At 38.9% G+C, this 64,400-nt stretch overlaps 1 protein-coding gene across 2 annotated transcripts; it reads right to left on the bottom strand.

The window, feature by feature from the left end:
- Positions 1-38,566: 38,566 nt before the first annotated feature.
- Positions 38,567-59,843, bottom strand: LOC132603652 (cucumber peeling cupredoxin-like). 2 transcript variants are annotated; one of them, XM_060316794.1, is made up of 3 exons: positions 59,551-59,843; positions 39,010-39,171; positions 38,567-38,814 (listed from the first exon to the last, which is right to left on the bottom strand). In XM_060316794.1, the coding sequence occupies exons 1-3, from the start codon at positions 59,732-59,734 to the stop codon at positions 38,678-38,680; spliced, it is 483 nt and encodes a 160-aa protein (XP_060172777.1). In that variant the 5' UTR covers positions 59,735-59,843; the 3' UTR covers positions 38,567-38,677. The 2 variants fall into 2 exon arrangements, with proteins under 2 accessions (XP_060172777.1, XP_060172776.1); XM_060316793.1 differs by having other exon boundaries at positions 39,010-39,210; positions 59,551-59,842.
- Positions 59,844-64,400: the final 4,557 nt, after the last annotated feature.

The raw sequence follows: 64,400 nt of genomic DNA on the forward strand, positions 1-64,400 counted from the left end.
GGTACATCGCCAGATAAGTTTCATAACATTCTACAGTGGATGAGTTAACATGCCTTAAGAGAGAAGATTGTGGAATCCCTATCATGTGAGGACTAGAGTTATATTATCGAGGTGATACTATGAGAAGTTCGATGGTTATATAATTACTATATGAGGCTTCAGGTTTCGTGTTGAAAGGTTCGGGGTTGTATCGAAATTGCGTATCGGTTAAAGGTTGAGAAATATAAAGATTGAAATCGTAAGGTATAGCTCTTCGGTACTAAGTTGATAACTTAGATAGGACTCAACTTGTGGAGTTGAAAGTGATAGACAGGATGTGTTATGCGTGGTATGGCTGTGCTTGGTTTTGAAATTCGGAGTCGGTTCTAATGACTAATGGTGATATTCGAGAGTTGTGCATTCATTCGGGGTCAACGTGGTTCGAGTTAAGCTTAAAGGTCTATAACTACACCTCCAGGAAGGTATCTAAGGACTCGAAGCATTTCAGCTAAGATTTAGGGTACGACAGATTTACCGAGCTTTGTAAGGGTTTTCTAGTGGATTTGGTGATAGTTTCTGAGAACAGTTACTTGGGAAAATAATAAGAGTATGCAATGAGCCTAGCACGGAGTTGAGGAGGAACAATGATGCGAGAGGTCTCTATAGTGGTTAGTTATTTGCTCCATAAGATATTCAGTAGTATGGTTCCTGTATTGTGATTTGAAGGTTTAAGAAGATATGGAACTGGCCAAGTTGGCTGCCGGTAAGATCAGTTTCGATGGAATTGAGTAGAGATCGCAAATGAATCAAGGATCCCTTCTGGCGAGAGTTGGTCCTGGTTTCCGAATTTTGGTATGTGTGTTCATATGTTTCCAAGAAATCGTGGTGCGAGTAACGACTTTGGAAGATGTGGGAGAAGGAGTCAGCGGAATCAGAGTATTTTATCGGTTCAGAATGGGCTACGGTTATTACCATGTTTTACAGGACTACTTTGGTTTTGGAAGTGTCTATGGGGTCTATAGGTCGTGTTCAGGGTTGCAGTTTTATCCGATCAGAGAATTCAAGTAAAAACTAATTGTTATTTGAGGATCAGTTGTGAAGGAAATTTGAATGCGAAGATACGAGAACTGGAGCTTGAGCTAAGTTAGAGAGTTGTGACTGGGAGAGTGAACGATCAAGTTTTAATGTTACACCCAGCAAGGGTGTCTTGTGATTTGGGATGGAGGGAAAGTGAGCTCGTGGTGCATTGGCCGTTGAGACTACCCGTTGTTGGACCCTTGTTCTATGAGTTGGTTTTTCACCAGATCTGTCGAATGTTCATCCAGTTCTCCACGGTGCTGTGTTGGAGAAGTACCGTTCTAGTGGTTTCTATATCATTCGTTGGGATTCAATTTTGTTCGATGAGAATCTTTCCTGTAAGAAGAAGTTCGACATGTGCAGCCGATATCCATAGTTATTCACAGATTCAGGTATTTCACTGCTCATTTCCCTTCTTCGCTCGAGGACGAGCGATGGTTTAATTGGTATCTGATGTAACGACCCGTTAGGTCGTTATAGTCTTTCTGGCACTTTCGCCCCTTTCCGAGATTAGATAGCTCACTTTTGACCCGAGGGGACCGTTGACATGCTTCCCGAGGTGTCTAGATCTGATTAGGCAACTCTTTGTGAATTTGGGCTTAAAGCGAAAAGAGTTGACTTAAAGTTGACTTTTGGTTAAACGGATTTTTTTCAAAAATTCGTCGATTCCGAGAGGTCTAGATTGTAGTTTAGAACTTGTGTGTATATCTGGTTCGGTTCCCAATGCACTCGATGCATTTTGGGACTTGAGTTGAGAAGTGGGAATTGAGGTATCGGGGGTTGACTCGGTCAACGAGACCTCCGCTAGGAATTCCGGGGCCACGAGTGCGTTTGTAGCTTGTTTTTATGTGGGTCTGGTTATGTGGTTTTTGAGCAGATGGCCTCGGGAGTTGGTCGGGATTTCGGTTGAGACTGGGAAATAATTAGGATTTCTGGTACCTACGTCTGCCAGGGCGGCACCAGTACCGTCCCAGTTGCACCGCCGTAGCGGTGTGATGGCCGCTGGGGTGCCCAAACTTAATTTTTGCCTAACCGTCCCGACGGTCTGAGTGCGCCGTGGCGGTTCTGATGCCGCCGTAACGATATCGGGCCTGTTATTTTCATTAAGTGTGTATGAAAAGCCCTTACTCTATCATTTAATACCATTATGAAAATTGAGCTCTTGGAAACTGTTCTAGAAGATTCTTGGGGAAAATTCTTGGTGGTAAGTCCTGCTAATCTCCTTACTAATTCCTTCTTCCTAATCATCTTAGAATCCCTCTTTCCTTGTTAGATCCTTAGTAATGGAAGATAAAAAGTGGATTTAATGGATGTTCTACTTAGGCTTTTAAATGATGCAACTGATTGGATTTATGCTAGAGTATGATGTAATTAAGGTTATTAATCATATATATTTCATTATTAGTGTTAATCCTTGAATCTAAGAGTTAGGGTTTATACCCGAAATTGGGAGTTTTGCTTGAATTTCAAAATTGGATGAATCCTTGAGTTAATTTAGCAATTAGTTGACAGTTTTTGATCACCTAGTATTTAATTGGATATTTTACCCCCGAATTCCCGTTTTGGCCTTATGAGTCCCGTTTCTCCAAATTCTAGGGTTGGTTTTGACCTAATTTAAATGATAGCAATATAAATGTCGATCTTCATGATTTCTAATCTAGATTTCGAATATGCCTAGACTTCTTTGATCTTGATCCTCAGCGGAAGGGCAAGGCTAAGGAGTGATTATTGGAGTATTGTTGTTCGACTATCCAGGTAGGTTATGACTCACCCTTGGTAAGACTTTGTGTAGCGAAGCATATATTTAGATGATATTTTCAGAGACAGCATGTAAAACTTCGGGTATGGAGTTGGGTTGGATATTGCCTTAGGTTGGGCCCTGTTGTGTGATTGGAGCTAGCCACCCCGCTGTGTTGTGACTTGATTGTTCTATTGTGTTGGTTTGATGCCACATTTTGATAGTAGATATTGGGAACTCTTGTTCCATCTTGGCTATCAGATTGCAGTATCTTGCTTGTTGATGTTGATACGAGGATAAAGTTCTATATAACTTGTGTAGTCTTTCATGATATTGTAGGCGTGCCCAGGTCTGGCACTTGTGATAGTGATTTTATTATTGATGTTGACACATAAATTGCACTAATTCTCATCCTTACTATTGATATATTGTTGATACTTGATGAAACACTGTGATGAGTTGGGCTCGGTTTGGATGAGAGTGATGTGAGAGTTCGATATCCGATGTTAGTCCCGGAATCGTGGATTGAGTGAGTACATGGACTCCGCGGGTTTATGAGCTTATATAGTGGTTATGCTAGGTTTGGAGGGAAAGGAGTTGGAAGAAAGGTTCAAATATGAATTTGAGTTTATGTTGAGATGTAATCTAACTTGAGTTGTGTTATAAGTGTGTTTTTAAGCTAAAACCTTGTTGTAAAGATAATAGTTGGTGTTGAGATTGTATTGAGGATGTTATACTTGGTATAACTGGAAGAAGAAAGTGTATAAGTGTAGTATACAAAGCTTATAGTGGGTTGTTTTGATGTAAATCTTGGGGTAAGTAGTGTTGTGGAATTAAAGAGATTTATATGAGGTTATTGTTATGTTGTTGACTTTTAGGTAGTGACTAAGGAGATTGGAATACTAGCCGGGCAGTTTCATTGTGGGATTTTGTTGACGATTTGAGGTATGTTAAGGCTAACTTTCCTTCTTTTGGCATGATCCTTATGAACGAAATGTAAACGTAACGCTAATGCATAAATGAATCTATTCTTACTAGCTAGGGATGTTCCATGTTGATTCATGTTCTAGTAATGTTGTTCAGTACGTCTGTCTTCAGATTCAATATGATTCATAGAGTCACTTGTTAATGAAAATGTTATCTCATAACGTAGTTCAGAGGTGTAACAACCTTACGTCCCTCTGACAGATTCAGGATGTACTCTTATCATATTCATACATTACATAAATATATATTTGTACAGACCTACGACCTCGTAGGCGTTATATACGGGCATATTATGTATTATATATCTGGGGTATGTGCAAGGTGACGGAGTTACATAGGCACTACCACCTGATCAGCTGGTCACATGATGATGATGCCCACAGAGGCTTGACAGACATTATATATATATAAATATACATATACATACATATATATATATATATATATATATATATATATATATATATATATATATATATGTATATGTATATGTATATATGTATGTGTGTGTGTATATATATATGATCCCTATGCATGAATGCACAATATTTATGCATATCATTGGCCCACATAGGCAGTTCAGATATACAAGTTCCATTCATTTTTGTCACGATCCGTCTAGAGGGCCGCGACGAGCACCCGGTGCTAGCCCACCCGGGCACCCCTTGACTCCCTTTATACTTACGTCTAGGTGAACCACATAAATTAACATGCATTCCTATGCATCAATCGCATTAGTCCCAATTGGACGATAACATTGCTTATATCATCATAGGCATCTATGCCATATCAATTTACATGGGCCGACAAGGCCAACAAAATGATATACAAAATATAGGCCAACAAGGCCACACACATCTAACCACATACCCATGTCTACGAGCCTCTAAGAAGAGTATAACATATCACCTGAGCGGGACAAGACCCCGCTATGCCCATAATTATATACACAAAATAACGAGTACCCAAAAGCTATGGCTTCGAATGAAATAGAGCTCTGCTATGTAATCTCTGAGAAAGCTGCTATGGATCAAGTCTATCTCCCTGTGCACCTGCGGGCATGACGCAGTGTCCACAAACAAAAGGACGTCAGTACGAAGAATGTACTGAGTATGTAAAGCATGATCAACATCGATATAAAAGCATAATGAACCACATGTGAAGTAGCATAGTAGGGGGGACAATAATATCATCATCATGGCACTTACTTGCTTTCCATAGAGACATTCCGTTTCTATTGTGTATCCGCATACATACATCCATATCCGTACTTAATTACCCTCATAATCATTTACATCTCATATACATAACATATTCATACTCTTAATGATGTCATTTACATAGCATATACATATATACATATATATATATATATATATATATATATATATATATATATATATATATCCAGGCATACATAGCGTACCCGACCATAGAGGTTCGGTGTTTCATACATACTTGGCCAACCAAGGCTTAAGGTTATATCTACCTGGCCCTACCAAGGCTTCAGGGTTATCTGTACCATCTGCAGATGTGTGCGCGCGTTACGTAATCATATACATACTCTATACATATTCATATACATATATTTTACCCGGCATTATAAGCTCGGGGTTCCATTGTAGCCCTGCATAGGCACATAGACATATATAATAGCTCATAAGCATCTTTGGCATCATTTTGCTCTCATCATCATACTATCATCACCATTATCGTTACATCTATATTATAGGCTTATTCGTCATGTGAGGAACTTAGTACAATCTTAGTGCATATCAAGCATCGTGAGCTTACTAGCTCAGAATATAAGTCATTGAAGACAACATAAGCTTATGGAGGATTTGAGGTTTGGCCAAAGAACCATGTCTTATGAAAGAAAGGTTAGCCTTACATACCTTTTCGTTGAACTATTCTACACTTGCACGTACTCCTTGGATGCTCACATTTCTACCTGCATTAAAGTCGTACTATCATTAGAATCGACAATTAGCACACATGGCTAAAGCTAGAGAAAATCGGACAACATTTCCTTTATTTATACGACATTCCCCCATATCGTAATTCAACTTCCAAACGTCAACAATACATTCACAATATCATAACAATGGCCATTAATCATCCACATTATCTAGGTTTCTCAATTCACTTTTATTTATCCATATTCATGGTCACAACACCCAACTTCGTCCATTATTTTACAATGTCTATTCTATGGTCTTATCGTCATTTATAACACATTCATGTCACAACACAACGACAATCATGATTCAATTCGAACTATTTCTCAAAACGTAACTAGTCATCATTCATGACCCATTTTGCTATACTCTTCTAATGTCCAAGCATTTTAACTCTCAAATACCTCAAACAACATATAAATATCATTAATCTTACCTTCGAAGTTGTAGGAACAAGTCTTAGTTGATAATACTCCACTTGAGCAAAAACCCTAGTTTTCCTCCATTTGGATTTCTTGGCTTGAATGGTCTTTAATGGGTTTCCTTACCCTTGATTCACTTGATTTATGTTGTTGATGGCTTATAATCCTTGAAAACTTGTGTAATAAATGTAGAGAGATGTTTTAGAGAGAAGGGATGAAATGTGGAAATGATTTTATGAACTTGGTCCCTATTAAATAACCCATCACTGATCTGTCGGGGTCCATTATACGGTCCGTATAATCGTTATACGGTCCTTATAATTGATCGTAAAATGTGCCTTTCCTTCACCCTTCACTGTGACCATTTGACGGTTCATTATACGGGTCTTAAAAATTTATACGGTCCGTATAATTGACCGTAAAATTGCACCAGTGAGCAACCTTCGCTGTGATGGTTTTACGGTCCATTATACGATCCGTATAATGTGCCGTAAAACTCACCAGTCCACTGGACTTGTTCTCGTCACTTCGTTGATCTCCAATCCTTATGGAACCTTCTTAACACTTGTTTAACACTTCATTAGCAATCTAAGGGACGTTATAACTCTTTCCCAAAATGCCCTTAAGTCATCATTAACCCGATACTCGTATTTCACTAGTTCATTCACATGCGTACCAACGGAAGATTTTCCGAGGTGTAACATTCTTCCCCCCTTAAGAACATTCGTCCTCGAATGTTAAGCACTCGGGGATTCTACAGAAATTTCGCCAGAGTTTCCCCTATAATATGGCACTACCAACCTGTCACAACAACCCATAATATCGATGCCTCACAGGGCCACAACACAATAGCATTTAAAATTTGGCCACACACGACCCAAAAGCATAAAAAGGAAATCATACATACCTTATGATTTTGACGTCTCATCTTGGCCCTCGTCCAAAGGCTGAAATAAATGTGGGTATTTGGATCGCATATTTTCTTCCGCTTCCCATGTCATTTCCTCTCGATTGTTATCTCTCCTCAAAACCTTAACTGAGGCCACTTCTTTGTTTCTAAGCCTCTGTACTTGCCTATCTAATATGGAAATGGGTATTTCATCATAAGTTAACTTTTCTGTCACTTGAACATCATTTACTGGGACGATCCTCGTAGGATCTCCAACACATTTCTGAAGCATCGAGACATGGAAAACTGGATGGACTGACTCTAAATCTGGAGGTAGTTCTAACTCATAGGCCACTTTGCCTATTTTCCGCACAATCTCATAAGGCCTTATATACCGGGGACTAAGCTTCCCCTTTCTGCCAAATCTCATAACGCCCTTCATTGGCGACACTTTCAAGAATACCCAATCTTTAATTTGGAACTCTAAGTTCCTTCAACGATTATCCGCATAGGACTTTTGGCGACTTTGAGCCGCTAGCAATCGATCTTGTATGAGCTTGACTTTATCTATGGCTTATTGGACCAAGTCTGGCCCGACCAATTTAGTCTCGCCTACCTCGAACCAACCAATTGGGGATCTACATTTTCACCCATACAAAGCCTCATACGGTTCTATTTGAACGCTAGAATGATAACTATTATTGTAAGCAAATTCAATGAGTGGCAAATGATCATCCCAACTACCTCCAAAATCTATCATACATGCCCGTAACATATCTTCAAGAGTCTGAATAGTACGTTCGACTTGTCCATCGATCTGTCGATGGAATGTCGTGCTAAGGCTCACTTGGGTCCCTAAACCCGCTTGGAAAGACGTCAAAAAATTAGCTGTAAACTGAGTTCCTCTGTCTGAGATAATCGATACTGGAACACCATGGAGTCTCACTATCTCTTTAAGGTAAAGCTTTGCATAATCTTCTGCCACGTACGTCGTTCTGACTGGTAAGAAATGAGCTGATTTAGTGAGTCTATCCACAATTACCCATATGGAATCATACTTACGTCGAGTACGGGGTAATCCTGTAATGAAATCCATGTTAATCACTTCCCACTTCCAAGTTGGGATTTCTATAGCTTGCAACAATCCGCCCGACTTTTGGTGCTCGATTTTCACTTCTTGGCAATTAGGACATTGAGCCACAAATTCCGTGACATCTCTCTTCATCCCATTCCACCAATATACAGACTTGAGATCATGATACATTTTCATCGCTCCGGGGATGACAGAATAACGGGAACAATGAGCTTCTCTCAATATTTGGTGGCGTAGCCCCGCCACATCGGGAACACATAATCTGCCTCGACATCGAAGGACTCCGTCTCCTGAAACATCAAATGATTACTCCTCTTTCTGAGGGAGTGTATCTCAGTACTACATTAGCATGGGATCCTCATAATGTCGCTCCTTCACCTCTGCTACTAGCGACGAGACTGCAGAATTCTGAATAGTAGCTCCGCTGCTACCTGAGCCCACTACTCGGACTCCTAGGCTGGCTAACTGTTGGAGCTCACGGGCCATTTCTCTCTTCTCTGGTCGTACGTCACTTAGACTTCCCATCAATCTACGGCTAAGAGCATCAGCCATAACATTTGCCTTTCCAGGGTGATATAAGATATCAACATCATAGTCTTTTTGCAACTCTAGCCATCGTCGTTGCCGCAAATTCAACTCTTTCTGCTTGAAGATATACTGGAGACTCTTATGATCGGTATAAATATCCACATGGACACCATATAAATAATGTCTCCATATCTTTAATGCATGAACCACTGCAGCCAATTTTAAATCATGGGTCGGATAATTCTGCTTATGTTTCCGCAGTTGCCTTGAAGCATATGCAACCACTTTACCATTTTGCATCAATACAAAGCCTAGCCCGACGCCTGAAGCATCGCAATAAACAACATATCCTTCCAATCCCTCTAGAAGTGTCAAGACTGGGGCAGAAGTCAATTTGTCTTTCAGCTCTTGGAAACTACGTTCGCAAGCATCTGTCCATTGAAACTTAGCTGATTTCTGGGTCAGCTTTGTGAGTGGTGCAGAAATAGAAGAAAAACCCTCAATGAATCTCCTGTAATAACCTGCTAAGCCCAGAAAGCTACGAAATTCCGTAGGAGTTGTGGGCCTTGGCCAAGTCTTCACGGCCTCAATCTTTTGGCTATCTACCCGAATACCATCAGCTGCAACAATATGGCCCAGAAATGATACTGAGTTAAACCAAAACTCATATTTAGAAAATTTCGCAAACAACTCTCGAGTTCGAAGAACTCCGAGGACAATACGCAAATGATCCGCATGCTCGGCCTCGGATCTAGAATACACCAAGATATCATCGATGAACACAATCACGAATAGATCCAGAAAAGGACTGAATACATTGTTCATCAAATCCATAAATACGGCCGACGCATTAGTTAACCCAAACGACATTACTCGGAACTCAAAATGACCATATCTTGTTCTGAAGGCTGTCTTAGGGATATCTTTCTCCCTAACTCTCACTTGATGATACCCGGACCTCAAATCAATCTTTGAAAACCATTTGGCACCTTGTAATTGATCAAATAAGTCATCAATCCTCGGAAGAGGATATTTGTTCTTGATCGTCACTTTATTCAATTGCCGATAATCAATGCACATTCTCAAAGAGCCATTTTTATTTCGGACAAATAATACAGGTGCTCCCCATGGGGATGAACTAGGCCTAATGAAGCCTTTCTCGAGCAAGTCTTTCAATTGCTCTTTCAACTCTTTCAATTCTGCGGGTGCCATTCTATAGGGAGGAATAGATATAGGCATAGTGTCTGGCAACACATCAATAGCAAAATTGATCTCCCGCTCGGGAGGAGGGCCTGGAAGCTCTTCCGAGAATACATTCGTAAATTCATTCACTACGGGAACTGACTGAAGAGTTGGCGACTCAGCTTCTACATCTTGAACTTGTACTAGATGATAAATACACCCTTTTGTGATCATTTTCCTTGCCTTTAGATAGGAAATAAAACTACCTTTTGGGGATGCCGTATTTCCTTTCCATTCTAAAACTGGTTCTCCCGGAAACTGGAAACGAACCATCTTCATTCGGCAATCAACATTGGCATAACAAGAAGCCAACCAATCCATACCCATAATGACATCAAAATCTACCATCTTTAGTTCATGCAAGTCAACTATAGTACGATGGTCACATATCACAACTACACAATCTCTATATACTCGGCTAGCTATTAGCGACTCCCCCACGGGTGTAGACACCTCAAAAGGTTTGATCGACTCCGGCTCGACCTTCAGTCGACCCGCAATATAAGGAGTAACATAAGACAATGTGGAGCCCGAATCAATCAAAGCATATACATCATAAGAGAATACCGATAATATACCTGTGACCACGTCAGGAGAAGACTCAAGATCTTGGCGTCCAGCCAAAGCATAAATACGGTGCTGAGGACCGCTAGAAGTGGGGGCTCTCCATCTACCTCTACCATAGCCGACTGGCGCATGTGAACCTGGCCCCGTAGGGCATACAGATGCTGATGATCCGGCTGCCGACCCTGATGGCTGGGTCCTACCTCTACCATGTACTGAGGGGCAATCACGCATGATATGGCCTGGTTGACCACATGAATAGCAACCATCTGAGCCCAATCGGCATCGACCCCAATGCAACTTCCCACACTGGGAACATCGTGGTACAGGTGGCCTTGACTGGCTTGAATCATCTCTGAACTGAGGTCTTGAATAACTGGGACTCGGCCCTGAACGAGCAGATCTATCAAGGCTCTAGCCTGGAAACCGTGGAGATGCACTGGTCATAGAATAGCCTGAATGTCTAGGGAACTGTTGCCTGTGTCCGCCTCTGAACTCACTCATCGGGCCTGAAGATCTGGCCCTCTTGCTATGACCCCTATCCTGCTCGCGTTCACTCCTCCGCTGTTGTAGGCTTTCTTCTAAGTTCGGAGCATGTGCCTGAATGCGTGCAATATCCATACCGTCCTGAAGGGACGCAGTCAAGTATTTATCCATCAAGTGTGGTCCTAGGCCCTTCACAAATCGGTGTACCCGGTCACCCATATCCGCTACCATGGCCGAAGCATACCTGGCCAAGGAATTGAAGCGGAGACTGTACTCTAGAGCACTCATGCTACCCTGCCTCAAATTTAATAATTTATCAGCCCTAGCTCGCCGAACTTCTGGAGGCATATAATGACGGAGAAAGGCATCAACAAACTCTTGCCACACCGGGGGAGGTGTATTGGCTCCCCGTGAAGCCAGCCAGACTGTATACCACTGGACTGAGACATCTCTCAATCTATATGACGCTAACTCCACCGACTCGGTGTCTGAAGCATGTATCAATCGAAGCGTCCTCAACATACCATCAATAAAGTCCTGGGGGTCCTCCTCCGGCTTTGACCCAAAGAACTCCGGAGGGTTTAAAGTAATGAAATCACGAGCCCTTGCACTAACAGCCCTGTCACCCTGCCTCGTACCTTGCCGCTGACTCTGAGCAGCAACTAACTGTGTAAGCAATTGTATGGCCTCTTTGACATCTTGGCCTGAAGCATCCGGGGGAGGAGCTGGAGCTCCCTCACGCTCCTCAGTAACAGGCACTATCTGGGAGGACGGGGATTGAGCCACACTCTGGGCCTCATTTTCTTCTACGACATACCCATGTCTACGAGCCTCTAAGAAGAGTATAACATATCACCTGAGCGGGATAGGACCCCGCTATGCCCATAATTATATACACAAAAGAATGAGTACCCAAAAGCTATGGCTCCGAATGAAATGGAGCTCTGCTATGTAATCTCTGAGAAAGCTGCTATGGATCAAGTCTGTCTCCCTGTGCACCTGCGGGCATGACGCAGCGTCCACAAACAAAAGGACGTCAGTACGAAGAATGTACTGAGTATGTAAAGCATAATCAACATCGATATAGAAGCATAATGAACCACATGTGAAGTAGCATAGGAGGGGGGACAATAATATCATCATCATGGCACTTACTTGCTTTCCATAGAGACATTCCGTTTCTATTGCATATCCACATACATACATCCATATCCGTACTTAATTACCCTCATAATCATTTACATCTCATATACATAAGATATTCGTACTCTTAATGATGTCATTTACATAGCATATACATATATACATATATACATATATATATATATATATATATCCAGGCATACATAGCGTACCCGACCATAGAGGTTCGGTGTTTCATACATACTTGGCCAACCAAGGCTTAAGGTTATATCTACCTGGCCCTACCAAGGCTTCAGGGTTATCTGTACCATCTGCAGATGTGTGCGCGCGTTACGTAATCATATACATACTCTATACATATTCATATACATATATTCTACCCGGCATTATAAGCTCGGGGTTCCATTGTAGCCCTACATAGGCACATAGACATATATAATAGCTCATAAGCATCTTTGGCATCATTTTGCTCTCATCATCATACTATCATCACCATTATCGTTACATCTATATTATAGGCTTATTCGTCATGTGAGGAACTTAGTACAATCGTTGTGCATATCAAGCCTCGTGAGCTTACTAGCTCGGAATATAAGTCATTGAAGACATCATAAGCTTATAGAGGATTTGAGTTTTGGCCAAAGAACCATGCCTTATGAAAGAAGGGTTAGCCTTACATACCTTTTCGTTGAACTATTCTACACTTGCACGTACTCCTTGGATGCTCATGTTTCTACCTTCATTAAAGTCGTACTATCATTAGAATCGACAATTAGCACACATGGCTAAAGCTAGAGAAAATTGGACAAATTTTCCTTTATTTATACGACATTCCTCCATATCGTAATTCAACTTCCAAACGTCAACAATACATTCACAATATCATAACAATGGCCATTAATCATCCCCATTATCTAGGTTTCTCAATTCACTTTCATTTATCCATATTCATGGTCACAACACCCAACTTCGTCCATTCATTTACAATGTCTATTTCATGGTCTTAACGTCATTTATAACACATTCATGTCACAACACAACGACAATCATGATTCAATTCGAACTATTTCTCAAAACGTAACTAGTCATCATTCATGACCCATTTTGCTATACTCTTCTAATGTCCAAGCATTTTAACTCTCAAATACCTCAAACAACATATAAATATCATTAATCTTACCTTAGAAGTTGTAGGAACAAGCCTTAGTTGATAATACTCCACTTGAGCAAAAACCCTAGTTTTCCTCTATTTGGATTTCTTGGCTTGAATGGTCTTTAATAGGTTTCCTTACCCTTGATTCACTTGATTTATGTTGGTGATGACTTATAATCCTTGAAAACTTGTGTAATAAATGTAGAGAGATTTTTTAGAGAGAAGGGATGAAATGTGGAAATGATTTTATGAACTTGGTCCCTATTAAATAACCCATGACTGATCTGTCGGGGTCCATTATACGGTTCGTATAATCGTTATACGGTCCGTATAATTGACCATAAAACGTGCCTTTCCTTCACCCTCACTGTGACCATTTCACAGTTCATTATACGGGCCATAAAAATTTATACGGTCCGTATAATTGACCGTAAAATTGCACCAGTGAGCAACCTTCGCTGTCATGGTTTTACGGTCCGTATAATATGCCGTAAAACTCACCAGTCCACTGAACTTGTTCTCGTCACTTCGTTGATCTCCAATCCTTATGGAACCTTCTTAACACTTGTTAAACACTTCATTAGCAATCTAAGGGATGTTATAACTCTTTCCCAAAATGCCCTTAAGTCACCATTAACCCGATACTCGTATTTCACTAGATCATTCACTTGCGTACCAACGGAAGATTTTCCGAGGTGTAACAATTTTATCCGATGTAATTTTATGTCTTTTGCATCTCTTTGGACCTCAACTTTCGAACCTGCCTATCCAAGATCGCAAAAGGCTCCTCCTCACAGGTCAAATTCTCATCAAGTAATATCGAATCCCAACAAACAATGTAAGTACCGTCGGCGTGGTACTTCTTCAGCATAGAAACATAAAAAACTGGATGAACTCCCGCCAAGCCTGGCTGTAAGGCTAACTCATAAGAAACATCGCCCATACGGTCAACAATCTCAAATGGGCCGATATACCTGGGGCTCAACTTGACCCTCTTCCCAAACCTCAAAACACCCTTCATGGGTGAAACCTTCAATAGAACCTGGTCAGCAACAGCAAACTCTAAATTTTGGACCTTCCGGTACGCATACATCTTCTGTCGACTCTGAGCTGCCAAAAGCTTGGCCTGAATAACTCTTACCCTATAAAGGGACTCTCTCAATAGATCCGTACCCCAAGGTCGAACCTCGAACCCATCAAACCAGACAACCGGTGATCTACACCTCCTACCATATAACGCCTTAAAAGGCGCCATGCCAATACTCGAATGCAAATTGGTGTACGTAAACTCTTCCAATGGTGTGTGCTGATCCCAATGACCACCAAAATCAATAACGCATGCTCTCAACATATCCTCGAGCTCTTGAATGGTCCCCTCAGACTGGCCATCGACCTGGGGATGAAAAGTTGTACTGAGATCCAATCGGGTACCCAACTCCTCATGAAATGCCCTCCAGAGTCGGAAAGTGAAGACAGTACCCCGATCAGATATAACAGAAATAGGGACCCCATGTAACCTCATAATATCCCGAATGTACAACTTGGCTAACTTCTCCGCAGTATAAGAAATCTGAACCGGAACAAAGTGTGCGAACTTAGTCAACCGATTAACTATCACCCAAATAGAATCAAACTTGCCTAGGTTCTTCGGAAGACCCGCATTTGTAATACCTTGACAACCCATAACATTTCCGAAAGTATCAGACCTCGTAACCTCTTGCCCCAACTCAGCACAACCATTCCCAAGTTCTTAATATCCAACGTCCTCACCCAAATTGTTACTAGCAACATAATACACTACCACGAATATGGTCTCATCTCGGAAATATAACTCTAGCCTTAATATACGGGTTACTTGAAATATGCTTCTCACTAGTCCCTGATCACGAACATAAAGAAACTCTATCATATCATGTAGTCCATACCTGTAGATTTCCTTTTTAAGCTCACACAACAATCACACCTCATCCGAATCTGCAAGACAACGACGCCACAATCTAAATAGACTCAAGTAACCCCAAGATGTACCTTGTTCTTACTGACTCTCGATCAACTATAACTTTTATCGACCCGTTATTTTTCCAATTTCTAATCACTTCACGATAATCGATACCATAATCAATCCTCGAATCCACTCCATCGAATACCACATAATCATAAATCTTGCAAACTAGCCGAATTAATCCTGGAGATAGGAAAAGTCTATAAGAATTTTAGTTGTAATGACCATGACAAAGATATTTCTAAGTCAAAAATTAAAATATTATAAGTTTCAGTCCGCAAATGCAAGAAAAGACTATGTTAGATCATAAAAAGGAATCAACTTTTAACAATATGAGTTTGTTCAGAATAACGATATCAAGCTCAATTTAAATGTTTATTACAATAGTAATTGTAGTATGATATTAAAATAGTAAAATTAACAGCTTGAAGAGTGAAGGTTTTTAAAATTTTCGTATTAAATTCATTTATCAATCATTTTACTCTTGTTGAAATAAAATTTACATAAGAAATTAAATAAAATACTTCAAATTTACTCCACTACAATTCTTAGATATATCAAGGACAAAATTCACATAAAGAAAAGATAAGGGACCAATACAACATTTAAATTACTATCATAAATAGATTACCGGTATCTCGATTAAAATTAAAGAATTGCAGCTTAAAGGTAACTTTTATTTCTTGCTTCATTCTCTACTTACAAATGAGTTAACTGTATGTCTTTCATTGATGGTATAACGAGATATTTATTGAATTATTGAATTTGGAAAGTGAAAAGGATCAGTGTTTTAAAAGGCGGGGCTCGCCCCGGGGCGAGGGGTATCAAAAACGCACTGAGGCGTACAGGCGGGGCGTAACCCCCAACCTCCACGTTTTGAGCCAAAATTGCTTAATATTTTTTTTAAAAAAAGTTAAATATCCAGTAATTAACTCATAGTAAATTCTCAAACTAAATATCTCAAAAAGTCAAAAGTTTTTTCTAGTCATTTATCCTGATATCATTAGCTTTTCGCATTGTTATTTACGGAGTAACATATACACTTTACACCTTTGTATGCAAAGTAAACTGCAAAGCAAAGAGTTTTGTCCTCCAATTCTTACTATCTTCCATGTTTGCATTTTCCTTCTTTGTGCTTTATTTTATTTAAGATTTTTTTAACATTCTTCAATTTATCTTTTTCAAGATATTTTTTGATTTTAGAATTTCTTTTGATATCACTCTAGTTTAGATAATATTTTGAAGACTCTACTCTGGCTATTTGTATTATAATGAGTATTAATTTGTATCTAGTTTTAGGTTTTAAAATAATAACTTTATATTGTTGTCAATTTTATCTTTGAATTATTAGGACAGAGTATCGTTTAGTCAACTCTAATTATGTTTCATTATAGTCATGTTATAGTGTAATGCATCTTTACATTCACTTTTTCAAGATTTTTTTTAATAGTTCATGCATATGTTAGCATGTTAATAATAAATATATACATTTTTATACTAATTCTTTTTTATTTATATAATTTTAGTATATTTTTTACTTATATTTTTATTTTATAAATTTAGAAAATATTAAAAATTAAATACCCGTGGGGCTTACGCCCGTGCCTCGAGGCTTACGCCTAGGCGAGGCATATGTAAAATGTCTCGCCTTACGCCTGTGCATTTCAAAACACTGAAAAGGATTAATCTTAGTACTCAAAACTAGCTCCATTCTGAATTTTATTTTGAAAGATTCTGATCCTTCCTTCAAGATTTAAACTTATTGCTCTGCTGGGGTTTCCTTTTTTATCCTTTTGCATGTCACGCAATATCAATATGTCAAGTCTCTTAGAGTATTAATTGGTGTATAGACTATAACGACCAAACGGGTCGTTAGATTAGATATTGATTGAACCATCGGTCGTACTCGAGTGAAGAAGAGAAAAGAGCGGGGAAATACCTAAATCAGTGAACAACTAGGGATATCAGCTACGCATGTCAGACTCGGTCTCCCAAGTAGCCTCTTGAACAGGACGGTGCTTCTATTGCACCTTCACAGAAGCAATCTCTTTGGACCTCAACTTTCGAACCTTCCTATCCAAGATCGCAATAGGCTCCTCCTCACAGGTCAAATTCTCATCAAGTAATATCGAATCCCAACAAACAATGTAAGTACCGTCGGCGTGGTACTTCTTCAGCATAGAAACATGAAAAACTGGATGAACTCCCGCCAAGCCTAGCTGTAAGGCTAACTCATAAGAAACATCGCCCACACGGTCAACAATCTCAAATGGGCCAATATACCTAGGGCTCAACTTGTCCCTTTTCCCAAACCTCATAACACCCTTCATGGGTGACACCTTCAATAGAACCTGGTCACCAAAAGCAAACTCTAAATCTCGGACCTTCCAGTCCGCATACATCTTCTGTCGACTCTGAGCTGCTAAAAGCTTGGCCTGAATAACTCTTACCCTATGAAGGGACTCTCTCAATAAATCCGTACCCCAAGGTCGAACGTCGAACCCATCAAACCAGCCAACTGGTGATCTACACCTCCTACCATATAACGCCTCAAAAGGCGCCATGCTAATACTCGAATGAAAACTGGTGTATGTAAACTCTGCCAATGGTATGTGCTGATCCCAATGACCACCAAAATCAATAATACACGCTCTCAACATATCCTCGAGCTCTTGAATGGTCCCCTCAGACTGGCCATCGATCTGGGGATGAAAATTTGTACTGAGATCCAATCGGGTACACAACTCCTCATGAAATGCCATCTAGAGTCGGGAAGTGAAGATAGTACCTTGATCAGATACAACAGAAATAGGGACCCCATGTAACCTCATAACATCCCGAATGTAAAAATTGGCTAACTTCTCCGCAGTATAAGAAATCTGAACCGGAACAAAGTGTGCGGACTTAGTCAACCGATTAACTATCAACCAAATAGAATCAAACTTGCCTAGGGTCTTCGGAAGACCCGCAATTGTAATACCTTGACAACCCATAACATTTCCGAAAGTATCAGACCTCGTAACCTCTTGCCCCAACTCATCACAACCATTCCCAAGTCCTTAATATCCAAAGTGTTCACCCAAATTGTTCATTCAATATTACTAGCAACATAATACACTACCACGAATATGGTCTCATCTCGGAAATATAACTCTAGCCTTAACATGCGGGTTACTTGAAAGATGCTTCTCACTAGTCCCTGATCACGAACATCATGAAACTCTATCATATCACGTAGTCCATACCTGTAGATTTCCTTTGTAAGCTCACACAACAATCACACCTCATCCGAATCTGCAAGACAATGACGCCACAATCTAAATAGACTCAAGTAACCCCAAGATGTACCTTGTTCTTACCAACTCTCAATCAACTATAACTTTTATCGACTCGTCAGTTTTCCAATTTCTAATCACTTCACGATAATCGATATCGTAATCAATCCTCGAATCCACTCCATCGAATACCACATAATCATAATTCTTGCAAACTAGCCGAATTAATCCTAGAGATAGGATCGTACCACACATTAGAGTTACCTTAACGCTTACTACTCTAAACTGAACACTCTCTAAATCCGGCATATCACATAACAGTCTTACTAATATCCTCATGTATCTCATTGAAGCGTCCTTGCCTGAATTTCCCTACTCACTTTCCGAATTGTTATTCCGAACTTAACTCATCCATAAACTCTCAAGCCCAGTTTACACTGTCAATCGCAACCAAGCTCTCATATCACTAACTCTTGCTTCAATGATTTCCTTTCTGCCCTTAACCTCGAAGCCACCAAACAACCTCATCGGTCGCACCCCTTATTGTACGTCATGATATAATTTTCCATCAATCCAAACACGACTCAAGTACCCGTATTACCTCACCTCAAGTCTTACAACCTTAATCCCCTGAACCCGATAGCAAGATGCTTCATCGCAATCCTTCAGTTCCCATATTTCATTTAAAATCTCTTTATCACTATCAACCAACAAACACTCAATCCACTCGATCCTCTGAATTAATCACCCATCTAAGCCAAACGAACCACACAACAATATCCATATTTCGCCTCAAATCTAAGTGAAACAACCAGTAACTCCTCAAGTCATTAACTCATCGCATTCGCTCATAATTGAAGTCATTTCTATCAGTCAATTACTAGCTCCTCAAAGGTCTACAACCCAATCAAATTTATTGATCAACGATGTGCCCATAACATTCACTTAATAATAGAGTAGTCCTTTAACATCAAGGAGCTTCTATCAAGAATGACCTTTAGTACCATATTCTTGAGATATCACGTGACCCTATAAGTATGACTGCTACCAAACCATGCCTAATTATTTACACAACATTCAATACTCCATAATAACAATGGGTCAGACGACCACTTCCATCGGTACCGTTCTATCATGCCGAACCCCTTTCAACCATGTTAGATACCAATTTCTCTTCCCAATCTCACAAAAAGCACTCACGTTTAAGATGTTCTATGAAGTCTCACTTCGCTACATGCTTTTCACAAAAGTCTTCCTTTATGTCCTTATTGTATACTTCTTTTCTTCATTAAACACGATCACCATACGTTTGCCACCTTCAGTGGTCATTACCTAATTTACACTTGTCCTCACATACCGAAGTCTAATACTCTATAGTTGCTGAATTGTCGACCCGCCATTGGTTCACCAGTGTCACGCATACCATTATAAAGCCTTGACGAAGCTGAAGTCAAACCAATCATATCATCGAGCAACCCACTATTGTTAAGCTATCAATGCACTTTGTCACTTGCAAGCAACCCAACACTGAAACGCGGAGGCCATGTAACCCTCTGAACTATCTTTCCCATTTCTCATGAGCTCCCATAATAAACGAGTCTATCACGACTCCGCACGACAACCGAGTCGAATCGCGACTCCACACAATCGAATCCTCAGGCCATAACTAGAGACTGAACTGGATTACGCATCCTAGTCAAGATAGCACATCTCGTACTTTTCCACAACACGTCATAGATCGACCGTTCACATAAGAATTCGAGGATGAGTTTCCACCCTCCCTGGGTGATCAAGATAAGAAAGTCCATATACCAATTGGAATCGACTAGATATCAATTTAAATGAAGTCGCATGAGAGACTGAAAGAATTGGAAGTTTAAATATCCTATTGCCTCTCACAGATAAGTATGGAGCTCTTCATACCGATCCACGAGACTCTACTAGACACGTTTTTTTTAATTATAGATCAGGTAACCTAGGGCTCTGATACCAATTTGTCACGACCCCATTTCACAAAGTCGTGTAAGCACCTACCCATCCCACCTCGGTAGACGAACCCTTAACCCAACATTCACAAACACAGTATAAATAACGAAAGAATATAAAGTAACGTAAGTCTGACATATGAATATATAATAAACGTGGAAGTAAATAAAAAACCACCCCAATGTCTAGTCTGGTCATACAAGAGCATCTAACTAAAATCTATAAGTCTGGAAGTACTAATAATACATCAATAGTCTCAATAATGTCTCAAAATAGCAAAGTAAGACATAATAGAAGAAGAGTCTTTGGGTAGCTAAACGTCCACATGCTCACCCCAACAAACTCGAATCAGCAGCCTCGAACTCTCAGCCACGAGGGGTAGAGGTCGATCACACTTGATACTATGCATTCATAAAAGAACGCAGCAAGTGTAGGTCAGTATAAACAATACGTACTGGTAGGTATCATAGGTCGACAAAGATAAGTTAACATATCAAGGAAATAAAGTAAGATAAACAGGTAAATCAACAAGGTATAAGTCAACACGAGCCAGTAACCAACACGAGCCAGTAACAGAGTGCAAGTTATCACTTTTATTATAGCATCTAAACCCAACTGTGCCAAGTCTCAGTACATCCAATCCGAATCCGTATATCACAACTATATCACAAGAATATCACAAGAAGCCAAAAGTACAATGCAATGCAATAATGTATGAATTATGGATGTAATGCATATACACCGATACACATATACTCCGATGATGGAACATCACATCTTGGCAGCACAACCCATGGAGGACTCGCGAAGTCCATGTACCATTCCTCACAATTCCGGCAAAGACCTTGTCAATCGCTACCAACACTCATACCTCGATTCCAAGATAAACATCAGACATCGGTCTCACGTCACTCTCAGCCAACTGAGCCTAGCTTGTAACAGTGTTTCCTTGTATATCATCAATGCATCAATAATATATCATAAAGTATGACAATGCGTGCAATGTATGAGTTCAATGTTAATAATCAAATCAATCTCAATAGTACCACACATAGGCACACCAACAATATCAATAAAAAGGCTACACAATAAGCCACAATAGTATCACAATCCTCGTCTCAAAACAGCAACAAGTAAGGTGCAATAATACCATCATCAAGATATATCACTAGTACCCAATATCTACTAGCTCCACATAGTAGCGAGCCAACAACAAATAGAACAAGATAAGTCACAACACAACGGGGTGGCTAGCCCCAAATCATATAACAAGGCCCAACCTAAGGAAATATCCAACCCAACTTCATACCAGAAGGTTTACATGCATTCTCCGACAATATCGTCTAAATATATGCTTCGCTAATCAAAATCTCACTATAGTGTAAACTGTAACCTACCTGGACAGCCGAATAGTAAAGTCTCCAATAATCAAGCCTTAGTCTTTCCATTCCTTTGAGTCTCGAGATACTGAAAGTCTAAACATATCTGAATCATGAAATTATAATCAAGAAGAACATCATTCAAACGCTACTTCTATTCAAGACCCAAATCCCTAACCTATGGAATGGGGTTTATGAACTAAAAAGGTGAAATTAGGAATCTATAGGTCTCAATATGAAATTAAGCTCTAGGTGATCAATTCCCATCAATTACAAGCTAGAAGAACCAACATATTACTTAAATTTGGATTCTAGGCAAAAATCCCAAATTTGGATATAAACCCTAACTTCCAATTCCATAATTTAGCCACTAATTAGGAAAGAATCATGCAATAATAGATTCTAATCATCAATTCCATACTTAATGAAGCTAGGACAATCAATAAATCAAGATTACAAAGCCTAGAATGAAGATCTCATTGAACCCTGTTTAGTCCTTAAACTCTTAGTGGACTAGCATCATAATGAAATCCTAAGGTGACTAAGGAAAATGGAATAGCAAGGAAGATAGAAGGACTTACCACAAGAGTTTTCCCCCAAAAATAACATTGAAATGCTCCCAATAACTCTAAAGTCAAAATTATAATGAATGAGGGACTTAGGGCTTTTAACACTCATTTGGTGAATCAATCTGCCCAATACCCGCTTCTGCGACAACGAAACTATTGCGGCGGTCCCGCTTCTTGTGCATATATCTAGTTCGGTTCCCAATGCACTCGGATGCATTTTGGGACTTGGGTTGCAAAGTTGGAATTGAGGTATCGAGGGTTGATTCGGTCAACAAGATCTCCGCTGGGAATTTTGGGGCCACGAGTGCGTTCGTAGCGTGTTTTTATGTATGTCTGCGTATGTGATTTGTAAGCAGATGACCTTGGGAGTTGGTCGAGATTTCGGTTGGGACTGGGGAAATAATTGGGATTTCTGGTACCTAGTGTCCGCCACGGCAGCACTAGTACCATCCCAGTGGCACCGCTATGGCCGCTGGGGCGGCCAAGCTTATTTTTGCCTGACCATCCCGATGGTCTAAGTGGACGTCGGGGTGGTGGCGCCGTGGCGATCCTGATGCCGCCGTAACAGTACCGGGCCTGTTATTTTCATTAAGTGCGAATTAAAAGCCCTTAGTTTATCATTTATTACCATTACGAAAATTGAGCTCTTGGGAATTGTTTTAGAAGATTCTTGGGGAAAATTCTTGGTGGTAAGTCCTGCTAATATCCTTACTAATTCCTTCTTCCTAATCATCTTAGAATCCCTCTTTCCTTGTTAGTTCCTTAGTAATGGAAGATAAAAGTGGATTTAATGGATGTTCTACTTAGGTTTTTAAATGATGAAATTGATTGAATTGAAGCTAGATTATGGTTTAATTAAAGTTGTTAATCATATATCTTCCATTATTAGTGTTGAATCCTTGAATCTAAGAGTTAGGGTTTATACCAAAAATTGGGGGTTTTGCTTGAATTTCGAAATTGGATAAATCCTTGAGTTAATTTAGCAATTAGTTGATGGGCTTTAATCACCTAGTGTTTGATTGGATATTTTACCCCCGAATTTTCCGTTTTGACCTTGCGGGCCCGTTTCCCCAAATTCTATGGTTGGTTTTGACCTAATTTGAATGATAGCAATATAGGTATCGATCTTCATGAATTCTAATCTAGATTTCGAATATGCCTAGACTTCTTTGATCTTGAGGCTCAACGGAAGGGCAAGACTAAGAAGTGATTGTTGTTCGGCCATCTAGGTAGGTTATGACTTATCCTTGGTGAGACTTCGTGTAGCGAAGCATATATTTAGATGATATTATCAGAGATAGCATGTAAACCTTCGGGTATGAAGTTGGGTTAGATATTGCCTTAGGTTGGGCCCTGTTGTGTGATTGGGGCTAGCCACCCCATTATGTTGTGACTTGATTGTTCTATTGTGTTGGTTTGATGCCACGTGTTGATAGTAAATATTGGGAACTGTTATTCCATCTTGGCTGTGAGATTGTAGTACCTTACTTGTTGATGTTGATACGAGGATAGAGTTCTATATAACTTGTGTAGTCTTTCATGATATTGTTGGCGTACCTATGTTTGGTACTTGTGATATTGATTTGATTATTGATGTTGACACATACATTGCACGCAATCTCATCCTTCATGTTATACTGTTAATACATTGTTGATACTTGATGAAACACTGTGATGAGCTTGGCTCGATTTGGATAAGAGTGATGTGAGAGTCTGATATCCGATGTTTGTCCCGAAATTATGGATTGAGTGAGTGCATGGACTCCGTGGGTCCCCCAGGGTGGTGCTGATGGAAATTCTCCGTGGGCAAAGATCCGGAGTCTCGTCTCTCTGTTGGGAAACGATCCGGGACGAGTAGCACTTAGACTTCGCGAGTCACCCTGGGTTGTGCTACCGAGAAAGCGAGGTTTCCATTCGGAGAACATGTGTACACAACATTGCATTGCATTTGCATTCATACATTATAGCATTGCATTACATTTCCTTATAGCTTATCTTGTGATGATCTGGTGATTTACTTCTGTTATTTCTATTCGGATTGGTTATACTGAGACTTGGCACACTTGGGTTTGGATGCTACAACCTAGGTGATGACGTTTACTTGGTTATGGTTTGTGTTGACTTATACTTGTTGAATTATCTGCTTATCTTAATTTATTGTCCAGAATATGGTAGCTAAACTTAGTCTGCCTATGATACCTACTAGTACTGTGGTTTTGTACTAACCTGCACTTGTTGCATTCTTTTATGAATGCAGAATTTCAGGTTGGATCTACTTCTGTTTCTCATTGCTGATAGTCGCTCCGAGATTTGTATAGATTCTACAGGGTGAGCACGAGACATCCGCCACCTTGAAGATTCTACTTTGTTTATGTCTTTTTTTCTGTTCCGAGACATATTTAGTGTTGATGTATTATTGATATTCCAGACTTGTAGATTCTAGTTAGATGTTCTTGTATGAATTAGACCAGACTCTGGGGCGTATTTTATTTCTTTCGCTTATTTAATTAATTCTTGTGTTTTTACCATTGTTGGGTCGAGGGTTCACCTACCGAGGTCGAAAAGGTACGTGCCCGCGCGACTTAGCCGAATTGGGTCATGACAAGTTGATATCAGAGCCCTAAGTTACCTGGTCTATAATATAAGAGTGTGTCTGATAGAGTCTTGTGGATCGCTACAATGAGCTTCATACTTATCTGCGAGAGGCTATAAGACATTTAGTAAACTTTGAATTCTTTCATTCTCTCATGCGACTTTATTCAAATGGGTATTTAGTCGATTCCAATTGGTAATTGAACTTTCTTATCTTAATCACCCACAAAGGGTGGACACTCGTCCTTAAATTGTTATGTGAATGGTTGGTCTCTGTCGTGTTGTGGAATGGTACGCGATGTGTCATCCTGATTCGGATGCATGGTTCAGTTCAGTTACTAGTTACGGCCTGAGGTTTCGATTGTGGGGAGTCGCGACTAGACTCGATTGCCGTGTAGATTTATGATTAGACTCATTTATTATGGAAATTTGTGAGGATTTTGAAGATAGTTCATAGGGTTATAGGGTCTCCCTGTTGATACTTGATAAAACACTGTGATGAGCTTGGCTTGGTTTGGATAAGAGTAATGTGAGAGTCCGATATCCAATGTTTGTCCCGAAATTGTGGATTGAGTGAGTGCATGGACTTCGTGGGTCCCCCAGGGTGGTGCTGATAGAAATTCTCCGTAGGCAAAGATCCAGGACGAGTAGCATTTAGACTTCGCGAGTTTTCCTGGGTTGTGCTACCGAGACAGGGAGGTTTCCGTTCGGAGTACATATGTACACAGCATTGCATTGCATTTGCATTCATACATTATTGCATTGCATTATGGCTTATCTTGTGATGATCTGGTGATTTACTTGTGTTATTTCTATTCGGATTGGTTATACTGAGACTTGGCACACTTGGGTTTGGATGCTACAACCTAGGTGATGACGTTTACTTGGTTCTGGTTTGTGTTGACTTATACTTGTTAAATTATCTGCTTATCTTACTTTATTGTCAGGATTATCGTAGCTAAACTTAGTCTGCTTATGATACGTACTAGTACTGTGGTTTTGTACTGACCTGCACTTGCTGCATTCTTTTATGAATGCAGAATTTCAGGTTGGATCTACTTCTGTTTCTCGTGGCTGATAGTCGCTCCGAGATTTTCTTAGAGTCTACAGGGTGAGCACGAGACATCCGCCACCTTGAAGATTCTACTTTATTTGTGTCTTATTTTCTATTCCGAGAAATATTCAGTGTTGATGTATTATTGATATTCCAAACTTGTAGATTCTAGTTAGATGCTCTTGTATGGATTAGACCAGACTCTGGGGCGTATTTTATTTCTTCCACTTATTTAATTAATTTTTGTGTTTTTGTCTTTGTTGGGTCGAGGGTTCACCTACCGAGGTCGAAAAGGTACGTGCCCGCGCGACTTAGCTGAATTGGGTCATGACAAGTTGGTGTCAGAGCCCTAATTTACCTGGTCTATAATATAAGAGTGTGTCTGATAGAGTCTTGTGGATCGGTACAATGAGCTTCATACTTATCTGCGAGAAGCTATAAGACATTTAGGAAACTTTGAATTCTTTCATTCTTTCGTACGACTTTATTCAAATTGGTATTTAGTCGATTCCAATTGGTAATTGAACTTTCTTATCTTAATCACCCACAGAGGGTGGACACTCTTCCTTAAATTGTTATGTGAATGGTTGATCTCTAACGTGTTGTGGAATGGTACGCGATCTGTTATCCTGATTCGGAGGCATGGTTCAGTTCATACACTAGTTATGGCGTGAGGTTTCGATTGTGGGTAGTCGCGACCAGACTAGATTGGCATGTCGAGTTACGATTAGACTCGTTTATTATGGAAATTCATGAGGAATTTAAAGATAGTTCAGAGGGTTATAGGGTCTCCCTGTTTCAGCATTGGGTTGCTCGGAGGTGACAAGTGCATTTATGGCTTCACAATAGTGGGTTACTCGATGATATGATAGTTGACTTTATCTTCGTCAGGGCTTTATGATGGTGCGCGTGACACTGGCGAACCAATGACGGGTCGATGATTCAGCAATGGTAGGTATTAGACTTTGGTACGTAAGAACAAGTGTAAGTTCGGTGATGACATCGAATGTGGACAACGTATTGGGATTGCGGGTAATAAAGAAAAGAAGATGACAATAAGGACATGAAGGAAGCTTTTGTACAAGTGTGTAGCGAAGTAAGACTTCTGAGAATATCTTAAATATGAGTACTTTTCATGACATTGGGAAAGGAAAAATTGGTATCTGACATGGTTGTCAGGATAAGGTTGCAATTAATGCGAGGGCGAATTTCGTGTTCGGTTGTGAAAGGTAAAGGGGGGTTCGGCATGACAGAACGGTACTGATGGAGGTGGCTATCTGAGTTATGGTTATTATAGAGTATCAAATCCTATGGGAATAATTTGTCATGGGTTAGCAACGGTCATACTTACAGGTTCACGTGATATCTCGAAGATATGGTACTAAAAGTCATTCACGATATAGGCTCGTTAATGTTAAAGGACTCCTCTGTTAGTAAGTGAATGCTATGTGTCATCGTTAGTCGGTAAATTTGACTGGGTTGTAGGCTTCTGAGGAGCTAGTAATCGACTGATAGTAATGGCTCCAATTATGGGCGTATGCGATGAGTTAATGACTTGGGAAGTTACTGGTTGCTACACTTCGATTTGAGGAGAAGTATTGATATTTTTTGTGGTTCGTTCGGCTCAGAGGGATGATTGGTTTAGAGGATCGAGTGGATTTGAGTGTTGACGGTTGATAGTGTTAGAGTGATTTGAGATGGAATATAGGAACTGAAGGGTTACAATGAGGCAACTTGCTAGCGGGTTCAGGAGATTGAGGTTCGTAAGACTTGAGGTGAGGTAACATGAGTACGAGAGTTGTGTTGGACTGCGGGAGCATTATATCATGACATACAATAAAAGAGTGACTGATGAGGTTGATCGGGATCTATAAAGGCAACAAGAAAATCATGGAAACACGAGTTACGTTGTGAAAGCTTGGTTGCGATTGTACAGTGCAGAGTGGGCTTGAGAGTTTATGGATAAGTTGGTATGTTCGGTTATGTCATAGACTACTAGAGATCATTAGTAGACTAAGGTTGGGAATCTTGTATTTGTTGTGTAAAATTGTCTAGATCCAGCTACTAGCGATGTTAGAAGAGGGATTGACGTGCGAGTGGTTAGAGGTGTTCAGATTCGATAATTGAGGTAAGAGGTGATTCTTCGAGGACTAGTAACGTTAAGGATTTGAGTTCGGGATAACATTTCAAAAATTGAGTAAACCAATTCGGGCAAGCAAGGTTCGGTGAGGTACATAAGAATATTAGTGAGACTGTTATGTGATACGCTCGATTTAGAGAGTATTCAATTTCGAGTCGTAAGCGTTAAGAAAACTCTAACGTGCAAAGTGTGTGGTGTGATCCTATCTCCCGGATTGATTCGGCTAACTTGCAGAACTTATGATTATGTGCTATTCGATTGGGTGGATTCGAGGACTGACTATGGTATTGATAATCGTGAATTGATTAGAAATTGGGAATTGACGAGTCGAGAAAAGGTATAGTTGATTGTGAATCAATAACAAAAAGGTACATCTTAGGGATTTCTTGGGTTAGTATAGATTGCGGTGTCGTTTACTTGCATATTCCAGTTGAGATGTGATTGTTGCGTGAGCTTAAGAAGGAAATCTACGGGAATGGACTATTTGATATGATAGAGTTCCGTGAGGTTCCTGATCAGTGACTAGTGAGAAGCAAATTTCAGTGAACCGACATGTTGAGGTTTATAAGAAGTGGTTTGGTGGTACATCATCGGATAGGTTTCATAACATTCTGCAGTGGATGAGTTAGCATGCCTTAAGAGAGAATATTGTGGAATCCCTATCATGTGAGGACTAGAGTTATATTATCGAGGTGATACTATGAGAGGTTCGATGGTTATATAATTACTATATGAGGCTTCAGGTTTCGTGTTGAAAGGTTCGGGGTTGTATCAAAATTGCGTATCGGGTAAAGGTTGAGAAATATGAAGATTGACATCGTAAGGTATAGCTCTTCGGTACTAAGTTGATAACTTGGATAGGACGCAACTTGTGGAGTCGAAAGTGATAGACAGGATGTGTTATGCGTGGTATGGTTGTGCTTGGTTTTGAAATTCAGAGTCGGTTCTAATGACTAATGGTGATATTCGAGAGTTGTGCATTCATTCGGGGTCAACGTGGTTCGAGTTAAGCTTAAAGGTCTATAACTACACCTCCAGGAAGGTATCTAAGGACTCGAAGCATTTCGGCTCAGATTTAGGGTATGACAGATTTACCGAGCTTTGTAAGGGTTTTCTAGTAGATTCGGTGATAGTTTCTGAGAACAGTTATTCGGGACAAAAATACGAGTATGCAATGAGCCTAGCACAGAGTTGAGGAGGAACTGTGGTGCGAGAGGTCTCTATAGTGGTTAGTTGTTTGCTCCACAAGATATTCAGTAGTATGGTTCCTGTATTGTGATTTGAAGGTTTAACAAGATTTGGAACTAGCCAAGTTGGATGCCGGTAAGATCAGTGTCGATGGAATTGAGTAGAGATCGCAAATGAATCAAGGATCCCTTCTGGCGAGACTAAGTCCTGGTTTTTGAATTTTTGGTATGTGTGTTCATATGTTTCCAAGAAATCGTGGTGCGAGTAACGGCTTTAGATGATGTGGAAGAAGGAGTCAGCGGAATCAGAGTATTTTATCAGTTCAGAATGGGCTACGGTTGTGACCATGTTTTAGAGGACTACGTTGGTTTTGGAAGTGTTTATGGGGTCTATTGGTCGCATTCAGGGTTGAAGTTTTATCCGATCAGAGAATTCAAGTAAAAGCAAATTGTTTTTTGAGGATCAGTTATGAAGGAAATTTGAATGCGGAGATACGAGAACTGGAGCTTGAGCTAAGTTAGAGAGTTGTGACTCGGAGAGTGAACGATCAAGTTTTAATGTTACACCCAACAAGGGTGTCTTGTGATTTGGGAAGGAGGGAAAGTGAGCTCGAGGTGCATTGGCCGTTGAGACTACCCGTTATTGGACCCTTGTTCTATGAGTTGGTTTTTCCCCAGATCTGTCGAATGTTCATCCAGTTCTCCATGGTGCTGTGTTGGAGAAGTATGGTTCTAGTGGTTTCTATATCATTCGTTGGGATTCAATTTTGTTCGATGAGAATATTTCCTGTAAGGAGAAGTTCGACATGCGCAACCGATATCCGCAGCTATTCACTGATTCAGGTATTTCACCGCTCCTTTCCCTTCTTCGCTCGAGGACGAGCGATGGTTTAATTGCTATCTAAAGTAACGACCTGTTTGGTTGTTATAGTCTTTCCGGCACTTTCGTCCCTTTTCGAGATTAGTTAGCTCACTTTTGACCCGAGGGGACCGTTGACATTCTTCCCGAGGTGTCTAGATCTGATTCGGGCAACTCTTTGTGAATTTGGGCTTAAAGCGAAAAGAGTTGACTTAAAGTTAACTTTTGGTTAAACGGACCTTTTTCGAAAATTCATCGATTCCGAGAGGTCTGGATGATCATTTAGAACTTGTGTGTATATCTGGTTCTATTCCCAATGCACTCGATGCATTTTCGAACTTGAGTTGAGAAGTTGGAGTTGAGATATCGGGGGTTGATTCGGTCAACGAGACCTCCGCTAGGAATTCCGGGGCCACGAGTGCGTTCGTAGCGTGTTTTTATATGGGTCTGTGTATGTGCTTTTTTAGCAGATGACCTCGGGAGTTGGTCGGGATTTCGATTGAGACTGGGGAAATAATTAGGATTTCTGGTACCTAGGTCTGCCAGGGCGGCACCAGTACCGTCCCAGTTGCACCGCCGTAGCGGCGTGATGGCTGCTGGGGTGGCCAAACTTATTTTTGCTTGACCGTCCCGACGGTCTGAGTGGACATCAAGGTGGTGGCGCCGTGGCGGTCCTGATGCCGCTGTAACAGTATCAGGCCTATTATTTTCATTAAGTGTGTATGAAAAGCCCTTAGTCTATCATTTATTACCATTATGAAGATTGAGCTCTTGTGAACTGTTCTAGAAGATTCTTGGGGAAAATTCTTGGTGGTAAGTCCTGCTAATCTCCTTACTAATTCCTTGTTCCTAATCATCTTGGAATCCTTATTTCCTTGTTAGTTCCTTAGTAATGGAAGATAAAAAGTGGATTTAATGGATGTTCTGCTTAGGCTTTTAAATGATGAAACTGATTCGATTCATGCTACAGTATGATGTAATTAAGGTTATAAATCATATATCTTTCATTATTAGTGTTAATCCTTGAATCTAAGAGTTAGGGTTTATACCCAAAATTGGGAGTTTTGCTTGAATTTCGAAATTGGATGAATCCTTGAGTTAATTTAGCAATTAGTTGATAGGTTTTGATCACCTAGTATTTAATTGGATATTTTACCCCCGAACTTCCCGTTTTGGCCTTATGAGTCCCATTTCTCCAAATTCTAGGGTTGGTTTTGACCTAATTTGAATGATAGCAATATAGATGTCGATCTTCATGATTTCTAATCTAGATTTCAAATATGCCTATACTTCTTTGATCTTGAGCCTCAGCGGAAGGGCAAGGCTAAGGAGTGATTGTTGGTGTATTGTTGTTCGACTATCCAGGTAGGTTATGACTTACCCTTGGTAAGACTTTGTGTAGTGAAGCATATATTTAGATGATATTGTCGGAGACAGCATGTAAAGCTTCGGGTATGGAGTTGGGTTGGATATTGCCTTAGGTTGGGCCCTGTTGTGTGATTGGGGCCAGCCATCCCGCTGTGTTGTGACCTTATTGTTCTATTGTGTTGGCTTGATGTCACGTGTTGATAGTAGATATTGGGAACTATTGTTCCATCTTGGCTGTGAGATTATAGTATCTTACTTGTTGATGTTGATACGAGGATAGAGTTCTATATGACTTGTGTAGTCTTTCATGATATTGTTGGCGTGCCCAGGTCTGGTACTTGTGATATTGATTTGATTATTGATGTTGACACATACATTGCACACATTCTCATCCTTACTGTTGATATATTGTTGATACTTGATGAAACACTGTGATGAGCTGGGCTCGATTTGGATGAGAGTGATGTGAGAGTTCGATATCCTATGTTAGTCCCGGAATCGTGGATTCAGTGAGTACATGGACTCTGCGGGTTTATGAGTTTATATAGTGGTTATGCTAGGTTTGGAGGGAAAGGAGTTGGAAGAAAGGTTCAAATATGAATTTGAGTTTATGTTGAGATGTAATCTAACTTGAGTTATGTTGTAAATGTATTTTTAAGCTAAAACCTTATTGTAAGGATAATAGTTGGTGTTGAGATTATATTGAGGATGTTATACTTGGTATAACTGGAAGAAGAAAGTGTATAAGTGTAGTATACAAAGCTTATATTGGGCTGTTTTGATGTAAATCTTGCAGTGAGTAGTGATGTGGAATTAAAGAGATTTTTAGGAGGTTGTTGTTATGTTGTTAACTTTTAGGTAGTGACTAAGGAGATTGGAATACTAGCCAGGCAGTTTCTTTGTGGGATTTTGTTGACGACTTGAGGTATGTTAAGGCTAACTTTCCTTCTTTTGGCATGATCCTTATGAACGAAACGTAAACGTAGCACTAATCCATAAATGAATCTATTCTTACTAGCTAGGGATGTTCCATGTTGATTCATGTTCTAGTAATGTTGTTCAGTACGTCTGTCTTCAGATTCAGTATGATTCATAGAGTCACTTGTTAAAGAAAAAGCTATCTCATAACGAAGTTCAGAGGTGTAACAACCTTACGTCACTCCAACAGATTCAGGATGTACTCTTATCATATACATACATTAAATAAATATATATTTGTACAGACCTATGACCTCTTAGGCGTTATATACGCGTATACTATGTATTATATATCTGGGGTATGTAGAAGGTGACGGTGTTATATATGCACTACCACCTGATCAGCTGGTCACATGATGATGATGCCAACATAGGCTTGACAGACTTTATATATATATATATGTATGTATGTATGATCCCTATGCATGCATGCACAGTATTTATGCATATCATTGGTCCACATCCGCAGTTCAGATATACAAGTTGCATTCATTTTATCTAATGTACTTTTATGTCTCTTTCATGTTATTTCCATGCGTTATATACTCAGCACTTTGTTCGTACTAACATCCCTTTTCTTGGTGGGGGGGGGGGGGGGGGGGAGGGGGGCGTAGCTTTTCATGCCCGCAAGTTCAAGTAGACAGGTTGACTATCCGCCCCTGCAGGTTGCTGTTCAACTGATATTGGTGCACTCCTTTTGTTCCGCAGTTGCTGTTGTTTTTTTGGTACGTTATAATTTTGTGTGCATCCAGGTATGGCGGGGCCTTGTCCCGACCTTATTATGTCATATACTCCAGTAGAGGCTTATACAAGTTGTATGCTTTTCGCGGATGACATAGTCCTGATCGACGAGACTCGTAGCAGAGTTAACGCTAAGCTGGAGGGTTGGAGACATACTCTGGAGTCTAAAGGGTTTAAGCTGAGTAGGACCAAGACAAAGTACTTAGAGTGTAAGTTCAGTGAAGCACCTCAGGAGGCTGGCTTGGAAGTGAGGCTTGGTACCCAGACCATCCAGAAGAAAAGTAGTTTCAAGTATCTTGGGTCTATTATGCAAGGCAGCGGGGAGATTGACGATGATGTCACACATCGTATTGGGGCAGGGTGGATGAAATGGAGGCTTGCTTCCGGAGTGCTATGTGACAATAAGGTGCCACCACAACTTAAGGGCAAGTTCTACAAAGTGGTGGTTACACTGACTATGTTGTATGGGGCGGAGTGTTGGCCAGTTAAGATCTCTCACGTTCAAAAGATGAAAGTTGCCGAGATGAGAATGTTGAGATTAGATGTGTGGCCACACCAGGAGTGACACGATTAGGAATGAGGATATTCTGGACAAGGTGGGAGTGGCCTCGGTGGAAGACAAGATGCGAGAAGCGAGATTGAGATGGTTTGGGCATGTGAAGAGGAGAGACACAGATGCCCCAATGCGGAGGTATGAGAGGTTGGCCATGGATGGTTTCAGACGAGGTAGGGGTAGGCCGAAGAAGTATTGGGGAGAGGTAATTAGACACGACATGGCGCAGTTACAACTTACCGAGGACATGACCTTAGATAGAAGGGTTTGGAGGACCCAGATTAGGGTAGAAGGCTAGTAGATAGTCTCGTTATCCTTTCTTATTAGTAGTCGCATTATCGCATTATAATTTCTTGTGCTCTAATTTCTGCTATTATCTGTTATTTCCTGTGCTTTGATTATCCTATGTTATCTGTGTCGCTTGCGTTATTTCATTTCCATATCTCTTTGAATCTCTTAGCCTTATATGACCTCTTTTTATGCTTTTTTTAAAATTTTATTGACCCGAGGGTCTTTCGGAAACAGCCATCCTACCTTGGTAGGAGTAAGGTCTGCATACACTCTACCCATCCCAGACCCCACGTTGTGGGATTTCACTGGGTTGTTGTTGTTGATACTCCAATAGAGGCTTGTAGACAGTCATAGTATAGTTAGACGTTGTATGGCCAGCTCGGCCTATATTTTTGTTGTATAGTATTCCATGACGGCCTAGTCAGCTTGCACAATTTTGTCCAGCATAGTTATATGGTATGTCATTTCAGGCTCATCTCTTTTTCAGCATATTTCTCTTACGATCTAGTAGAGTTTCATGTAATAACCCTCAAGGTCCACCCTCGTTTATGATTATGACATGAAAGCATGTTTAGCGGTGCTCGACAGGTAGGGCCCGGATGCCCGTCATGGCCCTCCGGCTTGAGTCATGACAAATTACCTAGCGGGTCGTTACAAATCACTCTAGTGAGAAGGATACCAGGGAGGCAGAGCAGGACATCTAGGATAGATACCCAAAGTTTTTTAAGAACCCAGTAACATTTCTAGATTTATTCGAGGATAAACATTATTTTTAGTGTGGAAGAATGTAACAACTCAACCCCTTGTTTTGCACATCTGCACTATTTCATATTTTGACGTTTCAGACAGCTTGGTATTATGTTTTTGGACTTAGTGGGATGGTTTGGTTAAGATCAAGGGTTCGAGAAGGTTCTTTAATGAGATCGTATTTTAGAAGGCTTAAAAGCTAAATTAAGGAACACAAACTCTCTTTTTAAATATTAGCATATCATTGGGTGATTTGAGATGTCACATAGGTCTAAAACGTGATTTTGGACTAATTTGCATACTCGGGTTTCGACAAGGGGCTCGGTGGTGAATTTTGACACCCTTGAAACCCAAGTTGTAGTAGTTGATTTCTGATATCTTGTTCCTCATTTGTGATCGTGAGGGCACCAAGCGTGATCATAAGGTGTTGTTAGGCAAAGCACTGTCATCGTGAGGTGGACACATACGACCGTGAAGGGTTAGTGTCTGCCATCGCAAAGGGTCGCCAGATGGAAGCTCGTGAACATGATGAACAATGTTTCCATTGTGAAGGCAATGCTCTAGTCTATAAGATTTCAAATTTCAAATGTGATTAGCTAGGGATTTTGGGACTTTTGATTTCATTAGCTCTAAAATTTGAGCAAACAAAAAGTGGATATTCGGCCTAATATTCTAGGTAATAATTTCTAACACTAGTCAAGTGATTGTACTTCAGTTCCCAAGAATTGTGACCATAAAATTATGTAGGGCATGATGTGTTAATTGGATATTTAGTCCTAAAACTAAAACATAAAAATCATTGATTTGGCTTGGTAAATGATGTAAAAATAGGATTCTGATTATTGTATTGAATTCCTTAGCTTATGGATAACATATCTATACATTCAATTTCAAATTTTGGACCATTGACCCGAGAGCCTGTTTGAGTTGACCAAGATTGACTTTGACCCTAAGGCATTCTAAATTTATGAAAATAGTTCCTCTAGACTAATTTGGGTCAGTTATTGATGAATTTAATTTTAATAGATTGGAGTTATTGGAGCTTCTTTCACCAGACTTTGGCAATTCAAGTTTTGACTAATGGATTCAAACAAATGAGACTTTAACTCTTACTTTACTTACTTAAGCATGTTATATGTGGCGCTTGTGTACATTTAAACCATCTAGTTCTTCTGAATAGACAAGAATGAGCTGGGTTGGGTAAACTTGAAGTTTCTAGTAAAACCGTGAGAGTTACTTTATGTGTTTTTACACTGTTTGATACTTCTTATTAAGATGTGCATGATGTGATAGTTGATTAATTATTTAGTATTCATTGTCACTAAGACAGAACACACACTAATGCAGACGGGTAGGAGGCTAGTCCTGCAGTGCTGAGGGTACAGGGTAAGATGAGATGGTCGTTCAACTGCTAGAGGCAGGTAAGACAAGCACCTACGCTTCAAAGATGGGCAATACATGAGGTTGATGCACCATTTGAGATGGCTCAGACAACACCCATGTTCTGTAGAAGTATATTAAAGTTATCATGTTGTGTTTACAATTATTAGTTATATATGTGTTTTCGGTCCAATTGCTTTATTGTTGACTTAAGCATATGTGTTTTGATGATTAACAAAGTAAATGAAAAATATTATAACCCAGCTCTAGAAAATGATGAAGTAAATGAACCAGGTCTAGGAATATGTTCTATGAGATCTTTAACTAAACAGATGTAAACAAGCAAAACACCTAAACACATGAACCAGGTTTGCAAACAGATTCCAGTAAATAAGGTGAATGAGATATGTTCTATATAGTTCAGATATGAAAAGGTGAGCAAGTACAGCAGACAGGGGGAAGAAGTTTGTAATAGTAGAAAGGTCCAGATGCTAATAGAATGTGTGATTAAGCTTATCCTGATGAAGATGGAGCTGATTGAATCAAGTTCAAGAACGTCCTCACCTCAGAGATAAGAGGATGATCTAGGAGAAAATAAGTCAAAGACTCCTGCAGAACAAAGATGAATGAAACGGTTTTATTAACATGTTCCATCTCAGACAAAGTGAAGATTCAAAGAAGAAAGAACCAGGTGCTTAGACTAGGTTCAAAACATGTTCCCGATCACAATTCTACTACTAGTAGGATTTGTGTTTTGTGGTAAAGACTTAGCGGACAAGCTTGTAGCATTTCTTGTCATATTTATCAAGATACTTTAGACTTTTACAAGGACACTGAATCCGCGTTGAAAAGCAAGAATCCCAAGTCAAATCAAACCCTAACTCTATTTATGGGCCTTACCTAGTCGGGATTGAGTTTAGACGACTTGAGGGCAAACCTAGAGCTATAAATATTCAAGTCAAGCCATGAAGAAATTTTGCGCACCTACAAAGACAGAAAAACCAGAAGCTGAGCAAAAGTTGTGAAACCTACAATTAAGAGAGTTCTGATTACAGTAGTGCGACCCTGATACTACGAAGAAGATTAAAGAAACAAGTGTTCTAGAGTTTATGTTTTATAGTTCTTGAGTCTAGATTTGTCTATTAGGTTGTTTCTCGAGTTGTACCTTTATCCGCTTTCATAGAAGCATAAATTATAGGCATAAATAATTAGTCAAATTCAAACTCAAGTTGAGATAACTTGGAGTTGGCTCGACAGTCTGGGGAGATTGAGAGGTTAGTTCCTAGGTTACAGAGTTTGTAACTTGAATTTGCATAGGACTACCGTCTTAGTGGAGTTTTGGTAAAATTCCTAGTGAGGTGTAGGTCTTGGTTTTTTCACCCTTGTGAGCCGGGTGGTTTCCACATAAAATTGTTGTGTCCTTCACATTCCCGTTCCCGTTCTTTACTATTCCCCAAACGCTAGCTTGGAATAGGTAGAGTAACGTGTTCTATCTCATAGGCAAAAATCTTGTATTGATTAGGGTAGAAAGTAGGGCATGCAACACAACCTTTATTCTTATATTGGTATAATTTTACACGAATTGCTTTGTTTATGCCTTTATAAATTACAAATAATTTCTAGAGAATAGCTCTGGGGTAAGCTGAGAGGTTGAGTCGATAACCTTTTCGTGTATTTAAATTCATGTTTGTTGTGGTCTGTGCGGGGGGAGCCGGCGTAAATGATAAGTGACTCTTGCTTTCTTTAGTCATTCCAGTAGAGGTGAGTCACCATTAGATCTTGGAAGCCGCTTCCTCTTAGTGGACTTAGCATTTTCTTTATCAAGCTGTGTCTCGTATCTTATATCCCAAATATTAGTAGCTCGATAACTTGTATATTTTGGGGTTGTATAGGCAGCCTTATACTCTACTTGACTTCCATACTTATTTGCATATTCAGCCAATTTGAGACTATGTTCTTTTCTATTACGGAGTACTTAATTATGACATGCTTTAGCTTAGAGGGTCCGCCTTATGGGTAGTGGCTCGTTAGGTGTCCTATCGCGACATAAGTGTCAATTGTATTTTAACAATTTTGTCTGAACTCTGGAAACCATTTCTAATAATGAAATCCTTGTAAAAAGTGAATATTATATATTCCTTTATCTCTAAATTTTTACACAATTAATTAATAGTACAAGAAGTATTGCGCAATACATTGCAAAAGCTTTGGCACAAATCTCCGATATAGTAGTCTAGCCCATACTTAAATCATATCATGGGCTCGATAAAACTCAGGTATAGAAAATGTCATTGAGCATCCTCCTATATGGATCTACTTAAAGAAAATTTGCTAATGCAATCGAAGATAAAGTAAGCAGAAAACTGGCGAACATGATCGTCGAGGAAGAAGGTTGAGGTATAGTGTCTATAGCAGTGCTGGAGGTGGGGTCGCTGGCTTCATGAGTGTCAGTACCTGCAGAGGCGGATTCAGATTTTAAGTTTTATGGGTTCCACATTTAAGATTCTTAACATTGAAACCCTTGTATCTTTAAAGTTATGAGTTCATATCTATTATATATTGCAATTTATATATATAAAAATTTACGCTCGGGTTCAGAAATACTGGATTCAGATGAACTGTTGGTATGCTACATCCGCATCTAAGTACCTGCAACTGTAATTGCAAGTCTCTGACCAGCTTCACAATGCTTGATATCCGTGCAAATATAATAATGTTCACCAGGAGTTAGAGTAAAATTTGCTGGTGATGTCATCAAAGCTTCGCCTATAGCATTGTCCATATTGCACCCTTCAAATGAGGCTCTTGATACTTCTTGCACGCCATGGTTCATAGCATTAAAATTGAAAACTGTTCAAAAATTAGAAGAAAAAAACAAAACAAGAAATGTCATGTATATATTATCCAGAATGCTGGGGCATAGTTATGTATGTTGAACACCTCAATTTATGTGGCACCGTTTGATTAGGCAAAAAGTTTAAGAAAAAACGGAAAACTTTTGAAATTTGTGGTACAAAGCAAACCTTAGGCATTTTTGTGACTTGAAATAAAAATGAATACTCCATCCGTCCCAATTTATGTGGCACCGTTTGATTAGGCACAAAGTTTAAAAAAGAAAGGAAGACTTTTGAAATTTCTGATACAAAGAAACCTTAGGCATTTTTGTGACTTGAAATGTAAATGAATACTCCCTCCGTCCCAATTTATGTGATATAGTTTGACTGGGCACGAAGTTTAAGAAGAAAGGAAGACTTTTGAAGCTTGTGGTCTAAAACAAGCCACAAATATATTTGTGTGATTGTAAATCATTTTATTAAGGATAAAAGAGAAAGTTTTAAGTAAAATTATTTCTAAATATATAAATGTATCATTCTGTTTGGGACAGACTAAAAACGAAAGTATATCGCATAAATTGAGACAGAGAGAGTATTATACTTACTATTATTGACAAATATTAATTTTAGATCAATTTTTTATTGCCGGCATTGTAAAAGTTTACTCGAATTTGATTTTTAGACCAAATTATGAACATGACTTTATTAGGACTCATTGTCCGTGTAGATTTAGGACTCATAGTCCATGTATTTGTATTGTACTAGGTTAGCTATTTCCTTAACCACTATCCCTTTGTATTCATATATATATATGAGGACTGATGCACAGCTGTTGTATCAGCCGAATACTAATTCTCTGTTACATGGTATCAGAAGTTCAGGGCTTTCCCTAACCTATCGTTATCTTTCTTTTCAGCCACTTCTTCCTCGATACTATGACTTCCCAGCCGCCTGTTTCTTCCCTTTCTTCAGATATCTCGCTTCCTTCTTCCACCGTAGATATTGCATCTACTCAATCTACATCTGTTATTTCGTCGGGATCTTTCGCTTCATCCTTTTCAACTTCTCTTTTGCCTACTTTACCTCAATCCTTTCCTCTTCACGGTGTTGCGTCAAACATTCTGCCAGGCTCTTCTATAGGCCAGATTGGGCTGACTTCACTTCCATCTTACAGTGGAATAACCGAACCAACAATTCCACATCCCTTCCATTCTGCTGCAGCATTGGCTGCACCTAATGTCACTAATTTGGTAACTATCAAGCTTAATTCAGTTGAATATTATCTTACTTGGCGTACTCAATTCACCTCCTTGTTGATCTCTCATGAACTTCTTGGTTATGTGGATGGCTCTACACCTCAACCAACTCAATTTTTATGTAATGTCTCCGGTAACCAGCAAGTTAACCCACTCTATCGTTCATGGGTTAGAGTTGATCAAAGTGTACGGTCTTGGCTCTTTGCAACATTGTCTCGTGAGGTCCTCGTTGATGTTCACTTATTACCTACATCGCGTGATATTTGGCTATCCCTACACAGGCGTTTTATGGATGCTAGTCAGGCCAAATCAATAGAACTTAAGTGACAACTTACTAACCTGCGCAAAGCAGATTCTATGACTATCGATGAGTATCTCCGAGAGGCTAAGAAAATAGCAGACTCCCTCGCGGCAATTAACTCTCCAGTTACTTCTCAAGATTTTATTGACCATGTCCTTCTTGGGTTAGGAAGGGAGTATGACACACTGGTTGGTATTATTACTTACCTTCCCGGTCAACTATCTCTGGAAGAACTTCGCACCAAACTTTTGCTTAATGAGCAACGGTTGCAACGCTTCAAAGAGCTCGACTCTGCTGTCTCTCATCAAGCCTTCGCTACCCAAAATGTATCTTCTAATCCCTCTTCTATATCTGGTAGTCAGACGGTATCTCAAGGGGGGCGTGGCAGAGGTCGATCTTCCTCATCTAGAGGTCGTGGTCGCGGAGGAAGAGGCCGAGGCTCATTCAATTGTCGTAGTCAACCACAACAAGTTTTTTTACCCAATAACTCTTCACGCATTGGTTTTAATGGACAGTCTTCATCAGGTATTGGTAGTGTTTCTCCTGTAACCTATCATTCACAATCTGCTAGTTCAATGTCACCATCCTCGGGAATCTTAGGAGCACACCCTTCGTCTACTATTTGTCAAATTTGTGGGTATCCTGGTCATTCTGCATTACAATGTAATAACCGTTTCAATCACGCTTTGGTTGCTAATGATCTTCCTAAGTCTTTTGCTACTATGTCTGTTGGTGAAACGAATGACGCTACCTGGTACTTCGACTCCGCTGCGTCCGCTCATATGACCCCTTATGAAGGTAATTTTTTACAAAAATCCCCTTATACTGGCTTTGATCGTGTGTTGGTTGGGAATGGTACTTTGCTTAATATTAAAAATATTGGATATTCTCAGTGACCCTCTACATCCCGTCCATTACACTTGCACTCAATGTTTCATGTTCCTCAACTTCGTCATAATTTAATTTCAGTCAAGAAGTTGTGTAAGGATAACAATTGTTCTATTAATTTTGATGATTCTTCTGTTTCTGTTAAGGACAAAGCCTCGGGTCAAACTCTCCTGCAAGCCTCCAGTAAGGGTGATGTTTATCCGCTAGCATCTTCATCAGTGTCTTCTCATCCTCAAGCGTTTGTTGCTCAACGTCAACCTGGAGATATTTGGCATCGTAGATTAGGTCATAGTGGAGCTCATATTTTAGATCGTCTTAGGAAAAGTAATAGCATTAGTTTGCTTAACTCTTTCAGTAGTGATTGCATCCCTTGTCGTTTAGGAAAATCTCAATGTTTACCATTTAATTTAGTAGATCACTGTAGTTCTTTTCCTTTAGACATTGTTCACTCAGATGTTTGGCAATCACCGATTTTATCGAACTTGGGGTTCAAATATTATGTTATTTTTGTTGATGATTTTTCTCGATTTACATGGTTGTACCCTATGAAAAATAAGTCAGAAGTGTTTTCACATTTTTGTGCCTTTCAAAAACTAGCAGAGAACATGTTTGACACTAAAATAAAGACTTTTCAAAGTGATGGCGGTGGTGAATTTGATAACACATCTATGCTCTCACATTTTTCTACAACGGGTATTCTTTTTCGTAAATCGTGTCCGGACACTCCTCAACAAAATGGGGTTGCTGAACGGAAGCACCGACACATTATTGAAATGGTACGTACTTTTCTCGTAGAGGCTAATTTACCATCACAATTTTGGGTTGATGCTGCTTATTATGCTGTTTATACAATTAATAGATTGCCAACATCTATTTTGCAAGGACTTTCTCCCTTTGAAAAACTTTTTCATAGACCGGCGGACTATAATTTTCTTAGAGTTTTTGGTTGTGAATGCTTTCCTAACCTTTCTGCTCGAGTGCCTCACAAGCTTACACCTCGTTCGGTCCATTGTATTTTTCTTGGTTATGCATCTAACTCTAAAGGATATCGTTGTCTAGATCCCAAATCAGGACGTGTATATGTCAGTCGCCATGTTATTTTTCATGAGTCTGTATTTCCGTACGCTATATTATCTTGTTCTTCAGATGTGTCTTCCTCATCCATTTCTCCAAATCCACTTGTGGTTACATCACCCTTATTTACTCCACCACCACCCGTACCCGTGACTCCCTCTAACCTCCCTTCCTCTAATTCTCCTCCATCTGCTTCTTGTTCTACCTCAGTTCTGGAGCCACCTATAGAACCATCCAGTGGATCACCCACTGATGATATTTCCACGTCCTTATCCGCCCCATTGCCTACTACCACTTCTTCCGCTTCCGTGTCTACCATTACATCTCATCCAATGCAAACTCGTACTAAATCTGGAATTTCTAAGCCTAAGAAAATATTTTCATTGAGTGCCTCTCTTCATGATAGTGAGCCGTCTTGTTTCTCTCAGGCTGTGAAAAATCCTAAATGGCAACAAGCTATGGCAGATGAATTTAATGCTCTTTTGGCTAATAAAACTTGGGTGCTTGTTCCTTTTCAATCACACATGAATTTGGTTGGTTGTAAGTGGGTTTATCGTATTAAATATAATTCGGATGGGTCTATTGAGCGGTACAAAGCTCGTCTGGTAGCACAAGTTTTTCACCAACAACCTGGTATTGATTACCATGAGACTTTCAGTCCTGTTGTTCGACCTACTACTATTCGTATTGTACTTTCTTTAGCAGTTTCTTCTTCTTGTCCTGTTCGTCAATTAGATGTCAAAAATGCTTTTTTAGATGGTATTCTTGATGAGGAAGTCTTTATGAAACAACCTCCGGGTTTCATTCATCCTGACTTTCCTCATCATGTTTGTAAATTGACCAAAGCCATTTATAGCTTAAAACAGGCTCCACGTGCATGGTTTCATCGCTTTAGTACATTTCTTCTTTCTCAAGGTTTTATTTGTAGCAAATCTGATACTTCTATGTTTGTTCGTCGTTCTTCGTCAGGGATTCTTGTTCTATTGCTTTATGTTGATGATATTATTCTAACTGGTAGTCATTCAACTCTCCTTGATCAGTTCATTAGTCTTATTTCCCGTCAATTTGCCATGAAAGACTTAGGTGAGCTTCATTATTTTCTTGGTGTCCAAGTTGTTCGCTCGTCTGATGGTCTTCATTTATCTCAACGGAAGTATATTTCAGACCTGCTCCTTAAGTTTCATATGCATACTTGTAAGCCAGTTGTTACTCCTCTAGCTTCTCGCACTACTATTTCTCTTATGGATGGTGAGTTACTTTCAGATCCTAGTGAATATAGGAGCATGGTTGGTACACTTCAATATTTGACTTTGACCCGTCCTGATATTGCCTATGCTGTGAATCTTGTTTCTCAGTTTATGCATGCGCCTCGTACTACTCATTTGCATTGTGTGAAGCGTATTTTTAGGTATTTACAGGGTACTCTTGCACATGGATGGTTCTTGCATGCTTCTTCATCTAATTCATTGGTAGTTGCTTATTCTGATGCTGATTGGGCTGGATGTCCCGATAGTAGGCGTTCCACGACGGGCTTTGCCGTGTTCTTGGGTTCCAATCTTATCTCTTGGCGTGCGAAGAAACAACCCACAGTTTCAAGATCATCTACAGAGGCTGAATATAGAGGTATTGCCTATACTGTAGCTGAAACTTCTTGGATTCCTCATGTTCTTTGTGAGCTTGGTCTTTATCTTCGTGAGCCAATTCGAGTATTGTGTGACAATGTCAGTTCAACATGCATGTCTCGTAACCCAGTATTCCATGATCGTTCTAAGCATATTGATATTGACTATCATTATGTCCGTGATAAAGTTTCTCAAGGGGATCTTGTTGTCCAATATGTGCCCTCTCACTTACAACTTGCTGATATTTTTACGAAGGGCTTATCCTCATCTCGTTTTTGTTTTTTGCGTGACAATCTATCCGTTATTTCAACACGTCCAGATTGAGGGGGCATATTAGGACTCATTGTCCGTGTAGATTTAGGACTCATAGTCCATGTATTTGTATTGTACTAGGTTAGCTATTTCCTTAACCAATATCCCTTTGTATTCATATATATATATATATATGAGGACAGATGCACAGCTGTTGTATCAGCCGAATACTAATTCTCTGTTACAGACTTTACATTCTATAATTTATTTAAATCAAATTTGACTTTAATTGATGACTTAACTATGATATAGTACTATACTTTGGTATAAACACTGCAAATATTTTACCCTTAAAACTATTTCGTGTTCCATTTACTCATATTCACTTTTCAAATTGAATTGATTTCCACTTTACAACGGATTGTACCTCCATTGAGCTAATTAGCTCCATATTAATGTTTTAGACTCAAAATAGTATGAAAAGTTCCAGAAGAAATCATATAAAATATTACTCTGCTCGGTATATTCTATCGACTAAAAATATTATAAGAAGTTGATTATTACAAAATATAAGTTAGAATCTTTGCATCTATAAGGTTAAAAAGAAAACAAATTCAAACATATAATTTTAAAGCCTCAAATTAAGATTTCGGTTTAGGCCCTCTAATCCATTAAGGTGCCCCTGGTGTGAAAGCAAAACATTTTATTAAGGGTAAAAAGGAAATTTTAAAGTTAAATTGTTTCTAATTATAGAAAATTGACATTAATTCTTTTTAGAATATACTAAAAAGGAAAGTGCGCCACATAAATTGAGACAGAGGGAGTACATCGTATAAAATTAAATATTATCTTTAGACATAATTATTAATATAAAACATCCTTAACAAAATTTCTAACTTTGTCATTGGCTTAATGTATAAGCTAAGATATATCCTGCATGACTAGCTTTAGGGAAAGGGAAAATGAATATTGATACAGAGAGTTATTTTTTAAAATGCTCACTCAACTATGGGAAATAACAGAATAAAGAGATTTTTCTTTCTTTTATATATATAAAAAATGTCACTTATATTTTGCTATTTCAGTTAAAAGATCATTTTTCTTTCTTTTGAATTAAAAAGTCACATATTTTTTTGTTACTTCTCACTCAAGCCGAAAAATGATATATCCGGTCACTTTTTAATGGCATGGGACATGATTTTTAAGCAAGAAAATAAAATAAAATAGAAAACACTAAACTCAATCTATTTCAATTAACAAAAAACCTCCAATCCTATCCAGTATTCAACGCCTAAAATTCCTTTACATGTTAAACAACTAACGAAAATGTCCAAATTAAACTCGCAAGGATTGCCTCAGTTGGTTGAGCATAGGGCTTCCATAATGGAGATTTCAGGTTCGAAACACCTTGCCTACGACATCAGGATATTTGTCTTAAGATTCGAGTTTGTCGCACGGGGCTTGCCTAGTGTGAGTTATCTCTGGTTTGCGGGCTATTACACAGGAGCGGGATTTTCCCTGTGCGCATTCGAAGGATAATGACTGCGGATCCCTTGTCATAAAAAAATAAAAAAAAAAAAAAAACAATGTCCAAAATTACAGGCTTGGTATTTGTAATTGGTTTTTGATTGGCTTAAATTCGTCTAGCGACACTTCATTTCCAAATTATGATGCTAACAAAAAAGTCCACTAATTGAAGCTAAATAACCTATTTTTAATTGGATGGTTGTTTATTCCTTTTTACTTAGCACATTTGACTAGAATATATTATGTTATATCACTTAATTTATATCATTTAACTAACTAACTAACTAACAACACCACTCAATATAGTTTCACAAGCGGGTTCTGACACGGGTAGAGTGTACGCAGATCTTATCCCTACCTTAGAAGGTAGATGTTAGGTCTAAGGTTTCACCTATTAATTTTGATGATAACAAACCAACATAAGTTTTAATAAAAGAACATTTACTTGTGGTAAACTTATTTTTGGTACAGGTTTGTTTGATGACGACAAATCTGGTGAAGATCCAAGCAAATATGGAAAAAAAGATATTACGAGATGGAATTATGGAAGAAGATGTGGAAGAAAGACTTACTCAAATCAAGGTGCAGGAATTATGGGGAAAATATTTACTACGACCCTATGGAAGGAAAATATTCTACAAAAGGAAGAGATCAAGATCGATTTGGTATTTAAGGAAGGTCCAAAATCTATGGAGTATGTTTATAAAAGAGTCCACATTCAGAGTGATCAAAATCCAATATCAAGAAGATGAATGTGACTGCATTCAAAATAATAGAAATCAAGATCGTAGGTGAAATGAAGAGGATCTAGAAATTCTCTTGGGTTGCCTAAATAAGAGCTCTTGCTTGTACAAGCCAGAAGAAAAGTGCAGAGAAATTATTAGGGAGAATATCAGTTATTTTAGAAAGAAAAATATTCAAATTTGAATACACTTGCTACAACTCTGAAAGGAAGGTGTTGGATTTACACTACAAAATTATGGAAACATGAGATGCTGGAGAATATATTTTTGGTGCTCAAAAGAAAGAAAATATTCAAGGCTATTATTGAGTCCAAGGCTGGACGATATAATATACAAGTATATTTTCAAATATGACTAAAAGATATACTGCATTCTCAAGGAAATAATGGAAGGTGCAAGAATGGTCAAAGATACCCAAAAGGGAAAAGTAGCAAAATCCATTAAATGTGCCAAAATCAGATTTGCATATTATCACTTCCAATGACTAAAAGACGAGAGATTCTTTAGATCAATTAAGGGAAAGATCTGTAGAATCTTCAAGAATCTATATAGTGACTCATACAGTTGTGAAAAGTAATTCCACTAAGGAGCAGTGTGAAGATATCATGTGCACAAAAGAAAAAGTCAAGAAAACCTTCAACTAGTATATCCAGCTACGTACTGCATTTATGAGGAGCAACGGCTAGAATATTCACAGACCAAGTATAAAAAGAGAAGACTCTACAACAGTCAAAGCACGCAGCCACTTATACTTTCGTCTCAACCTTCTCAAGTTCTTTGCTCTACTTTTCATAAGCATTGTAATCCTGAGTGACTTACTGTGTAAACAAAAAAAGGAGGAGAGATATAGTATAGTTGGTGAGGCTTTGTATTGAGAGGTTGTGTCATTGTTCGTTTCTTTGGTGAGCGAGTGAAAACCAAAGAGTCGTTGTTGGTGAGCGAGTGAAAAAACCAACTTTGTGTGTTGTTGGTGAGCGTGTCAAAACCAACCCTTGTTCGTTGTTGATGAGCGAGTGAAAACCAACCTTGTAAACGTTGGTGGTGAACGAGGAAAACCACAAAGGCTGTACTCAACTCAAACTACAAAGAGCTTAAAGAGATAACCTCTTTGCAACCCAAGGGGACTGGATTAGAATACCACATTGGTTCCGAACCAGTATAAAAATTCCTGGTGTCATTTATTTTATTGCTCTCATATTATATTCTGCACCCTTACTATTTATTGTGGTTTATACTTGTGCAAATCGAAGGACTGATAATTTTGTGTAGGCTGTCTCGCTATCAGTCGACTGGCACCAAACAGTAGTCGACTAGATTTTTTAACAGGCTTACAATTCACTCCCCCCCCCCCCCCCTCCCCTCTTGTACTTTCAATTAGTATCAGAGGCTCGTCTCACATTTGTGTTTTTTTTTTTTTTTGCTTAACAGCAAGTGAGGAAAGATCCATGGCAGGGCATCAAATTACTGAAGCCATATTTCAAGAGGGACTCTCAACAAGCAGGCCAACCTACTTCGATAGTTTATACTATAGTCAGTGGAAGGCCAAAATGAAGATCTATGTTCAATCGACATATTATAGAGCCTGGCTAGTTATCCAGAATGGGCCACGACCTATTCAAAATAATAGTGATGGAAAGAGGTTGAAAAAGAGACATCTATGTTTGACTACACAAAAGAATATTTGGATAGTATGGAAACAGATGCTAGAGCAATGTACCTGCTCTATTGTGCTCTTAGTGAAGAAGAATATGAGAAAATATCCGCTTGTAAAACTGCTAAATCAATATGGGACATATTGGAAGCTATCCATGAGTGCACCGTAAAAAATAAGAAATATCAAGAAAACTTGGATAAGGCATCCAACAACGTCAAAAGGAAAAGAAGAAAGAAGCAGAAAGCTCAATCCATCCAGAATCAAGAGGTCCAACAAAGAGAGAACATACACTGCTACGAATGTGGTAAACTTGGACATATTAAATTAAAGTGTCCTAACAACAACAACAAGAAGAATTCCAGAACTTTAACTTGGAGCGACGAGGATGAATCTGATAAAGAGAGTAATCACGGAGAAATGGCGCTCATGTGCTTTCTGGAAGGAAAGGAAGCCTACAAAAATCACAGAACCTCTTCTTTGAGTGACCGACGAGTTATGTCATACTCCTATCATGACTTGTAATAATTGTGATGATTTGTAGGAAACTCTAGATCTAGCTTTGAAAGATTTGCAAAGAATTCTTGGTGCATTCAAGAAAGTTCAACGAGAAAAGAAAGTTTTAGATATTCGACTTAAGGAATGTCAGACTAAATATGACTTACTTCAAGAAGAAAATTCTGAGTTGCACAAGCAAATGAAGACTTTGCACAAATCTTCTAGTCATCACTTTGATCAATGGAAGTCGACTCATCTCCTTAAGAACTACCAGTTGAATGAAAAGGGATCCACTAGTAGATGACCTACTTCAACCAAGTCAACTCAAGTAAGGTTCAAGTCGACTAATAAGGCAACTACAGGTGAACACTCTTATTCTCATATTATATGTTATTACTGTGGTAATTCTTGACATAAAGCATTTACGTGCAATTATGCTAGAAATCATGTAAGATCTAAATATGTTTGGAGACCCAAACACTTACATGCATCTCCAACTACACAATTTACTAACCATGAAGGACCCAAAAAGACTTGGGTACCAAACACAAACTAATTTATTTTGCAGGAATTCCTTGAGTTTAGCAATAAATAGAATCATTGACATTTGCATAGCGGCTGGTCAAGGAACAAGATTAAAGATGCTTCAAAGTTCATATGTATTCTACAAATTGAAGGAACTACAACATATGATGGTAAATTTTAAATGAATGTTATTGCTGAAGATTATTCAAGTTTCTCTTACTGTATTAGGTGATGTATATCTAGCTGTTGTTTAATATGGTATTAGTCAACTATATATGGTTTGAGTCGACTAATTGCATCATGCTACTATTTTGTTGGTACTAGTTATAACCTTGACCTGGAGACCTTGAATAACTCGAATACATGTCTTGCATTTTTCTAAAATCTAAATCTGTCATAAGTTATTAGGACAAGCAGGCTTGCAATCATTATTGATATCATACAAATTTAATTCATATATATGTGGGTCTGAGATTATTCTTGAAGGAATCACATGTATGATATTTTCTCTCTTGGTAAGAATAATAACACCTCATTCAATGCCCAAGAACGTTGTATAACTCAAGTCCTTCATAACCTCTTCATATGAACATATTCAAAATCTTGAAGGCAAGAGGTATGTATTTCTACTATTGATAATTATTCGCAAGTTACATGTGTTATGATTTTTGATCTATCTTGAAGAACTCTTCATATGAGATATCGAAAGGAAGAAAAATCAATTGTTGATTATTCTCATCCCTTTGGTTGCAAATGTCTATCGTCATGATAAGGACAAAGTGGTAAGATTTATGGTATATTCTGTAATCTTTACTACTTATAATTCATATGGCTTTTAGACAATTAGTTAGAAAAATCTTTATGCACGTTCTCTTTAGACTAATGTTTTTGAAGTGAAATTGAGCATGAAGATGAAGAGCGTACTCTGGACCACAAGCAATTGATTGATATGAATATGTATGTATGATATTAACCAGAGATGAAGCTTTGAAATAAATGAAAGATTCCAGCAATGCAAAAATAGTTGAATGCAAATGAAGGAAATAACATGTGGGAACTTATTGACAAGACAAACGAGTTGAAATTATGGATATTTAAATGAACCTGATCGAAATGGTAAGGTTGTAGGAACTAAAAGTAAACTTGTAGCCCAAGGTTTCACAACAAGAAGGTTTGCTTCATTCTTAAGATTTTTATTAGTATGATAGTTCTCATGAGCATATTATAAAGCCTTTTTCAGAATGTATGTCAAAAGCATTTCTTTAGATGATTTTACAACTGAAAATTTTTTTGTCAAGCATCTCCCAATAGTTTATTTTTTAAAAAGAGTACTTATGCTACTGGAATTTTATTCTTGATTTGAAATCATCCCAAGAGAACAGTAAGGGAAGTTAATTGTTTGTTCCAAAAATGATTTTTCAAAAATCATGATTGTCATTTTATAGTTGCATTTATTCATATCTCGTGTTACTAACGAGAAGGTGTACAAAGAATTTCATAAGATTTTACAAGGTATTCGAACTTGAGATGATTACAAGGGTGAGTTAACATACTTCTTCAAGTTTCAAATAATGCAAAGGTAGATGAAAGGTTCTTTAGTGAAGCCAAGTATTCCAAAGGATTACTCAGGAGATTGTGTATGGAAAATTCATAGAACATGAATACTGTAGTAAACTCATCCTATCTCTCTCGCAAAGAAGAACATCGGTAAGTACACAAATCAAATGCAGTGTCAAGGTATGATTAACTCTCTATTGTATTCCAATAATTATTAGATCAGACTTTTCGAGTCACCTTGGTCAATAAAAGATTATTGAAATTCCTGATTGGCACTCAAAAATTTGACTTATGTATTCAAGAACTAACAATTTTGATCTAGCGGGATACTCTCAGATAAAAACCTTGCAGGAGACAAAGTTGACTAGCATAAATCATTTTTTCTTGTTCATGTATATCATGAAAATTCAAGAGCTTCACAATTTTATCTATAGCGGATGAAAGATTACATGGAATCTGCCTTGAGGACATTAAATATCAAATAGAGATATTTTCTCACATTGAAGAAAGGATTTAGTATGATAATATATGGTGGATAATTTTGTATCCTTTTCTGGTGAGAAAGATTAATTTTCCTCTTAACTCATATGTTCTTATTTGTGGGTTTGACTTAAAATATTTTCACCAATTGGCTCTTATGCTTTATGTGGCTAGCAACTCTTTAAGAGGATTGATATGATTAATAGTTATCTTTCTTAAACTAGAGGGAAATTCCTTCTTATCAAATTGAATTTTTAATGGGAATTTCTCAAACACTCTTAGTTGACTTGTATTGATCATTAGATTTGGTAGATCTAACATGTGCTAATTATTCTATGTAATATATTGAGATTTGATTAGTCGATACTTTTTCTATAAGAAGTTGACTATATGTTCTATTTCACCCTTTTGATGATGCCAAAAGGGGTAGAAGTTTTCCTGTACAAAACATTTGCTTTGTTAGTATCTTCAGACAGGAAATGCTCAAGAAGAAGGAGAAAGCATAAAGTGAGGGGGAGCCACTCTTTCAAGTTGTGCTTGAAGAGTCAAGGAACATACATTCAGGGGGAGTTCACTAATTCAGGGAAGTTCACATCCTTCTGATCATACTTGATTTTGTCTTTTATTAAAATTGAAAGTTTTGTACTCAATGGTTTCCCATCATCAAAAAGGGGGAGATTGTCAACTCCTTAGGTCCAAGGTTTCACCTATTAATTTTGATGATAACAAACCAACATAAGTTTTAATAAAAGAACATTTACTTGTGGTAAATTTATTTTTGGTACAGGTTTGTTTGATGAAGACAGATCTGGTGAAGATCCAAGCAAATATGGAAAAGAAGATATTACGAAATGGAATTATGGAAGAAGATGTGGAAGGAAGATTTACTCAAATAAAGGTGCAGGAATTATGGGAAAAATATTTACTACGATCCTATAGAAGGAAAATATTCTACAAAAGGAAGAGATCAAGATCGATTTGGTATTTAAGGAGGGTCCAAAATCTATGGAGTATCAACACATGCCAGAAGTATCAGGTTTATAAAAGAGTCCACATTCAGAGTGATCAAAATCCAATATCAAGAAGATGAATGTGACTGCATTCAAAAGAATAGAAATCAAGATCCTAGGTGAAATGAAGAGGATCTAGAAATTCTCTTGGGTTGCCTAAATAAGAGCTCTTGCTTGTACAAGCTAGAAGAAAAGTGCAGAGAAATTATTAGGGAGAATATCAGTTATTTTAGAAAGAAAAATATTCAAATTTGAATACACTTGCTACAACTCTGAAAAGAAGGTGTTAGATTTACACTACAAAATTATGGAAACATGAGATGCTGGAGAATATATTTTTGGTGCTCAAAAGAAAGAAAATATTCAAGGCTATTATTGAGTCCAAGGCTGGACGATATAATATACAAGTATATTTTCAAATATAAATAAAAGATACTGCATTCTCAAGGAAATAATGGAAGGTGTAAGAATGGTCAAAGATACCCAAAAGGGAAAAGTAGCAAAATCAATTAAATGTGCCAAAATCAGATTTGCATATTATCACTTCTAATGACTAAAAGACGAGAGATTCTTTAGATCAATTAAGGGAAAGATCTGTAGAATCTTCAAGAATCTATATAGTGACTCATACAGTTGTGAAAAGTAATTCCACTAAAGGAGTAGTGTGAAGATATCATGTGCACAAAAGGAAAAGTCAAGAAAACCTTCAACTAGTATATTCAGCTACGTACTGCATTTATGAGGAGCAACGGCTAGAATATTCACAGACCAAGTATAAAAGGAGAAGACTCTACAACAGTCAAAGCACGCAGCCACTTATACTTTCGTCTCAACCTTCTCAAGTTCTTTGCTCCACTTTTCATAAGCATTGTAATCCTGAGTGACTTACTGTGTAAACAAAAAAAAAAAAATATATAGTATAGTTGGTGAGGCTTTGTATTGAGAGGTTGTGTAATTGTTCGTTTCTTTGGTGAGCGAGTGAAAACCAAAGAGTCGTTATTGGTGAGCGAGTGAAAAAACCAACTTTGTGTGTTGTTGGTGAGCGTGTCAAAACCAACCCTTGTTCGTTGTTGATGAGCGAGTGAAAACCAACCTTGTAAACGTTGGTGGTGAACGAGGAAAACCACAAAGGTTGTACTGAACTCAAACTACAAAGAGCTTAAAGAGATAACCTCCTTGCAACCCAAGGGGACTGGATTAGAATACCACATTAGTTCCGAACCAGTATAAAAATTCCTGGTGTCATTTAATTTATATCTCTCATATTATATTCTGCACCCTTACTATTTATTATGGTTTATACTTGTGCAAATCGAAGGACTGATAATTTTGTGCAGGTTGTCTCGCTATCAGTCGACTGGCACCAAACAGTAGTCGACTAGATTTTTTAACAGGCTTACAATTCACCCCCCCCCCCCCTCTTGTACTTTCAGTAGAGAGGTTATTTCTGATAAACCCTCGACTCACGATAAAGCAAAAATGAAATAGGTCAGAATGGAAAAAGGAATAGTAATTACAGCAAAACAGTACGCTAAGCGAATAACAATAGACAATAGATAGTAACAGAAAACAAAGGATAAGAAACTGCATGAGAAATACAACGACTAATAGTAAGGAAGGAAAAGTAAGACAACGCTCTACTACCTACTTACCCTAATTCTTGTCCTCCACATCCTCCTATCTAAGGTCATATCCCTGGTAAGATATAACTGTGCCATGTCCTGTATAATCACCTCTCTCCAATACTTCGTCATTGTATCTCTACCTCACCTGAATACTTGGTCCTGCCCAACCTAAATCCTTTAGATTCCTGAGTCTGTCTCCTAACCTCCAACTTAGCATTAAATCCCCCATGGGTCTCACCAATTAGCACTATGTCATCCGAAAATAACATACACCATGATACCTCTCCTTGGATATGTCGTGTCAATACATCCATCACTGAAGAAAATAAAAACAGGCTAAGAGCTGATCTCTAGTGCAATCACATTGCAACTGGGAAGTGCTCCAAATTACCTCTCACTATCTGCACCCAAGTCTTGGATTCATCGTACATGTCCATGATTGTGCTACTATACGCCACAGGTACCCCTCTAGCCTCCAAGCACCTCCATAGGAACTTTTTGTAGGCCTTTTCTAGGTCGATGAACACCATGTACAGGTCGTTTTTCCTTTTCCTGTACTGCTTCACTAATCTCCTTACAAGATGAATGGCTTTTGTTGTTGAGCGGCCTGGCATGAATCCAAACTGGTTCTCTGAAATAGCCACACCCCTCCTCACCCTCATCTCCACCATTCTCTCCCAAACTTTTATAGTGTGGCTTAGCGGCTTGATACCTCTATAGTTATTTCAACTCTGAATGTCACACATATTCGTGTGCAACAAAATCATTGTACTCACCTCCATTCTTCGGGCATTTTTTTCGTCCTAAAAACTAGATTAAATAGCCTAGTCAGCTACTCCCAACTTGGCATGCCTGCGTTCTTCTAAAATTCCACCAGGATCTCTTCTAGACAGGTCGGTCTACTCATGTGCATCCTACGAATATCACCCTTCACCTACCAAACAGTTATATACTTACATTACCCAAAATCGTGAATCCTCTCGGAGTGCTCTAAATCGTCTAGCTCAATGTCTTTGTACTCCTACCCCTCTTCATTCAAGAGTTTATGGAAGGAAGACTGCAATCTCCGTCTAATGAGTGCCTCTTCTACCTGTACGTTGTCGTCCTCTTCCTTGATGAACTTCACTTGAGTAGGTCATGGGCCCTTCTCTCTTGCCTTAGCAAGCCTATACAACTTCCTAACCTCCCATCGCCCTCTAATTCTACATACAAGTGTTCAAATTAAGGCTGTCGTTTTTGACACTGTAACCACTAATTTTGCCTCATTTTCGCCATCTTGTACCCTTCCCTATTCGCCAACTTTTCCTACCGTCTGTAATTTCCACTAGCTAAGCATGCGCCATCTTTTTTTGCCCTCACCTTTCCTTGGATTTCTCCATTCCACCATCAGTCCTCTCAATGCCCACAAAATCTACCTGTTGAGACCCCTGGCACCTCTCTAGTTACTTTCCTAATGCAACTAGCAGTCCTGTACCACATATTGTTCTACTTTCCTAAGCCCCCAAAGTCGTCAAATTCGCCCCTGTCTCCTGGGCACTGGCTGTAGTCAAGCTAACCCATTTGATCCTAGGCCGGCCACACACAACCCTGTACTTCTTCTTCCTCTTGATCTCCAAATCCATCACCAAGAGCCTATGTTAGGTCGGAAGATTCTCATTTGGAATAACCTTGCAATCTTTATACAAACCTTTATCATCCTTGCTAAGAAGCAAATAGTTTATCTGTGTCTTAGCCCCCGCACTGTCAGCAAATAAACTCTTTCAAAGAAAAGAATCAGCAAACCAACACATGGCGCATCCACAGAGGTTTAATTATTGTATTGTACCAATTATTCATATTTTTTTGTGAAGCATATTTTCCTAAATTAAGTCTAAAATCATCTCAGATGGTGCTTCCAAACTCTCCCTACTTAAGAATTTTTATTCAAAGAATTTAGAGTATCATTTTTTACCGCTAAATTTTTTTTATTTATGGACATTTGTCTAGCATATAAAGAGATTTTTACGGATCTGGTACTAGTCTGATACGAGACTTTTGGTTAAAATGAGTTGAGTATAATTTTTATTTTTATTCTTTTGCTCTCTCTCTCTCTCTCTAGAAAATCAACCAAACACAACGGTCTTTTCCCATCCCCTCACTCCCACCCCCACCCCCACCCCCACCTCCCAACTCCGGTGGCCAGCAACTTTCCGGTGGCCTCCCCAGGTAAGTTGTCTCTCTCCTAGGGTTTGTGACAACCCCATACTTCTCTTCTTCTCCTGTCTTCTCCCTCTTCTTTTCTCTTCTCTCCTCTCTCCTTCTCTCTGATCCGACAGATTCGAGATCCCAGCCGTGAATAGTGATTCCAGCGTGAACAGTGTTCGGCGTGAACATTGATTCCGGCGTGAACAGTGTTCGGCGTGAACAGGTTTTGTCTAACTGGAGTTAGTACCTCTAGTTTTTATTTTTATTGTTTATTTTTTAAATCTCTGTCTTTTGTCCTTGCAGCTAATTTGAATTCTTGCACTACTTGTTTCGTTCTCATCGTAGTAGTTACACTTTCATCTACATTATTGCTAACTTGTGTTTTAATAGTGATTCCTGCCTGGTCGAGTAGTTTATATTTGCTTTACTGGCTTGGGTAGACGATGGTAGACTAGGATCATGTTCTCGGATGGGGGTGAGGGTTAGAGAGGGTAGGTGGGTTAAGGGAGTCTCTAGTCTGCGAGTAGGGTCTTAGAATATTGGGACTCTAACGGGGAAGTCCATCGAACTAGTTAAGATTCTTAAGAAGAGGAGGATTAACATAGCTTGTGTCGAGGAGACTAAATGGGTAGGATCCACGGCTAAAGATGTGGATGAATATAAGTTATGGTTCTCAGGTAGGTCGAGGGATAGGAATGAGGTAGACATTTTAGTAGATAATGACTTAAGATAACAGGTGGTAGGGGTAAAAGGGTTATTGATAGGTTGATGACGATTAAGCTAGTCTTTGAAGGGTTTATTTTGCACATTATTAGTGCTTACCCCGCCGCAAGTGGGCTTGGGTGAGGAGGTGAAAAGACGTTTTTGGGAGGATTTGGATGAGGTGATGGGAGGTATACCGTCCACTGAGAAGCTATTCATCGGAGGAGATTTCAATGGGCACATTGGGTCAATTTCAGGGGGTTATGATGATGTGCATGGAGGTTGTTGTTTCGTGGGACAGGAACGGAGGAGGAATTGCACTGTTGGATTTTGCAAAAGCCTTTGGGCTGGTTGTAGCCAATTCGAGTTTCCCAAAGAAGGAGGAGCACTTGGTAACCTTTCGTAGTTCGGTGACTAAGACGCAGATAGACTTTTTACTCCTTAGGAAGGAAGATAAAGGTCTCCGTAAAGACTGCAAGGTGATTCCGAGTGAGAATCTAACGACCCAGCATAAGCTCTTGGTGATGGATTTGGAAATCAAGATGAGAAAGAGAAAGAGGGTCGTGGATGACAGGCCCAGGATCAAATGGGGGAGTTTGACCATGAAGGGTACCCTGGAGATCGGGGAGAAGTTGAGGGCTATGGGAGCCTGGGAGAGTAGTGGGGAGGCGACCGACATGTGGGATAGGACATCCAGTTGCATTAGGAAAACAGCTAGAGAGGTGCTGGGGGTCTCGAAAGGTAGCCGTGGTCGGCACCGAGGGGACTGGTGGTGGAATGGAGGAGTTCAAGAGAAGGTGGAAGCAAAAAAAATGGCGTAAACGAAGTTGGTAGACAGCAAGGATGATGAGGAGAAGCGAACGAATAGGGAATTGTACAAGAGGGCGAGGAAGGAGGCAAAGTTAGCAGTTACGGCGGCAAAGACAGCAGCTTTTGAACGCCTGTATACAGAACTAGAGGACAAAGGCGGGGATAAGAAGTTGTACATACTAGCCAAGGCGAGGGAGAGGAGGGCGCGTGACTTGGATCAAGTGAAGTGCATCAAGGACGAGGATGGCAGGGTACTAGTGGAGGACGCTCTCATTAGACGGAGATGGCAGTCATACTTTCACAAACTCTTGAACTATGGTGGGGACAGAGATATTGTGTTGGGAGATTTGGAGTACTCTGAGAGGTGTCGTGATTTTGGATATTGTAGGAGTATAAAGGTTGAGGAAGTTAAGGGTACTGTCCGTAGGATGAGTAGGGGTCGAGCGACCGGGCCCGATGAGATTCCTGGGGAATTTTGGAAGACTGCAGGCAGGGCAGGTTTAGAGTGGTTGACCCGACTCTTTAATGTCATCTTTAAGACGGCTAAGATGCCCGAAGAATGGCGATGCAGTACAATGATTCCATTGTACAAGAACAAGGGCGGCATTCAAAGTTGCAACAACTACAGAGGGATCAAGCTGCTAAGCCACACTATGAAAGTGTGGGAAAGGGTGGTGGAGATGAGGGTGAGGAGAGGCGTGTCTATCTCAGAGAACCAATTCGGATTCATGCTGGGGCGCTCAACTACAGAAGCTATTCATCTTGTACGGAGACTGGTGGAGCAGTATAGGGAGAGGAAGAGGGATCTACACATGGTATTCATCGACCTAGAAAAGGCATACGACAAAGTGCCGAGAGAGGTTCTATGGAGATGCTTAGAGGCTAGAGGTGTACTTGTGGCGTACGTTAGGGCGATCAAGGACATGTATGATGGGGCCAAGACCAGGGTAAGGACTATGGGAGGAGACTCAGAGCACTTCCCAGTGATGATGGAGTTACACCAGGGATCAACTCTTAGCCCATTTTTATTCTCCTTGGTGATGGATGGGTTGACGCGGCAAATTCAAGGTGAGGTGCCATTTTTATACTCCCTCCGGTCCATTTTACTTCTTGTCTTATAAAAAATAGATGGTCCAAAATAGTTATCATTTTAGAAAATCAAGATATAATTAAATATTTTCCCCCATTTTTCCTTTAATAAATGCGGAGAGAAATTAATGTGGTGAAAAAGAGAATAGTATTAAATTGATATTAAATAATAAATAAGGATAATTTAGTCAAATTACTCTTTTAATTAATATTTTCTTAAGAACTATGTTAAAAAAAAACAAAAAAAAAAACATGACAAGTAAAATACAGGTGATTCAGACATTATCAAGTCTCTGCCTGGAGATCACTAAGAGTTGGTGATCTAGTAGTAATCCTCTAGAAACTATTTTACCCGGGCTGCGCCAATCAATTTTACTTATGTTGAGAGAATCTGTACTGTCTTTTTATTCTTGTATTTCGGAGTTATACCAAGATCATGGAGGATTTTGATATTATCTAGTTTTGTTTGTTTATCATTTCTCCAGAATTTTTGAGGCCAAGTACATTATGATTTATTCATAGATCAATTTCCCTTTAAAAAAATTTAAAAAAAAAACCATACCTAAGGTGTCGCCAACTTTGAAGGTTCTGTCAGAAGCCCAGCTTTCATAAGCTGTAGGGCCATTGAGTGGTATAATCCAAGCTGTATCTTCCCCAACAACATGCACTGTTTGTGCTGTTGTGACTTGTAGCAAAATTGCGACAAATAAAGCACCAAAAATAACCATGTGAATAATTTTCTCCATGTCTCTAATTTCTTTAATTATTTTTTTGGCATTAAAATTGCTCTAGTTTTTGCAACCAGAACTAAAGATGTTGCTGATGGTAGTTTTCCTAGAGATGAATATTTGAGACATGATTTATGAGCTATGGCCAGGCTGCTTTATATAAAGAAAGGACATTAAATTTGTCTCAACTTGATCTTACCCGGCATATCAGGGAAGTTATATAATTAGGACCATGCAAATCCACTCCATTAGCATCGGGTGCGCACATTCACAACTTAATTTCCACTTGAACGATATACTATATCTGCACTTGATAAAACTAATTTTAAACTTACTTATTCCTACCGTAGATTTACTCGTTGAAGTGGTACCATTCATAAGTCCCCAAGACCCAACTTATTGATTTCAATAAAATTGAATCAATTGACTTTTGCCGACAATGTCTCAAAGTCCAGATTTTTATTCGTAGAATCAACCTTCAAGATCACTATAGAGAGTATGATATGATCAATGAATATTGGATTCTTTCTTCTATGTAGAATCGATTCCCACCAATTCTTTTATTATTTAAAGAAAAAATACGGATTCAAGTCGTCATTAATCATTTGATATAGTATACAATACTTATGTATATGCGTTTATACTTAACTTCATTCTTTTTCTTTCTGAAGTTTCGATGTAAACATTCCTATACCAACGAATTTAACTCCATTTGTTAGGATAACTTGCATTGAGTCTCTGCACCTATCCGTTCTTTCCTAAACTCTTGTTTGTTTTCAGAAAAATAGGATTTGTCTCAGGATTGCCCATTTTTGTTAATTAATTCCAGGGTTTCTCTGACTTTGAAAGTGATCACTTAGTAAGTTTCCATACAAAAGCTTAGTCCAATTAAATCCGTAGCGTATGCCAATTTTCCATATTATCCCCCTTTCTTTTTGTTGTGGTATTCATCTATCTATCAATTGCGTTTTCCGTTGTAAAAGAAAGAGGAAGACATGTCATTCTCTTTATATGTTAAGGGTAACTCAGAAAATTATTCCTATATTTTGAATAGAAATGTAGAAGGTTAGCAGAAGTTGTAAAGGACTGGCTAACATAGCACTGAAAAAGGAGGACTTGGTTACTTGAAATATCGGAAGGAAATTTGATTTCAAAAACAAACCTTAAGAATGTCTTCTTATTCATAACTGACCAGCCATAAGAATGGCGGAACGGGATGTGAAACTGTTATAAGTCTTCGTTTTGTATAGTCTTAAGATTTCATAATTCTAATTTAGATCAGACTACAAACTGATCACCAAGAGAAAAAACAAAGAAAACAGAGCAGTTACAGAGATTTTTCATCGTTTATTTGGGTTGAAATGATGGAAAGAAGGAAAGAATAAAACAAAACCACCCTCGTGATCACAGCCTCCTGAAACTCAAGAGTACTTATTAATTATAGAAACACCATGCCGTGTACGTACTACATGATGTATATGTAACATATATTACTCTTTTGAATCAAAGAAGCTCACATAGCTTGAATTTCCTTGACATCTTTCTTAGGACTCTCAGTTTTAGGAGTAGTGATAGTCGAACACCATCCTTCATCTCAGCCTTAATCTCATCAGCCTTGGCATCTTCTGGCAGCATAAAGCTATTATTGTAGCCACAGCATCTTGATGACTAAAACTCATCATCATCCGACCCTTCTTTTTCTTGCTCTTCCTTGTGCTAGCCTTTATTTTTAGAATTACATCCTCTACCGTAATCTTCACGTACTCTATAAGATCAATGATGAGCTATGATATTTCGTGTTTTGATGATTTGACAAACTTATTCGAGGAACCAGATTCGATCAGGTTCACTAGGTCAACTTTATGATATTTCATGTGTTGATGATTTTGACAAACTAGTTCAAGGGACCAGATGAGATCAGGTTCTAGTCATTGCTTCAGTCAACTCTATAGCTACAAAGTTGTTGATACTATACCAACTGGCAGCAATGCAGCAGCAACACAGATGAACTTATGAAATTCACTTCCACAAGCCAAGTCGAGGAACCAGATAGGGACCAGATGAGGAACCAAATGCGATCAGGTCCCAGCTGATACTTGGTCAACTCTACAACTGTAAAGCTGCTGACACTGTACCGACTGGCAGCAGTGCAGCAACACAGTTATAATGTACTAGTGGACGATGCAATTTCCCTTTCTCCTCAACACTTGATCCCCATATATATATACAATTGTTGTGTGTGTATCTGTGTGTGTATATATATATATATATATATATATATATATATATATATATATATATATACACACACAACATTATACAAGTGTAAACTAACACTTTGCAAATTAGAAAGGTCATTCTCTCATAACTAGTAGTCGCCGCTGCTCTCGAAGTGCTCATCAAGAACAAAGCTACAACAACTAAGGGACTAGTTCTCCGATGGATTTAAGTCTTTTAAGTTGTTGAGTCTTTGTCTTTTGTTCGTAACTTGTATTCCTACACTGCTTTTAAGAAATTCTTGTAGGACAGATTTTCAACCTTTTTGTGGTGTTCACTTGGCTAGAGTTAGTAAAGGTTAGTTCTTTGCAATAATGCCATTGTAAAGGTCTTGCAATAGAGTTGTTGTAAGGGGGAAGGGATTAAGAGTTTAATTTCTAGGTTGGAATAGGTTGTAATCTGAAGTTACTCAGTTTTAGTGAAGTTTGGGAAATCCTACTCCGGTATGTCGTGGTTTTTAATCCCTTGAGCAAGGAGTTTTCCACGTAAATATCTTGTGTTATTTACTTTTTGTTTTACTTGAGAGAATAGATAGAACCTGATTCTCTATAATGTTTGGTGGACTCATATATTCTATCAATTGGTATCAGAGTTGGTTCTTCCTAAAAGGTTAACACTTAGAAATGATCCTTCTTATGGCTGCTCCACCAAACCTAGAGGAGGGAAAGTCTAGCACAAGACCACCAAGATTCAATGGAAAGTATTATGGATGGTGGAAGACAAGGATGCATGACTATATAATGGCTAAGGATTCTGAGCTATGGAACATCATCTGTGATAGTCCGCATATCCCTATGAAGACTGATGAGGCTGGTGTTGCAAAAGCTCTGAAAACAAGGAAGGAATGTAATGAGGCTAACATAAAGGTTATTGAAAAGAAATTTTTCTTGTTTGTGGTATTGGACCGGATGAGTACAATCATATCTCAGTCATGTCAATCTGCAAAACAGATCTGTGATGCTCTTCAAGCTACTCATGAGGGAACTAGTCATGTAAAGCAGTCCAAAATAGACATGCTTACCACAAAGTATGAGCTTTTCAAGATGAAGGATAGTGAGTCCATTCATGACATGCATACCAGGTTCACCTCCATAATCAATTAACTCCATTCTCTTGGTGAAATCATTGCAACAAATAAACTGGTTCGCAAATTAGTCAGTGTACTACCCAATTCTTGGGAAAGTAAAGTTAATGCTTTCACTGAATCCAAGGATTTGCAAAAAAAACTGACCATTGATGAGCTCATTGGAAATCTCAAAACCAATGAATTGAGAAGAAAACGGGAACTGGAAAGAAGAGAGACAAGGAAAGAGAAGAACTTGGTCATCAAGGCGGCCGCTAAAAGTGACTCAAGTGATGATATGGCATATCTCACTCATAGATTTCAAAACATGGTCCGTAAAAATGATGAGTTCCAAAAGAAAGGAAGTTCTAGCAAAAACCCCCAAAGGATATGACTGCTGTCACAAATGCGGGAAACTTGGGCATTTTATCAAGGAATGTCCTCTTCACAAGAAGGATTATTACAAGAACAACTTTGACAAAGCAGCAAAGAGGAACCAGGTCCCCGGCATAAAATTCAGAAAAAGAGAAGCAGCTGACAACTTGGTGTGGCTACCTGGGGAGATTCCTCCACCAAAATCTTAAGATGAAGATGATCTGTGTGATACATCCATGTTGGTTGTCAATGATGAGCCTTCAACATACGATTCAATCTGTGCACTCATGGCAAAATCTGATACTGATGATGACAGTGAGCAGGATGGGGTAAACTTTCTTGATGTTCAAAAAAACTTGGAAAGTTTTTCTCAGAAAAAATTAATGTCATTAGAAAATGTGTTAATCGATGCATATCATGGCCTTATTAACGAAAAAATGGGCACTGACTAAAGAAATTGGTGAAATAAATCAACAAAGAGATGACATGGTAGTTTGCATCGTGGGTTTGAAGTAGCAGGTTGACGAAGTAACTAGAGAAAATTCATTGCTAAGGAGCCAAATGAAAAAATGGATGGATACTCCTTCTAGAGGAAAAGAGGAAGCTAGTACGATTCATCTTGAGCTTGAAAGTGAGCTTGAGAGAACAAAAATGAATCTCACTACCGAGTTAGAAAAGAATAAGGAGCTTCAAGAGAATCTGAAAACAGTGAAGATCAAGCTTGACAAGCCACTTCAGTGGACCTCGTCCTCTGATAGAATTGCATCGATCTACACGAATAATGCAGGAGGCAAGAAAAGTATTGTCTTTCAAAAGGCCAAAACTCCCTAAAATCCCCACAACAATTATGTCATCTTAACTGAAAATTGTCTCTGCACTCACTATGGTCAAACTAACCATTATTACAAAAATGTATGCAAAGCCAAATTTCGAGCTTTTCAGAAGAACAAATATTTTACTGATAAGAAA

The sequence above is a fragment of the Lycium barbarum genome, chromosome 7 (genome assembly GCF_019175385.1).
Source record: "Lycium barbarum isolate Lr01 chromosome 7, ASM1917538v2, whole genome shotgun sequence".
Classification (NCBI taxonomy): Eukaryota; Viridiplantae; Streptophyta; class Magnoliopsida; order Solanales; family Solanaceae; genus Lycium; species Lycium barbarum.

Excerpts from the sequence above, each read along its gene's own strand:
- LOC132603652 (XM_060316793.1), bottom strand. The coding sequence starts at position 59,734 with ATGGAGAAAATTATTCACATGGTTATTTTTGGTGCTTTATTTGTCGCA. Across the intron at positions 39,211-59,550 it reads CAAAGTTGGCGACACCTTAG|TTTTCAATTTTAATGCTATG; the intron begins GTATGGTTTTTT and ends ATTTTTGAACAG. Across the intron at positions 38,815-39,009 it reads ACTTGCAATTACAGTTGCAG|GTACTGACACTCATGAAGCC; the intron begins GTACTTAGATGC and ends CCGCCTCTGCAG.